The sequence below is a fragment of the Lynx canadensis genome, chromosome D1 (genome assembly GCF_007474595.2).
Source record: "Lynx canadensis isolate LIC74 chromosome D1, mLynCan4.pri.v2, whole genome shotgun sequence".
In the NCBI taxonomy this organism is placed as follows: Eukaryota; Metazoa; Chordata; class Mammalia; order Carnivora; family Felidae; genus Lynx; species Lynx canadensis.
In genome coordinates, this window is record NC_044312.2 from 12,113,213 (window position 1) to 12,184,376 (window position 71,164).

A 71,164-nucleotide genomic window follows, 5' to 3' on the forward strand; every position below is an offset into this window, starting at 1 on the left:
TGTGCAGAAGCAGTGAGCTTGCTTCTATCCAAGAAAACACAGATTTCTGGATTTCCCCTACTATCCTTCATTTCTTCTTGGAAACTTGCCATTTTTTTCCGGAACTCATCCCTTGACGAGAATATCCTGCTACAAAGCTGGACAGCAACCAACATACACTAACCTCTGCTTCTTCCTCACTCCATGCTTGGAACACACTTGGTCTGCCTTCCAGGCTATTGCAGGCAAGAATTTCCCCAAATGTCTTCTGCTTGCCTAGCAAGGGGCCTCCACTTTCTCTCGCCAAGCTCTCCCTACTGCTGGTGAAGGTCCCGAATAATCTATGTCTGCTTGACTGATCTGCTTTGGCTGTCTTTCTATCACTGCCCAGCCTCACCGTCTTCCATCTTCCCTCAGACAGGACAGACCTTTGCAGGTGATACTCCCTCTGCTGAGAGCCCCTCTGTTCCTTCAGTCTTTGCCTGGCTGCCTCCTTCTCGTGTAATGCAGGTCTCAGCTCAAATGTTGCCTGTTAATGGGGTCTTCCCTGACCATTCCATCTCAAGGTTGATTTTCGTCACATGTATCACCATCTGACATTCTCTTCTTTTATTTGTTTACTCATCCTGGTCCGCGTCCCTTTTTTTCCTCCATGGAACCTCTGTCCAGGGTCCCGTTGGTCTCTGCCAGCGCATCTCTGCTGTTCAGGAAGGCGCTTGCCACACTGTTGTTATGAGAACAAATGCCAGTGCTTCCATAACACCATGTGCCAGACACAATTTTCGTTCTTTGTCGAAAACTTGTTTTACTGAGAAGTTTCAAAGATACACAAAAGTAGGGTAATACTGAACCTCTCATAAAAACTGTCTCCCAGATCCAACACTATCAGGCTTTTACCATGCTTGCGTCGTCTGTCCTTCTTCGTTTCCTTTCTTTTTCTCTTCTTTGTTTCTGCTCAAGTATTTTAAAGAAAATCCCAGTCATCATGCCATTCTCCCCGCTACTTACTTCAATGTATGCATTCTTTTTGAAGTTTGTTTATTTTGAGATAGAGCTCGAGCAGGGGAGGGGCAGAGAGACAGGAAGCCACACTGCCAGGCAGAGCCTCATGGGGGGCTTGAACTCACAAAGCACGAGATCATGACCTGAGCCAAAATTAAGAGTTGGACACTTAACTGACTGAGCCTCCCAGGCGCCCCCAATGTCTACATTTTTTAAATGAATTTTTCTTGTATTAGTTTAATGGCATTCATATACCTTCAAAAGTTAGCAGTGAGGGGCGCCTGGGTGGCTCAGTCGGTTAAGCGTCCGACTTCAGCTCAGGTCACGATCTCACGATCCGTGAGTTCGAGCCCCACGTCGGGCTCTGGGCTGATGGCTCAGAGCCTGGAGCCTGCTTCCGATTCTGTGTCTCCCTCTCTCTCTGCCCCTCCCCCGTTCATGCTCTGTATCTCTCTGTCTCAAAAATAAATAAACTTAATAAATAAATAAGCATTTAAAAAAAATTAGCAGTGATTCCTTAGTATCATCACTCGGTCCATATTCAGATTTCCCTGATTGCCTCAAAAATAACTTTTTAGAGTTGATCTGTTTGTATTAGGAGCCGAGCTAGGCCCACATACTGCATCTGTTTGTTTTTCCTCTTGGCTCCAACCCCACCCATGTTGTTGACTTGTTGCGAAAGGAGTAATTCCAGTTGACCCTTGTACACGGGTTTGAACTTCACGGGTCCACTTATACATGACTGTTTTCAATAACTACAGAACAGTGCTGTAAATATATTTTCTCTTCCTTATGATTCTCTTCATAACATTTTTTTCTCCAGCTTTCTTCATTGTAAGAACACGGTATATTATACACATAACATATAAGATATGGGTTATGAACGGACTGTTTATATTAACAGTAAGGCTTCTGGTCAACAGTAGGCTGTATCAGTAGGTAAGTTTTGAGGGGAGTCAAAGGTTATACACGGATTTTATGGCTCTATCTTCGTTTACGGACTCTGACTTCTGCCAGTCTCCAATTTGCTGTTAAAGCCACCAGTGATTTCCTCACTTCAGAAATGGTATTTTCAGTCTAGAATTTCTTTACAAAACAGAAGTTTCACTTCTCTGTTGAGATTCCCTGTTTGCTGTTCATTAAGACTGTATTTTTTTTTTTTTAACTCCTTGAACACATTCTTTATAACCGCCTTAAAGTCCTGGTCTGCTAATTTCATCATGCAGATGATCTCAGAGTCTGTTTCCATGGATACCTTTTATTTTTATGGGTAACATTTTCCTGGTTCTCGGAACATCTGGGAAGTTTTTATTGTAGGCTAAATATTGTGGGTGATCTATTGGAAAGAGTCTGGATTATGTTGTTTTCCTTTAAAGAGTGTTGTGTGTGGTTTTGGCAGGCAATTAATCTCTTGGAGGTATTCCTTGCTCCGGTCAAGGGGTTTGTTAGGGTAAATCAAAAGTAGCCTTTATTCTAGGGCACGATCCTTCTTCCCGAAGCAAAACATTTCTGGTATGGCAGCTGAATGGGGCAACAAGAGAATCTCTCTACTCTGCTGAAACGATGGCTCCCAGCACTCTGTGACCGATAGTGTTTCCATTCTGTACTCAAGTCCTCGGCAGCCAGTCTCTTGCGAAGTCTCCATCTGTGCCTGTGCAGCCCAGTTCTTGACATAAACTGACAGGGAGCCTCTGGTATGGGTTAAATTGTGTTCCCCCCCCCCCACGAAAGATACATTGAAGTTCAATCCCCCAATACTCTAGGATGTGACTTTGTTTGGAAATGGGGTTTTCACAGAAGTAGTTAAATTAAAATGAAGTCATTAGGGTGGGTCTTAATCCAGTATAACCAGTGTCCTTCTAAAAAGGGGAAATTGGACCCAGAGAGAAAGCCACATGAAGGTGAAGGGAGAGATCAAGGCGATATACCTACTAGCCAAGGGATGTCAAAGATTGACGGTGACCACCAGCCCCCAGGGGAGAGGCATGGAACAGATTCTCATTCACAGCCCTCAAAACAGACTAACGCTGCTGGACGCCTTGATCTCAGACTTCCAGCCTCCAGAACTATGAGAGAGTAAGTTTCTGTTGTTTAAGCCGCCCAGTTTGTGGTATTTTGTTATAGCAACCCTAGCAAAAGAATGCACATGGACTTTGGGCCCCCCACGCACGTGACTCCCTCCTCCCCCAGCCCTCCTCACTGGCGCCAGCCCCACACATTCCACAGGCTCTAGAAGCTCCAGATCTTGGCCTTCTCAGCTCAGCAGGACTGCTGGACTCTTTTTGGATTCTGCTGTCTCAGGAGAGTGTCCCCACGCAGAGAGCTGGTAAAGCTCTGGCTCACTTCCTGTGATAGCAGTTCTGTGCTGCCTGTTGTCCCATCCCTGAAAACAGCAGGGTCACACATTTGGTCCAGTTTGGTAGTTTTTATGGTGAAAGGCAATTCCAGTATTTGTTACTCTGGCATGGCCAGAAGTGAAATTGCTGTTCTAAATTCTTGGAATTATTTACTTTGAGTAAGTTATGTATTTGAACTCATTTACTCCTCTCAACACCGCTGCGAGCTAGGTCATTAATGTCATGAATTCCAGATTTAAAAAGGGGGTGGTGCAAAAAAAGGTTAAATCACTCATCCAAGGATATATCCTATAAATGGTGGAGTTAGATTTTGAAACTAGGCAGTTTAGCTGCAGAGTCCGTGCTCTTCAATATTAACCTGTTATCTTACGTAACAGGTGCACGATGAATGTGTTTTGAATGAATGAATAGAGAGATGGCTGTCTCTTCTACTTTGTTGCCCATTCACCTTACATATTTCACCTGCCCTGGAGGTGCCCTCCCAACATTACATCAGCCTTGTGTCTTCATTTCTCCCCTACCCAGACTTTTGAGATTTTTCTGGAGAAAAATCACACTGAACTCCTACCAAGACCAAACTCCTACCAAGTTATCTGGGCCTTTGAAAATACCTAATACTTCTGTCTTGCCATCATCTTTGCCTTCCGTGGACTGTGGGTTCTGCCTCGAATCTCACACGTGTGTACTTCCCTTCTCATTTTCAGGAAAAACACAGTTTCCAGCTGTGAACTCTCAGATTCCCACTCATTTCTCTAAATTCGACTTGCATTGGCACCTATCCTTGCCTTTTGCTCAGCTGTCAAAATATTTAGTGTTGCTCTCTCTCTCTCTGGCTGAGGCATATCCACGTGTGGCTGCTGCCTGGTGTCCTCCCTTCCCCAGTCAAGCATTTGGAAGTGTCGCTTACTACCCTGTGTTCCTACCTGCCCTCTCACCTCCAACTCCCTCCCTCCCTCCAGTCTGCCTTCTGTACTCCTTACCAGTCCATTTATTCATGTTGGCTTTTCTTTTTATTCATTTTATCCTTATGCTTTCTTTAAATGTATTTGTTATCCTTTTAACTCCTGGATGTGGATCCCTAATTTATTAATTTTTTTTCCATTCATTAATCTAACTACTTAAGATCATGAATTTCCCCCTGCTGTGTGTCTTACAGCTTTTCATTTGTGGGAGTGTTTTCTATATATATTTAAAAATTCTTGTTTTCCTTTTCTCATTGATCCAAGGGTGTTTAAGAGAAAATTAAAAAATTTCTGTGTGGTAGAGGGGTGCCTGAGGGGCTCAATCAATTAAGTGTTCGACTCTTGGTTTCAGTTCAGGTCATGATCTCACAGTTCGTGGGTTTGAGCCCTGTATCGAGCTCCACGCTGGCAGTGAAGGTCCTGCTTGGGATTCTGTCTCCCTCCCTCCCCTCCTCCACTCACACTGTCTCTCTAAACAAACAAACAAACAAACAAACAAACAAACAAACCTAAAAAAATTTCTGGGGTTGTCTAGGTGGCTCAGTTGGTTGAGCGTCCAACTCTTGGTTTCGGCTCAGGTCATGATCTTAACGGTTTCATGGGTTTGTGTCTCACATCAGGCTCTGCCCTGACAGTGTGGACCCTGCTTGGGATTCTCTGTCTCCCTCTCTCTCTGTCTCTCTCAAAATAAATAAATAAACTTAAAAACAAAATAAAAAATAGGTGTTCCTTGGTGGCTCAGTTGAATGAGTGGCCAACTCTTGGTTTAAGCTCAGGTCATGGTTTTGCAGTTCATGAGTTTGAGCCCCACATGAGGCTCTTCCCTGACAGTGTGGAGCCTGCATGGAATTCTCTCTCTCTCTGCCCCTCCCATGCTCATGCCTTCTCTCTCAAAATAAATAAACTAAAAAAAATGTTGTAAATAATAAATAAATAAATTATTTTTTTGTGTGGTAGAGTATCTTTTTTTCTTCTTCTTCTGGTTTTGTAATGAATATCTGTTTTGTTGCATTTTGATCAGAGTATTTTATTGTATATTATTTCTACTTTGGGGAAGTTTTCTAATTACTCTGTTGTTTTATATACAGTAAATTCCTGAATCTTCCATGGACAGCTTTAACAAAAGGTATTTACTTTCTGTTTTCAGACTATAGAGCTCAACATATAAATCAACCAAATTTGTGTTATTAATTCCATTTTAATATCTCCTCTATCCTTCTTTGTTGAAGAAAATGTGAACATACGAAGCCTGTGGCCCTTTCCCTGAGTATGGGCTAGGAAGGGTCAAAACCCCAGACTCTCAATATGGTACCAGAGCAGAAGAAATGTTACTGTGGTTGCTTCACAGCCCAGAGGATCCTGCGGGAGTGGGAGAGTGATTTCCCTCGTTTCCGAGTGGGAAATGGAAATAGGGCATGGGGAGAGACAGAGGCCTGGAGGTTACCGAAAGGGGATGTTGCAACCCTTGTTGATCAGTAATCTAAGACGGGGTTATGCAATGGAATCTTAGTAGATGCCAACAGTGTGGACAAATGCCAGCTTCCCCTGCCTGGCGCCACATAAATTCCCCGCTTCCTGGCCTGGTGAAGGAAGACTCTGAGTGATTGAGATGTAACGTCTGCCACGATCTGAATGGGACTCAAAGAAGAAATTCAGTTCAGCTATAGAATAAGTAATTTTTGCACATTCATTCCACATCGGCAGCTCCAGCTCCGATCTCTCTGTGCAGTCCAGACTTGGATCCGGGTCAGCTTAGGTTTTTCAGCCTCAAGCTGAAACTAAACCCATCTCTGTTCATCATCTTGTCCTCTTCACCCCTCAACTAAAACCTGCTCTTCTTGTCTTCTCGACTTTCTAAATATTGTCCGCATCCAACGAGTTGTCTGGGGCAGAAACCGGGTGTTGTGGGAGTGGGTGTAATTCAGAAAATGCTAAAGATTGGGGCACCTGGGTGGCTCAGTCGGTTAAGCATCAGGTCATGATCTCCAGGTCCATGAGTTCGAGCCCCACGTCGGGCTCTGTGCTGACAGCTCAGAGCCTGGAGCCTGCTTTGGATCCTGTGTCTCCCTCTCTCTCTCTGCCCCCCCCCCTCCTCATGCTCTGTCTCTCACTCACTCTCTCAAAAATAAGTATTTTAAAACATTAAAAAAAAAAAGAAAACGCTGAAGATCAAAAACCAACTAAGATGTATCCATCCTGTTAACAGCCAGAGATACTGGCGGTTCACAGGGGAGTAGTTTAAAAACTGGACATGCTTTTAAAATCGTTTGCAAAGCCGCTGTAGAAGAGGATCCGATACAGTGGAGCAGGAGGGCCTAGAAATCCTGCTGCACCAGCCAAATCCACTGAAAAGCCTGGGGACAGGGGTGGGGGAAAGGGCAGGTCCACTCCTTGCAGAGGGAGCTGGAGAACAGGAGGGAGTTGCCAAGTGTGGCAAAGGCAAATGGCTGAAGGGAGGAGGGCTCGGGGAGCGCTCTTCATTGGCTGTTCTGGTCTTTCCCCGAGTATTTGAGGACTGGCGGAGTGACTGTCTGAACTCCGTTAAGAAGGCCCCAGGGCATCAGGCTGCCTGCTCCTTCCTGGACAAAACTCAGGATTCTCTATGGCTCTTCAGGAATCCACAGCGCTGGATTTCTACCAGACGTATTTTGAACCCATGGTCTACCTGGACTACTTCAAGATGGGCCAGAGCCCTGTGGGTGACGATTGCCTCTACTTCCTGCTAAAACACTACAACGCCATTTTTAAATCAGGTGCTAGTTTCCTTGAACCCGGGAGGAGGTTTGTGGGGGGAAGGGTGGCGATGCAAATTTTAAATCAGATGCTCGTCTTCTTCAACCCTAGGGCAAGTTTCAGGATGGGGGTAGAGGTGGGAGGGGGGGAAGGGTGGCCAGACAATTGACTGGAACTTTCGACCTGGATGGAGAGTCTGTAGAACTGCTCTATGGGACCAGGTTAGATGTACTTGATGTATGGTACATGGTGGGATGCCCTAAACCTTTCTGAGGTCTCTGGGACAAGATTTTCTCCTCCCATGAAGTTGAGGAGCTGCGATCTTTCATGGTCCTGCGTGGTCCTATCTTCTAGCAAAAGGAGTCCCTGGCAAAAGAAGCTACACGGGGCATCAGAAAGTGTAGGAAGCCTCTTTCCAAGTTCAGTGTAGGAAGCGTTCGCTCTTTTGTGAGATTACCGCTGTGGCTCGTGAAAACATCGTGGGTGGGTGGCTCTCAGATTTGCCCCTAGGGGAAGAAAGGTGCTCGGCAGCCCGAACTATTAAAATCAAATACTGGGCATCTTTTCATGATTCACATGAGAAGGAAACATAACCCAATAGATAGAATTTCCCCAATTAACAATCTCCTGCTCTCACATTTTCTGAAACCTTTGATGCTTGCTCAATTTACCTGCCACTATAGCCTCCAGGTAACACGAATGAAGGGGAAACAAACAAAATGTAGCAGCAGAATCCAGGAGCAAAGGGGCAGGCTCAGTTCAGTGGCAGGTCAGGATCCGTCAGTCCAGCTGGGTTTCTGTCCTTGCTGCCTTGTTGTTTATCTCGGAAGCCGCTTGCCATATTCCAAATGCTGCTGCCATTTTGTGTTAACCCAGTCTCTCCCTGGCTGGAGAGAAGGGGAGGCCGAGGACTCTGCCGGCAGGTCTGTATTCCCCTTTTAGTCCTCACACTGCTAAGAGAGTTTCTGGGAATGCAGGCGGTGCTCCATGAATGTTTGCTGATTGATCTTTGGAATGTTGTAGATGGTCTCGGGGTCATAGGACCCTTCAGCGAAGAGTGCTTGGAATGTGGAAGCCAGTGTCCTCGGAAATGTGACCAGATTTCTTCTCTGAACACTTATTTATAGTGCTAGATTGGCCGTTGAAATGACAAAGCTGCTTCTCTAGTAATTGTCCCCCCTACACACCCCAAATAGGCTCTCCTGCTGCTCACTCTCCCCTCCTACCACGCTCCCCATGGTCAGTGCTGGCACTGTGTGACGTAGCGCCTAAGGCTGTCCGGGCAGGCAAAATCCCTAACGCTGGAGTTTACAGTCCCCGATGGTCGACTCCCCGCAGCCTCTCCAAGTGGGAAAGAGAGCGGAGCCTTTGGGAAGGCCCTCAGAGCTGTGGTTTGGTGCTGACGGCTTAGAATGTGTCTGTTCTAAAACAGGTGGGCTGAAAGGAAAGCTCCTGATTGACATTGGCTCCGGGCCCAGCATTTACCAGCTCCTCTCCGCCTGCGAGTCTTTTGAGGAGATAATCGCCACTGATTACACGGACAAGAACCGCCTGGAGCTGGAAAAGTGGCTGAAGAAGGTTCCAGGGACGTTCGACTGGTCCCCAGTGGTGAAATATGTGTGTGAGCTTGAGGGGGACAGGTAAGGGGTTTGTTGTTTGCTTTGGGGTTGCCACGATGCGAGCTGCACTTAGCTCTCCGAATCAAGAATTTATCATGGGCCTCGTGTGGAAATGGCGAGGCAGGTGGAGACTAAGAAGGAAGGAAGTTAGTGGGGTTCCAAGAAGAAGAAAGGAGGAAGAGTGTGTCATGAATCCAATAAAGACCAAAAAGAGGGAACAGAAACAGATGGCTATAGACAGACCCAGAGCCAAAAGGGAATTGTCACGAGCGCCTACCCAGAATGCCAAGGCATGACCCCAGGCCGATGTGGATGGGGCAGGGTGGCAGCCAGCTGGTGTTTGAGGGCAGACAGCCGTTCTGATTGGCAGGTGGCCCTGCTGTTCCAATTACAACCTCCAGGTGGCTCCAGACTTGGGGAATCTTTCTGTAGATCGCAGGGGCTGGGCCTAGAATTAAGACCCATCTTGCACAAGTGAACAGAATCTACTTACCTTGGATCATTTCAGGGCACCAGGAAGGTCCACCATGGCACCTCCACTCCCCAAATACCACTCTCCCCAGTTAGGTAGGACGGTTGCAGATGTACATTGGATTCTTATTCCTTTTGCTTAAGACTGTGACTTTTTAAGAATACAGAACTGGAAAGGGTAAACCTTTAAGTGCTTGTCCCCGTGCATACCTCAGTATGAATGAGCCCCGTGTGCTGAGAACAGGTGTAGGTAAGAAGAGAACCTATGAGGCGATGAGGAGGTCGAGTGGGGTGGCCAAGAAACACCGGGAGACCCAGCAAAGTCGGCCAAGCTCGCATTGTAGCTTTGCTCAGCTGATTTCAGGCTGGCTTTCCATTTCTGGTTGTACTTACCCGGGTCGTGTTAAACACGGACCGAGCGGAGACGGAATAGGCCAAGCACCAGGCATACGTTGCTCAGCGAGGGCCCACGGGTGGAAAGAGCAGCGACCTCGGGGTCAGGGTTTGCAGGTCCTCGGCTTTGACTTTATGCACAGCTGGCTTCACAACCGTGCCCCTCTCTGGGACTCAGTTTCTTGGTCTGTAAGACTGACTTGATATTCCGGGAGTCTGTGTGGAAGGCAGAGAATGGCGGGAGTGACGTACGCCTCTCACGCGATGAGCCTGACCCAGCTGGCCTCTCCTCCCTCTTCCCTCCGCTCAGAGACAAGTGGGCTGACAAGGAGGAGCGGCTAAGGAGAACCGTGACCCAGGTGCTCAAGTGTGACGTGAATAAAGAACAGCCCCTGGAGCCTGCAGTCCTGCCCCTGGCGGACTGCGTCCTTTCCTCCCTGTGCCTTGAGGCTGCCTGCCTCACCCAGGAGGCCTTCCGGGCTGCCCTGCGCCACATCCGGACCCTGCTCCGGCCCAGGGGCCATCTGGTGCTGGGCGGGGGCTTTGACACCACCTTCTACATGGTGGGGGCGAAGAAGTTCCCCTGCCTTCCCCTGAAGGAGAAATTCGTGTGTGAGGCTCTGCAGAAGTCCGGCTTCACCATCGAGAAGCTGGAGACGGCTCCGCGGGCAGCTGAGACCATGTCGGATGAGCAGTCAGACTACACCGCGATGTTCGTCGTCGTGGCCCAGAGAAACGACTGACGTATTGGACTTGGAAGGGGGGTGAGCATGCAGGGGTCGTTCGGCTACCCCATTTCCTTCCCTTGGCTTTATTTAGAACTCTTCCTTGCCAGCAAATGCTTTTAGAGTCTTATTGTAATACGTGATTGCCAGATAATTAGGGATGTTCCTCTCAAACAGAGAGGTTCATGGTATACTCCACTAACGTCCCGGGGTCGGGGAAGAATTGGGCCAGAAAATAAAGCTTGGCCTCCCCTAGTTTTGAGGGCACCTTGGGGTTGCATGGGAGCGAAGAGGGTAGAGTCCCCCGTGCCCTCCTCCTTGAGGCATCTGGGGACGGCTCGCCTTCTGAGCTCATTCATCATTTGCATCTTCACCCCTGCTGATGACACCGCCGCCCCGTCCCACAAAATGAAAGGAACGCGGGCTTTGGTGCAAGAAGACGTGGGTTTTGGTACTTGGCTCTTGTGATGATAGGTAGGTCATTCGTATCTCACAGCCTCAGTTTCCCCATCTCTGAAATGCAAATAACAAGACCCCTCCCCAGGCTTCCTGTGACACCCCAAATATATAACATGAACACACCTGCTAAACAGCTACGTGTGCGATGGCGTATGTGTTTTCACTGACCTTGCATGTGCAGGTAATAAGCAGTTTTTTTTTTTAATTTTTTTAACGTTTATTTATTTTTGAGACAGAGAGAGACAGAGCATGAACAGGGGAGGGTCAGAGAGAGGGAGACACAGAACCTGAAACAGGCTCCAGGCTCTGAGCTGTCAGCCCAGAGCCTGACGCGGGGCTCGAACTCACGGACCGTGAGATCATGACCTGAGCCGAAGTCGGCCGCTTAACCGACCGAGCCACCCAGGCGCCCCGGTTATAAGCAGTTCTAAAGGGAGCTGGAGGCGTTGTTCTCTTTTGTCCGGTGCGACCCACCTAAGCCAGTTGCGGACGGGCACGGGGCCCTTGGGGAAGACTCTTGAAGGAAGTAGCAGCAGATTCGGGAGATGGGAGGGGTGAGTGGGAGGAAGCCAGGAGAAAGAACGGGGCGGGAATAGTCTGTGGAGAGCAGGAATTGTCAGTAGCAGTAGCATGTGCCAAGACCCAGAGGGGAAAGAACATGCTGTGTTTGCTGAACTTCAGCAGGAAAAACTGACACCTGGGTACAAAATTTGGGGCCCTGCCCCTGGAGATCTCTGATAAAACACCTTGGGCACTGGCATGGTAGAGCAGACCAGCGTTTCAAGTGGGCAGAGAATTTGCCAAAGCAGTGACGGTTGGCGGGTGTTGGGAGATGGGTAAGCAAATGATTTGTTCATCCAACAAATATTTGTTGAGTGCCTACGAAACACCGGGCACTGTGCTAGGTGTGTCAGGAACTTTGCCCAGGGCTGGTCCTCACAGTAAACACAGTTTTGCCATGTCTAAGCCCTTGATCACATTCTACCCCATGTCTGTGTATCTGTGTATATTCTTGTGTGTATATGTAGGTACGGGTGTGTGTGTGTGTGTGTGTGTGCTGATGATGGTCGTAGCGGGTGGGTCAGATCCATTCCATGGTGTCACCACATGAGTGATAGGAGAAGCTGACTCTCCAAGGCTAGGATCAGATCAGGAGTTAGCTACTAAAAGCTGGCAGTAGATGCACCCAGAGGCTGAGTGTTCGCACCTCCTCCAAGGAGACCTCCAGGGGCCCACTGGAGCATGCAGCCAGAAAGCTGGACTGGGCTGGGAAACATAAAGCAAAGAGCAAGGTGGGTGGGCATATGGGGAGGGTGTCCAGGCACAGGTGGTCTCAGTGGGACCGACTTGCCCAATGCTCTACCTCACTGCATCAAGTGTGGGCACGCATCCCGGGGTGTGTTCCCCTGGGGTCCTGGTGTCAGTTACACGGGCAGTCACCTCAGGGAGCTATTGACTCCCTTATGTGATATTCAAGTTACCCCTTAAACTTTGTGGGCTGTGAGTGAGCATTGTGTTTGGCTTCCTGGGAGGTAGAGAGATACCAATATGTGCAAGACGTGGCTCGTGGCCTGGAAAGTACGGAAAGGGTTTACGATTCACTGGAGTAACAAGAGACACGCTTTTGTTAAGTTGACACTGAGTAGGCCTGGGACTCTACTGCAAGGCAGGCTTTGTTTGGGAGAGGGATGGTGATGGGAACCACGCCACTGGACAGGATTCATTCTTGCTCAGGGACTGAGGAAGGTGTCACGGAGTAAGTGGTAGCCAAGATGAGTTTTAAGAGAGGGTGCTGGTTGGAAAAGTACTCCCACTGGAAGAAATGCTACTGCTAAAAAAAACATGGCCTTGGGAAGATACCAGGTAAATGATGTGATGTTTTCTTTGCCTGGAGGGCGGGATCCCTATGAGAGAACGCTGGGGGACAAGGAAGGATAGGAAGGTAGCTCAGGGCATTGGACTCTCCAGGGGGTAATCAGAGTTCATCAATAAATACTCATTTAGAACTGCCATTTGTCAGGCCCTAAGAAAACAAATATGTTTTATATGTGAAAACAAATATGACACAATTCTTGCCCTTGTTGGGCTCATTCACAGATGGTATGACAGCAGTGTTAAGAGGGGAGGGCACACAGAAGGTCATTCTTAATCTGGGGGAGATAAGGGAGGCATCACAAAGAGGCAATATTTCTTCTTAAAGTTTTATTTATTTATTTTGAGTGAGAGTACAAGTGGGAGAGGGGCAGAGAGAGAGGGAGAGAGAATCCCAAGCAGGCTCCACGCTGTGAGTGCAGAGCCCGATGTGGGGCTCAGTCCCACAAATCGTGAGGTCATGACGTCAACCGAAATCAGGAGTCAGATGCTCAACCGACTGAGCCACCCAGGCACGCCACAAAGGGGTAATGTTTATTTTTATTTATTTAGTTTTTAATTTTACTTTTTTCAATTTACATCCAAATTAGTTAGCATCTAGTGCAACAATGATTTCAGGAGTAGATTCCTTAGTGCCTCTCACTCATTTAGCCCATCCTCCCTCCCACACCCCCTCCAGTAACCAAGAGGTAATGTTTAAAGCGAGTCTTGAACTCACAGTGAGTACCCGATCGCCAGGCAAACAGAAGGTGGGGTGGAGGTAGGCTGGGGTGTTGAAAGCACTTCTGATGGAAGAAGCAGCCTGGCCAAGGTGGGAGCCTTGGGGGGCGGGGACATCAGTCATGTTTGGGGAACCTCAGTCAGGAAACACAGAATAAGTGGCCATTAGATTCCTGTCCCTGTTTTGTCTTCTGAGGATATGGTGAATGAGTCCAGCAAGGCCCTGCCCTCATTCGACTTTGGAGAAGGGAAGGCAGACAATAAAGGAATAGACAAAAAAAAAAAAAAAGTGAGCCCTAAGAAGGAAATCAGCAGGGAGGTACTGTGGAGAGTAACCGGGGCAGAGGGGGTGGGAGAAAGGCTCAGATAGTTGCTGGGATGGACAGACCTAGACTGAGGTCTGGCACAGCTGGACAGGGCTATGAGGGCGGGGCACCTAGGGGAGGTGCCAAGCCCAGCAGTGTCCCTCTCTCTACAACAGAGCTCCCCAAAGCTGCAGGGGAGGACGCCTCTGGACGCAGAATCTACAGGCAGAAGGGAGCTGCCCTCCCACCTGTTCCCATCCTGTCTGCAAGCCTCCCCTGGAGAAACCCCCTTCACAATGTTCAAGCCCCCCCACCCTTACTTTGCCTTCCAGAGGAGGATCCCAGGCACTCAGACCTCCAGGGGAAAGAGCAGGCAGTGAGGGGGATGGCTGGCACACCCCTGGAAGACGAGGCAGGCCGTCCACCTGACCATGTGTCTCTGTATGTGAGTGTGTCCTTCAGGGGAAGGAGACAGGACAGCAAGATGGCTCCCTGGGGACCAGTCCTAAACCCGTTTTGGATTATTTCCCTTGTCCTTCACTCTCCGGACACAAGGGGGCAGTGGAGCCTTGAGCTTGGCGGACTGCAAGGTCCATGGGGCAGAGGACAGTCTTCCCTCAACCTTGTTTGCCTGAGGCCTGCTGTCCTGTTCAACCTGACCTCTGAATGTGGAAATCAGGAAGAGGAGAGCCACGGCTTGGCCAGAGGACCCTGATTTTCACTGACCTTCACTCAACCATAAATAGGATGAATGCCCCCCTCCCCTTCCACAACAGAAACTAAAGCCCAGGTCCTTGTGCTGAAGGATCAGCCCATTAGTAGCTGCTGGAGTGGAATTTTTCTGGGCCCTCTCTATTGTAGTGAAAATCTCCCCAAATTTCATGAGGCAGGGGCAGGAGGGTCAAGTGCAGTGGACAGGGCCCAGCAAGTCCATCAGATCCACTCGGCAGCTATTAATGCCAATGCATGTGTCAGGTCTCATGCTGGTGCTAAGGAAACAAAGGAGAATTGGCTTCAGCTCTTCCAAAAAGTTCACAGTTAGGTGGGCAAATGGCCACTGCCACGCGGAGTGGTTTGTTCCGCACAAGAGTAGGACAGGTACCGGGGAACACAGAGGAGGTGCGTTAACCTAGATGTGGGGTGGGGCGAGGGAGGTCACAGAAGGCTTCCTGGAAGCAATGCCCAGGTTGAGTCTTAAGGATAGGAGGGTTTAGCCAAGCAAAGGGCTTTTTTAGGCAAGGGGAAAACATGAGCAAGAGATCAAAGTCAAGAAACAACACGGGAGGGAGATTAAAAGACATTCCAGTGTGTCTGAAAAATTTCCAACGCAACACCCTTTAAGGTTGCAACCATTTTAATGGCACACGCTCTGTGGTCTGGCTGTCGCCCAACTCTCCAGCCAGTAGAAAGGGCTTTCTGAACAGTTTTGTACATTCAGACAGAAGCTTCAGAGAATTGAATTTTTCCAGGCTAGGACCTATAGGATTGTGAGAAACTGTATGCTGGGGGAAAGACTTGATAGCAGGGCAATTAGTTTTGGGGTGGGCTTTTTCCTTTGGGACTTTCCACTACATGTTGCCTTAACAAGTGACGAGGTGCATTTAAGAGGAATTCAGAGGTTAAGCCTGTAAGCAAATAACAAACGCAGTTTCAAAAACAAAAACCATAAGTCTACGTACTGCTTAACTAGGTTACGTAAAAATTAGATTGCTGATTGATGATAGACCCGTAGCCAAAGTGATCAGGCAGACAGACTGGAAGAAATCTTTGCAATGGATAAAACCAACACCTTCTAGAATATACAAAAAACAGCCAAGTCAAAATATACAAATTTGGACTAGGAGGAAGTCCAAAGAAAAAAAGGAGTGAGGGTGTGATTAGGAAATTTGTAGAAGAGGAATCTCCAAAGTTAGGAAACATTTTGTGGCAGGTTGTGTAACTCTTCACTGATTTCTCTGTCTTCTCTTCTCTGGCACATGGCAAGACTCCATTTCTTGGGTCCTTTGCCTCGGGCTGTGGCATTGGGTTCTGGCCCTAGGAATGTGAACGCATCTCATGCCTACTCCAAGGGCTGGATGCAGAGAATCCCTTGGAGACCTCTGGCCCCTAGGAAATGAGACAACTGCCCTGTAGAAGTCTGACCGCCTGGAGCTGTATCCCTCCCCGGACTCCCTCCACACCGGACTGTGAAGCGAACAGAGATGTATCAGCATATACTTTGTGAAGCCACTGAGATGTGTGGGTTGTTACATCAATGAACTTACCTCACCGATGTGCACACTTAGATGAGCTCCAATTGGTTAGAGAAAGGTGAAATTTAAAAAATTATAAGGGCACCTGCCTGGCTCAGTGGTAGAGCATATGACTCGATCTCAGGGTGGTGCATTCAAGCCCCACATTAGGCATGGAGCCTACTTAAAAAAAAATTGTGTAACTTCACGTATTTTCATTGGATTTGCAAAAACTGGTAAGGTAGATCATTCCAAGAATTTTGGTAGGGGTTAGAGGTGTGTATGGGTGTGTTGGTGATTACAGGAACTCCCATGTACTGCTGCTGGGGATGTAGACTGGTATAGGCTTGTCGGGGGTGGGGGGGACCCTGGTGGTTCTCACTAAAATTAAATATTTAATTGGCTTGTGACTCAGCATTTCTACTCCCGGGAATATACCCTGTGGAAATTCCCACACAGGTCTGCACAGAGGAGACCTGGGCATCTACAGAAACGTTGTGTGGGGGAGTTAGAGGCAATCTGGGTGTCCATCCCTGGGGGAGTAGATACGTAAATGGGGGGATTCAAGTCACGGAGTGGCAAGAAGGTATGGCCCACATGTCCACATAGCCACGTGCACGGGCCTTAAGGGCATAGTGAAAACGATGCAAATGAAGATATATACATACAAAACAACAGTACCTATTTCACGGAAATACACATAATGAAAAGAACACGCACTAAACCTCTTAGAAAATCCTCGGGAGGGTGGGAGATGCGTGGGGAGCAAGAAGATAGGATCGAACGGAGGGATCCCCTCCCCCTACACACGTTCTTTTCCGAAGCTTTCTAACAAGAGAACGAAGACTGACAGTCACAGCTTTTACTTCCTAGACTGGGTTTCCTTTACTGAGTCGGATTCCCATGAGGCTGTGACATCTCTCCTCAACTTTTTTTGAAAACCCCACGGTCAGCCATCACTGCTAATTTTCCAGTTTCCTAAGCATTCCCTTTTAACCGCCTGACCTCATGGTTTCTCAAAAACAAAACAGGAGACAGGTACAAGAACAGCAGAATTACAACATCAAGTCTTAGTCTAGCTTTTTTACACAAGAACTAAGACTAGCTGCTTTTTCACATCCGTATTAAACACAGAGGAAAAGAGTGACATACATTAACCTGGCAGGACAGGTGTTTCAAATATATGTATTATACCGCGAATGGTAATTAGCAGGAAACAAGGGGGAAAAAAAATCAGTGGAAACGGAGAAGATAGACCTAAATCAGATGGTAGGAATTATGGTGAGTGCAAGACAAAGGGACATCACACCACAGGGAAGCAAAGCAGAATCATCTGTATAGCCCAGAAGCCACCCCAGTTCTCAGCTTTTGCCAGGTGGGTGTTGTAGAAGCCCCGCCACGATTTTCAGCCTCATGAACTTGGTCATTCCTGACGGCCACCTGCTGCGGCCAAGCCGCTGGTCCCCGGCTTTGCCAAAAGCCCCCAAATGCCATCTCGCTGCAGTTCACAAACCATGCCAAGGGGGTGAGTTGGGGCTGGGCACCTCTTTGCTGGATGACGGAACTGGGCCCAGCTGAGGCTCAGGAATCTCCTTCTCTTCCCTCAACCACCCCCACCCCGGCTCTCTCTTTTCTCCTCCAAGAAGAGCTCGCGTCCTGTGTCCTTCCTCTCCTTCCCTGCCCTGGCATCCTTCTCAAAGCTTCCTGCAACCCAGGCAATGGATTCAGTGGCCAGTTTAAAATCTGGAGACTCGGGGCACCTGGGTGGCTCAGTCAAGCGTCTGATGGCAGCTCATGATCTCACTGTTCGTGGGTTCAAGCCCTGCGTCATTCTCTGTGCTGACAGCTCAGAGCCTTGAAGCCTGCTTCGGATTCTGTGTCTCCCCCTCTCTCTGTCCCTCTCCCACTTGTACTCTGTCTCTGAAAAATAAATAAGCATAAAAAAGAAATCCGGGAATCGTGGGTATAGATAAGTAGCGAACTAAACTTTTTGGCCGAACCAGTAGCTGTGTGGCTTTAGGTTGAAAACCCAAAGCTCCGTGAGAGGATGCGCTGTTAGAACCCTAAGAAACGCACACACAGGACCCCCTCGTGTTTTGATGGGACAGCCTCCTTTCTTGCCCACAGGGAGCTATGACTCTAACAAGAGAGGGAAACAGAGAGGTGACAGACTCAAGGAAAGGGCTCCCCGCCTCCCTCCAATTAAGGCTCAGATGAATCATCCCTGGACTCACCATCCGTATTCATTAAAACCTAAAGCAGACCCTGTGGGGCCGCATCAAATTTGATGAGTTATCATTTTGCTTGTAATTTTGTTTATTATTAATTACCAAGCACATGAAAGGCTCCAAATTGCTGGTTCCTCTGACTCTGGGAGTTGCTCAATTTGGCTCTGCCTCGGATTCCAATCTCAGGCCTCACACCTGGCCTCAGGTCTGGTCTGAGCAGAGACCGAGGAAGAGGCTCAGCGCAGGCCCGTCTCTACAGCAGGAGCAAACCCCTGCCCCGCGCTGGCAGCAGAAGCAGGCTCCTAATTGCTGCGGTGTACCTGGGGGTGCGGCTCGCTCTTGGAGATAAGCAGAAGCCAGGGAGAGTAAAAGGCGAGATCACTGCCTACGGGAGTCTGAATCATTTCTGGAGCATCCCGGGCCTCTGATCTAAAGTAGGCCTTGATGTCTGAAGCACAGACTTTTGCCGGTGTTGGAGAAGGGAAGCTTGAGTGGTAGTTTCTGTTATGTTCCCCACCATTCTTGCCCCGTTTTTGTTGAACCAGTCATTTATCCTTCGGTGCCCTTGAATGCTATAACCCCATTGGGTGAAATTGAGTAAAAGAGCCTCTCTGGGCACGCCTCAGAGAGGAAACCTGGGGCCACCTGAATGACCAAGGATTCTTCATCTCTACATCTGTGCACATGTCAAAAGCAGTCCTCCATCTAGACATGCAGGATGTTTTTTTGTTGTTTTTTTTTTTTTTATCACGAGCTTGATCATATATAGAAATGCTCATAAAACATTTGCATATAGTCTGAAGATTAATATAAAATGAACACCAGGTAACTGCCCCCCAAGTTGAGAAATAGAACAGTGAAGGGTCTTAGTAGCACCCCCTTCTTCCCCTCCAGAGCCAACCAGCGTCCTGACGTCTAAGGTAATGATTATTTTTCTCTATAGTCTGCCATTCCTTTATGCATCACTAGATAAGCTTGTTTACTTTTGCCTGTTTTGAGCTTTATATCATTGGAATAAAAATGTGTATCTTCTTGTTTCTCTCCCTCTCCGTCTTTGGAGAACCATCCGCGTTGATACCTATAGCTATAATTGGTGCAGTTCCATCGCTGTATACTCAGATTTATTTATTCTACTGTTGCTGGACATTTAGGTTGTTTCTAGCTGGGGGCTACTTCAAACAATGCTGCTAAGAACAGTCACGTGCCTGTGCCAGGTTTGCTCTAGGTATGACCCTGGGTGTGCAATTGCTGGAGATGGGGTATGCCCAACTCAAGTCTCCTAGTTCGTGCCAGCCTGTTTTCCAGAACGGTGCACCGGCTTATTTGCCCACTAGAAATACATGAGAATATCTGTGCTCAAGGTCCTTGGTGCTGGCAGACGTTATTTTTGCCAATCTGATGGCTCTGTAGTAGTATCTCATTGTGACTTCACTTGCATTTCGTTGATGAGATTAAGCATCTTTTCATAGGGTTCCTATAAAGGGTCTGTTCATGTTTTCTGGGTTGTTCTTTATTTTCATTTTGATTCACAGAAGTTCTTTATAAATTCTGGATCCTGGTCCTTTGTCAGTTTTATGAGTTGTGAGAACTTTTCCCACTCTGTGGTGTGTCTCTTTACTCTCTTAATGTGTCTTTGGTTGAACAGATGGTCTTAATTGTAATATAGTCAAACTTAAAAAATCTCAAATTTCTGATGGATGGTTTTTTGTATCCGGTTTAAGAAACCCTTCTCTACCCCTAAGGTCATGAAGATATTCTTCTACATTACCTTCTAAATCCTCAGAGACTTCCCCTTCGTCTATGGTTTTTAATCCACCTGAATTGATTTTTGTGTCTAGTGTGCAAAGAAGGTCCTATTCCATCTTCTCCCCTATGGATACTCAGTTACCCTGGCACTATTTACTGAAGAGTCTATCTTTTCCCCCGCTGATCTGGGATATCACCTCCGCTGTATATCAAGGGTTGATAAAGTTATGGGTCTGTTTATGGGCTCTCTACTATTTCATTAGTCTATTTGTCAGTCCTTACACCGATACCATACGGTCTTCATTACTATAGCTTTATAATAAGTATTATGTCTGGTAAAGCCAGCCCTCCTACCTTATTTTTCTTCTTCAGGAGTAGCTACTCTTGGCCCTTGCCACTGTCATATAAATTTTAGAGCTGGCTTGTCAAGTTCCAACAAAAACCTATTGGGATTTTAATTGAGATTTTACCGAGTCCATAAATCAATTTGGAGAGAAATGACATCTTTACAATGTTGAGTCCTTCAATCCATGAAGTGGTCTATTTCTCCATTTATTTAGGTCTTCTTTAATGTCTTTTCATAAAATTTTATAATTTTCTCCATTAATGTCTTGTACATATTTTGTTGGATTTATTCCTAGGTACTTCTCATTTTTTAATGCCACTGTGCATGAAGTCTGTTTTAAATTTCATTTTATAACTCTTGCTGGTTAAAAATGAATTTAATTTTTTATATTCACTTCGTATCCAGAAATTTTGCTAGACTTTTATATTCTAGTAGTTTCTTTGTAGATTATTTTAAATTTTCTCTCTATATTATCTTATCTGTTTTTAATAATAATTTTAACTTTTTCATTTCCAATGCTTCTACCTTTTATTTATCTTTCTTACCTCCGGTGCTGTCCAAGACCCCTTGTAGAATGTTGAATAACATTGGTAATCGTTAAGATAGAAGAATAAAACTTGGCAGTTGTTAGAATTTTCACCTCGGTCCTCAGGTCAGAGGGAAAGCTTTTAAAAGTGTCATCATGAAGTACGATGTTTGTTGAAGTTTTTGTAGGTAATCCTTTTCACATGAAGGAAGTTCCATCCTACTCTCCATTTGCCAAGTGGTTTTTATTGTTACTGTTGTGAATGAATGTGGATTTTGAGCTCCCCCCACCTCCATATATCTATTGAATGATCAGAAGGTCTTTCTCCTTAAATATGTAAATATGATGATTTACATTAACTGATTTTATTAAATTTATTTATTTATTTTGAGAGAAAGTATGAGTGGGGGAGGGGCAAAGAGTGAGGGAGAGACAGAATTTCAAGCAACATCCACCCAATCAGCCCAGAACCCACTGTGGGGCTGGATCTCACAAACTGTGAGATCATGACCTGATTCGAAACCAAGAGTTTGACATTTAACCAACTGAGCCACCTAGGCGCCCTTACATTAATTGATTTTTGAATGTTAAATTGCCTTGTACTCCAGCAATAAACCCGCTTGGTCGTAGTGTAACCACTAAATGAATAGGCTGTCCCATCAGACTGTTGTAGGTCTGAACCCCAGCTATACAGCTACCTAGCAGTGTGGCCTGGGCAGGGTACTTAACCTCTCTGTGCCTTATATGCTGAAATGGGGATAATAGTACCTAACTCACAGAACTATTGTAAGGTTTAGTAACACGTCCAAAATGCTTAAACCGGTGTCTACGCCTAGTAAGCACCATATAAGTGTTTGCTATTTTATGGACTAGACAAGAATTTGTTTAGGATTTTTGTATATGTGTTCATGAGTGATGTTTAGCTTGTAATTTTTCTTTCTCATAAATAACCTTGGCATTATGGTTTTGCTCAACTTATAAAATTAGTTGAGGGGTGTTTTCTCATTTTCTATCCTCTGAAAGAGTTTGGGTAAAAATAAAATGACCGATTCCTTGAATATATGCTAGAACTCGCTTGTGAAGCCATCTGCCCGGAGGGTTTCATGCAGAAACAATGTTCGACTTAAGTTCTTTGATGGTTACAGGTCAGTTCAGGCTTTGCATGTGTTGTACGTTTACTTGGGAGCGTCTCCATTAAATATTCGGTATATTGGCATAAAGGTATTCACGGTAACTAATAGCCGTCTTTGCAAGGTCTGTACCATATGCCGTGAAGTTTCCATTTTCACTCTTGACATTGGGTGTATGTGCCTTTTCCTTTGTTTTTTTTTTCCCCCTTGATCATTAAAAACAGAAATTTGCTAATTATATTTGTCTTTTCAGAGAGCCGATTTTTGAGCCTTGCTGATCTTCCCAATTGTATTTTAGCTTTTTATTTCATTAGTTTCTTCTCTGTGATATTATTTTCTTTCCACACCCCCATTTACGCTACTGGTATGTACATTTGAGGGTTAGAGTTCCCCCTTAAATACTCTTTTGGCTTCAACCCACGAATTTTGATATGTGGTACTTCCATTACTACTGAGTTCAAACTATTTTATAATTTTCACTCTGATTGCTTTTTGGGGGCCACAGGTTCTTTATTGGTACGTTTCTTAACTTCCAAACAAATCAGGGTATTCTAGTTATCTTTTTGGTTTTTTGACTTTTAACTTAAACACGTTGGTCAAAAATATACTCCGTTTCATTTCAGTCCTTTGAAATATGTGGAGGCTTGCTTTGTAAGCTAGTGTAGGGTAATTTCTAATGTGCTTTGTATTGTTAAAACACGTGTGTAGGTGTTGGGTGAAATATTTTATATGCGTCCATTAAGTCTAGTCGAGGAATCCTGCTACTCACGTATTACATATTTTTACTGATGTTTTTATCTATCTTTAACTCTCCATCGATTGCCTTCTTATTTTATGCTTTATATTTGTCCTGACAAGTCTATGTTGTTGTTGTTGTTTTTTTTCCCCTCTCTCTCTTAGTTCTTGCCTCCTTCTGAATTTATTTTTTGTCATTCCATTTCCTCTCCTCTACTAATCTGATTGTGTTATTTTTGTGGTGCCTAAGATTGCAGTGTAGGTATTTTACTTTGGATCCCCCAAAGCACTGGTGAGGGCATGGGAAAGTGAGACAAAGAAAGAAAGGAAGGCAGTCAGGCCCCATTCATGAACCAGTTCCTGCTGTGGGCAACCGGGGCTCACTTCCGCTGCGGACCTCTGCAAGAGTTCCTAGAACCTGTTTGGGCATTCTCATCCCAGGACTGAGGAAGCCAGTATAATCATTCAGCAACTCTCCTTTGTCACTGGGTGAGGGCCTGAGGGCTGCTGCCCAGCTGTTTTCACCTGCTTTATGTAGGGGCCAAACATACTCCTACAACCGGAGACAATTCTCAGGCTCGGGAAGTATGGGCAGTGTATAATCATCTGCCTGGAATTACAGTATGCATAATCTACTTAGCAAAGCCTAACTAACGTCTTACCCTCAGCAAGTTCTTACCCTTCCTGGACAATTCAAAGATCCAGAACACTTCAACCCCATGTATTTACCCTCCCCTGAAATTTATAAGCTATTGATATTGTGTATTTTAGTTCCATCTTGCTTGTTTTTAACCACATATGACGTTATTTTTTATACATCCATCCATTAGAATTACCCACAAGTTAGTGTCCTTACTTGTTCTTCATTCTTTTTTTCATCTCAGACCTTGATCGTTTGCACACTAGTATTGCAGAACTATTTTCTCATGAGGTCATGACCTGAGGTAATGAAGCAAATGTTTTATCAACTGACCTCATGGGAAGAGCAGCTACCAGTAGACCAAGTTCCCAGGCTAGATGGCAGTGATGTGCTTTCTTGAGTCCTTTCATCTCTCCTTCCTTCCTTCCTTCCTTCCTTGCTTCCTTCCTTCCTTCCTTTTTTCCTTCCTTCCTTCCTTCCTTACTTTCCACTCTCCCTGCCTCTCTTCCTCCCTTTCTATTTCCTTCATGCTCTTTGTTCCTTCCAGAGGCTATTGATTTTGGAACTTTGTCTTCACTACATTTTGCCCCCATGAGAGGATTGCCTTTCCGAGCCAATACCCAAGGCATTTTAAATTTCTTTGCTCACTGAAGCCTGTTAGAATCACCGTGGAATCTAGTTCCAGTGGGAAAGCCAGTGGACCAGCAGATGTGCCCTTCGATGCCCATGAGGGTACTGTTGCAACTCTACTCAAGGACTGGTCCCATTTCACCATTGGGATGTTGAATTGCTCCTGAATTCATATCCAAAAGGAAACTAAGACTTCCGGAGACTCCAAATAATCAGGATAAAGAAGGAAGCATTTCATTTATGCATCTTTCTTAGACACGGCATACGGGGTTCTAGTTTTTTTCATAGCAACTACCAAGGAAAGGATTTGGAGGTTTTAGTTTAATTGCTTCTAAGAAAAATTCCATAGTGGGCCATTTAGAAGGAAAAAGGAAAAATTGGGATAATGAAATAAACCACACGCTTAAATTTTTGTTTGAACTGTTCAGTATCTGATTTAAAAATCTGGCCTTTGTTTTATATGATTACACAGTTTGTTTTCATAGAGTATATGTTAATCCTAAAAAAGAAAAGAAGATTTTCCTTCCAGAAAAGCTTCCAGAGGCTGTTGATTTTGGAACGACATCTTCACCACGTGTGTATTTGTATATTCGTACGTTCATAATTGTAACAGACATTCATGGAACAGTGGGCAGCAGGCCAACACGGAGGCGGGTTTCTATCTGTGGTAAAATTTGATTCTGACCATCCATCTTGGCAGCTTCTGAAAAGGGTAGGAAAAAAATTAATGACGGGACGAGGGGGCGAGGGGTACTACCGTATCAAGGCCACATATAAGCTACATAACCACTATTTTTAAACTTCCCTGTTAAACAGACTCATGGGTGGAAAAAGGGACATTTCCCAAGGTGAGGACTCAGTGTAAGGGAAACTATGAATTACGTTTCTCAAAACCTTGAACAGGGAACACTGAACAGAATAGATACTGTTGAAGAAAACCCCAAAACATGTCACTTTGGCATTTGATTATTTTGAATTAAAGGCGTTTAAAAAACAGTAGGTATAGGAAGGTTGCTCTGATCCTCCTTTTTCTTCCTGTAAGCAGGAGATGAAAGTCCCATATGAAAGGTACCCTCTCTGTACCAGGAGGAAGGAAGACATTCTTATCACCAGAGACAGGAAATTTGGGTCTGAGAAATCTGTACAAACCTTGTTAAGCCAATCTTTACTTTCTTAGTTACTTATTTATCACTTACTACCCCTAGGCCAAACCCCTTTGTCTTGTCAATTCTTCACAAATTGATTGTTTCCTTGTCAAAAGATATATAAAAGCTTCTCACTCTGGCCACATCTTGAGGTCTTCATTCTCTTGTGAAGTCTCCCGTGTAAAATATTGCTAAAATTCACATTCATTTCTCCTATTAATCTGTCTCATGTCAGTTTAATTCTTAGGCCCAGCCAGAGATCCCAAGATGGGAAAAGAGAATTTTTCTCTTCTCCTATATTATTATCCCTATTGAAACTGAGGCTTCAGGGGGCGCCTGGGTGGCGCAGTCGGTTAAGCGTCCGACTTCAGCCAGGTCACGATCTCGCGGTCCGTGAGTTCGAGCCCCGCGTCGGGCTCTGGGCTGATGGCTCAGAGCCTGGAGCCTGTTTCCGATGCTGTGTCTCCCTCTCTCTCTGCCCCTCCCCCGTTCATGCTCTGTCTCTCTCTGTCCCAAAAATAAATAAACGTTGAAAAAAAAAATAAAAAATAAATAAAAAAAAAAGAAACTGAGGCTTCAGAATCTCAAAACTTAGTTTTTCTAACTGCCATTGTCATACAAACCGTTGTTGGCAAATCAGGATGGCAATTTGTGTCTTTTGACTTTGAGTTGTGGATGCTCCCTGGTGGTTGTACTCCACTACCAGGGTGGTTGGGGGAAGCAGGAAATAATCAGCATTGCAGCAGCCGTGCCTCCAATCCACTCACAAGGATACCTCGTGTTGATTCTACGTCCTTCCAGTCTGTGATCTGACTTTTGAAGGTCCAACAGTTACACAATCTGAGACAACTTGTCTGTTCCATCTAAGTCTTTATAATGGGCAGTCTTAATATCACACATACCTCTTTTGCTACCCCAACACTTACTGAGAAGCATCGATGACTGACCCATACTGGGCCAGACAGGTTCCCTTTCTAAGGTCTGTGGATTTGGACCATGCAGACCTAGTTAGCCAGCTGTGAGGAGATGGGTTAGAAGATTCTGTAAGGTCAGGTGCAGAGACCACCATTTGGAACAGTCAGAATGGAGCAGTGTGTAGTAGATGAGCAAAAGAAGCCAGTTTGTGGGAATCAAGACCCTATACCTCCAACGAGGACAAAAAGAAAGAGAGAAGGAGGGAGAGAAAGACAGAGAGGGAGATAGAAATTAGCTGCCTAATGATTCTTTCGGTTGGTGAGACCCAGTGAGATACCCTGCAATGTGTTTCCATTATTTTTTTTTAATGTTTATTTTTGAGAGAGAGTGAGAGAGACAGTGCAAGCAAGGGAGGGGCAGGGAGAGATGGGGACACAGAACCTGAAGCAGGCTCCAGGTTCTCAGCTGTCAGCACAGAGCCTGACGTGGGGCTCGAACTCATGAACCATGAGATCGCGACTTGAGCCAAAGTCAGACGCTTAACTGACTGAGCCACACAGGTGCCCCAGTGTGTTTCCATTATATTCTATTAATAATTCCTTTCTTCCTTGAGCTTCTTTGAGTGAGTTTCTCTGCTTTGTAGCCAGATGGTCCCTTACTAAGTCATCACTCATGGAATATAGGGCACTCATTGAGATTGCATTTGCTGCAACATGATAAGAGTCAACTCATCAACCAGTGTTTTGAAACCTACTATGTAGATGTGATAGGCAGGGGACCACAAAGAGAACTGAGCCATAGTCCTTGATCTAAAGGAGCTGGTAGCTTAGTGTATCATTCATGTAAAAAATTAGTTTTGGGAGAAGGATTGACACAGACAAAACCAGGAACAAATACATGACATGACAAAATCAAGGGCTTGGCTGGGTGAGAGAATTCTAAGGGCAATGCGAGCTTCATAAAAGGAAATATAAGGCATTCTTATACATTTCATTTCACTTTGAAAGAACCATTAGGATTTCAATGGATTGAAATGAGTGGGGAGGCTTAGGGAGGAAGTAGTTGCCAGCTGCTGAAAACTGGTAGCTTTGGGACTCTGCAGATGTACAGGGAGGGGAGGGAGGGATGTGAGAGCATGAGGAGAGGATCACAGGATTGTGGCTTGCCTAGACATTGGAGGAAGCCTCATCCCATTTTTAAAATTACTTTTACCCTCTTTCCAAATTTCCTCTGAGATTCCTTCTTTAGCCAACATTTCTTAGCCCTTAAAGACATTTCCTAATCCTCCTCTTTCCCCTCTTTGCTTTCTTTAAGACTGTTTAATTCAAACCATTCTTTGTGGCTCTTTTTTGGGAAAATCATTACAAGAAGAACTGATGGTGCCCTGGGGACATGACACACCTCTCTAGCCTTAGTGGTTCTTCTCTGAGTCAAATGATTTCCCCGATGAGCCCAGATGCTTTCTCCTGCAGTTGAACTTCACCCCTTGGCCGAGAATTGCATACAGCTCATGGCCCTCCCCTTCCCACACCCACTTCTCCTAGGTTCCCTTACCCAAAAATTTCATCACTTCCCAGAACAGCCAGAACATTCTTGGATGTTTCTGCCAGTTAGTGTTTAACCAAATAACAGTCTCTAAGGGGTAGGTTGGACTAACAGAAGGATTGAAGCCTGAGACTTAAAAAGACAACTTCTGCAGGGTGAGTCCCTGAGTCCTAGAGGAGAGGGAGAAAGAGAGAGCCAGAGTGGACACAGGAGCAAAACACAATGGAATCGACCTTCACCTCCAAGGACACTTATCTGAGACATTTTAACCCTCGGGATTACCTAGAAAAATATTACAACTTTGGGTCAAGACACTCTGCAGAAAATGAGATTCTTAGGCATCTTCTGAAAAATCTTTTCAAGATATTCTGCCTCGGTAAGTGTGTGTTATCCCTATGTCTCCCCACCGAAATGTGAGTCATATAAATAGAATCTCAGGGCACTGCTGGGTTGGTGTCTAGACATTGCAATGTGACAGCCCTTTTGGCATCACTCATTTATTTAACAAGGATGAAAACGAATGTTGATAGGGATAGCTTACCATTTACAAAGTGCTTTTTTATGTGTTGTCTCATTTGGTTGTGCCAAATGGAAACCAAAAGACAGGCGTTCTGTCCTTGATTCTACATCAATTCTCTAGGTGACCAGAGCCAGCCATTGAACTATGATGGGCCACTTAAGAAATGGAGATTCTAATACTTATTCTGTTCCTAACTCAAAGGAATGTTGCACATGTGTATGGGATAAAGACCTCCCAATATGTGAAGAATTGGATGCTTTTTTTTTTTTTTTCAACGTTTATTTATTTTTGGGACAGAGAGAGACAGAGCATGAACGGGGGAGGAGCAGAGAGAGAGGGAGACACAGAATCGGAAACAGGCTCCAGGCTCTGAGCCATCAGCCCAGAGCCTGACGCGGGGCTCGAACTCACAGACTGCGAGATCGTGACCTGGCTGAAGTCGGACGCTTAACCGACTGCGCCACCCAGGCGCCCCGAGAATTGGATGCTTTTTAGAGAGAGACATGAAAAGTCAATTTTATTTTAATTGAACTTTCAACTCCCTTCTCCCCAAAACCAAAGTCAAAACCAAAAACAAAATTTTAACTTTCCCCAAGTATTTCTTAATAGTTTTTACATTCTCTGTGTAGCAGTCTATCTGGATTAAAGGTCTGTACATCAGATGTCAATCTTTTCTTCTCCTACACCTAAAAATATTCCAGGAGCATGCTTCCAGCTTGGATTGGATAATGGAAAATGCAATCATGTAAAAAAAAAAAAAAAAAACCTTTGAGGGAAGAGGAGTGAGTAGAGAGATGGTCTGTCTTTGCGACTTTCTAGCACAGTCCCAGTGAAAACAGTGCATACCCGCTCTGTCCACTGTCATATGAGGCCTCATCCCCTTTCCTTGTTCCCTTCTCTAAACCAGATGGTGTGAAGGGGGACCTCCTGATTGACATTGGCTCTGGCCCTACCATCTACCAGCTCCTCTCTGCTTGTGAATCCTTCAAGGAGATCATTGTCACTGACTACACTGAGCAGAACCTGCAGGAGCTGCAGAAATGGCTAAAGAAGGAACCAGGGGCCTTTGACTGGTCCCCAGTGGTAACCTACGTGTGCGAGCTCGAAGGGAACAGGTAGAGAAACCAGGGTCTGCTTCCGGGCTTTCTGACGGTCCTTGAGTGACAGTTCAGTTTTCTGAACCAAGAATTATCTTTATAGCCCAAGTTAAAAAGCAAAGGGAACAGGGAGAGGCCAAAGAGAAGTCCAGATGGAGAAGAAGAGGTAGAGAGAGAGAACGAGATAGAGGGACGTGTGTGTGTGCACGTGTGCCCACCAGAACAGCAGAAGGCACAGAAGAGAATTGAAGAAATGGCCACTGAGCCAAGAGGAGACAAAATCTTCCCAGACCAATGTGGGGGCACAGCATGCAGGTCAGGTACCATGAGACAATGACCTTTATCCAAGTTCAACAAAGAGGGGAAACTGTCTCTGCAACCAGCAGCTTTTGGGTGTTCCCCAGTGCCATCCTGCTGCTAACTACCCAAGTGCTTAGGGATCTGCTGTGAGGGTGGCTAATGCTGACACCACCAGAGACAACTAAAAGCTGCCCAGGTTTTTAAACTGGGATTAGCAGCATAAAGGAAGTATCTGAAAAGAATGTGTTCCTCTCCATCCACAAAAATCAGAGCTTTACATACTCACGACTAATGATCAACCTCTTAGCCGACTCTGTCTACAAGTCAGTTTATGTGGACAAGTCTTATTTAAATGATTAATTTCTCTCCACATGAGAAATTGTCAATGGCTTACTAGCCAGAAGGGTGAGGTCTGCATTTCATTTTGTCTTTCCCTTGTCCTGATGTACCTCTGGCCTCTGGCAATGGTCCTGCAGTGGCTCAGCCCAGTTCCGCTGTCCCGCCCACCTGACTATTTGCTGTTATAAGCATGTTGCTGAAGCCCCACAGGATTCTTCGCAAACTGTCTAAAAAGACCACTTCAGTATTCCTCCCAGGATCCTACTAGACCTGTCCACTACTTCTTATATGCTCAGTTATCTTTACATTTCTTTTTTTCCCCCTGCTCTTACTGTATGTTTTTGTGCATTTCCCCTTGTCTTTCCACACCTTCTTGCCCATGATTTAATTTTTACACAACTCCCTTCCTTCCCCAATCCACTTCTTCCTGTATTTGCACCCCCACCCTTGCTCATGTACTGCACACTTTGTGTGTTGCACAGCACATCATCCTCTGTCCTTCCTGTTCTTGGCTTTTCATTCACAATGAGAAAGCACACGTATTTTGATTAACATATCCCATTCTTTGGTCAGGAAAGGGCTCTGATTTCCCAGCAAGACAATCTCCCTCAAGAAACAGGTGCTAACACTTTTTGGTTCTTGGTTAAAGGAACTAGTGTTTGTTCATTCAGTGAACCCATATTGGGCATGTAGGATGTGCCACACAGTTCTAGCTACTGGGATAGACTGGTGGGCAAGATGGAGGAAGTCCTGTGTCTCCTAGACCTTATATCAGAGAAGGCAGGCACGTGTCAGATCACTTAAGGCTTTGAGGGCAGGCTAAAGATCCTGTACTTCAAGTGTGATGAGAAGGCATCAGAGGTGTAACCCAGAAAGTGATGTGACCCCATTTACATTTACAAAGATCTCTGGATGTTGTGTGGAGAATGGCTGTGTTTAGAGGAGAATGAGAGATGCAGAAAGGAGACACTTTAATCCAGGTAAGAGATGATGGTGACTTGGACTAATGGATTGGTTGGTGATGGAGAGAGGAAGATGATCTTAAGATGAATTTTTGAGACAGAATGGATAAGAGTTTGTAATGATTGGTCATGGGGAATGATGAGAGGTAAGTATCAGGTATGACTCCGATGTTTCTGAACTTGAGAAACAGGAGTGAGGTAATATTCTGGAATTCCAGGGATAAATATAAAATCATGTGGTCTTAACATGTCCCCAGGGGTATGCCTACCTCCATACTCTTCCTCTGGAGTTATGGTCAACTCATGTTTCTATATGTGCGCTTAAATTTTCTTCCTCTTCACTCTACCAAATTTATTTATTCCTGAATCAGGTTCTCTTCTGAAACTAACTCTATAGTCTGCTCCTACTTCTTTAATCCTTTCATTTTTTTAATGCTGTGCTGAATTCAAGCTTAGTAGGAATATTCTATACTTTGTTTTCTTACATATTGTTACTACACTAACTGATAGTGTAGATTGTCGGATATAAGTTATCAAGGTGATTCACTGATTATACAATTCCTTAGACTATAGTGATATAAATGAACTGGGAGTTTTCTATTGTGTTTCCCAGTTAATGTTTTTGCTGCATGTAGAGTCACTAAACTTCCACTGGGTCTTTTGTCCTTTTTACCAGGGAAAGTAAGTATTGAAATCAGAGGGTATAAATCCTCTAACTCTGTTATTTTTCAAAATTATTTTGGCAATTTTTGTATATACTTGTATAATGTATATATTTAATTGAAGTATAATTAACATACAGTCTTATGTTAATTTCAGGTGCACAATATAGTGGTTCAGTTACTTGGTGCTCATCATGATAAGCGTACTCTTAATCCCCCTCACCTTTTTCCCCTACCCCTCTCCCGCCACTGTCCTGACAACCACTAGTTTGTTCTCTGTATTTAAGAGTCTATTTCTTTTATTTGTCTTCTTTTTTCTTTGTTTTGTTTCTTAAATTCCACATATGGTGGAATTTTAAAAATATGGAATTGTTATGGTATTTGTCTTTCTCTGTCTGTCTTATTTCACCTAGCATTATACCTTCTGGGTCCATCCATGTTGTTGGAAATGGCAAGGTGATCTCATTTTTTATGGCTGAGTGATATTCTATTGGATACACACACACACACACACACACACACACACACACACACCACATATCATTACCTGTTCATCTATGGATGGATACTTGGGTTGCTTCTATTTCTTGGCTATTGTAAATAATGCTGCAATAAACATGGGGATGTGTACATCTTTTCAAATTAGTGTTTTTATTTTCTTTGGATAAATACTCAGTAGTAGAATTAATGGATCCTATGGTGATTCTATTTTTAATTTTTTAGAGGTACCTCCATACTGTTTTCCACAGTGGCTGCACCAACAATGCATGAGGGTTCCTTTTCTCCACATTCTCACCAACGCTTGTTATTTCTTATATTTTTTATTTTAGCTGTTCTGACAGGTGTGAGGTGATATCTCGTTGTGGTTTTGATTTGCATTTCCCTGATGATGAGTGATGTTGAGCATCTTTTCATGTGTCTGTTGGCCATTTGTATATCTGCTTAGGAAAAATATCTATTCAGGTCCTCTGCCCATTTTAACTGGATTATTTGTTTCTTTGGTGTCAGGTTGTATAAGTTCTTTATAAATTTTGGATATTAACCCCTTAACAGATATATCATTTGCAAATAACTTCTCCCATTCAGTAGTCTGCCTTGTTGTCTGGTTGAGGATTTCCTTCACTGTGCAAAAGCATTTTTAGTGCCATTACATTTTGATATAAATTTTAGAATAAACTTGTCAATCTCTTCCAAAAAGGCTGCTGAGATTTTGATTGTGATCTTTGAACTTACATTTCACTTTAGGAGAATGGACATAAGGAATCTGCAGTCCATAAACATGGTTTATCACTTTATTTATTTATTAAAAAAATTTTTTTAACATCTATTTTTGAGAGACAGAGTGAGACAGAGCACGAGTGGGGGAGGGGCAGCGGTGGGGGGAACACAGAATCTGAAGCAGGCTCCAGGCTCTGTAGGCTCTGAGCTGTCAGCACAGAGCCTGACACGGGGCTCAAACTCATAGACCGCAAGATCATGACTTGAGCCGAAGTCGGCCGCCCAACCGAATGAGCCACACAGGCGCCCCTATTTATTAGGACTTCTTTAGTTTCAGTAATGTTTTGTAGTTCTCATATTCTATATATATTTTGTTAAAAATTTCCTGTGTTTTGGGCACCTGTATAGCTCAGTCATTTGAGTGCCCAACTCTTAATTTCAGCTCAGGTCAAGATCTCATTGTTCCTGGGTTCCAGCCCCACATTGGGTTCTGTGTTGACAGCGTGGGGCCCTCTTGGTTCTCTCTTTCTACACCTCCCCAGCTTGCATGCACATGCTCTCTCCTCTCTCTCTTTCAAAATAAATAACTCAGCATTAAAAAAAATCTTGTTTTATGTTTTTTTAATGTTATTGTTAATTTGCCAGTATATATACTTTGCTTAATTGAACACTATTGTGTCTTAAATACTTGCACTAAAAGGTGCACTGCAAGGCCAGAGAATTTTACAATCATTTTTTCTTTACAATACATTCTGTAGTATGTTTGCCTTCTTTATGAAGCGAATTATCAATTCACTGATTAATGTCCCCTTACGCATTTCTGTAGATGTAAAAATTATGATTTTGTGATTACAGTAATAAAATGATATTCCTTGTGAAAAAATATAAAATATAAAAATTTCCTAGTATATTGAAGTACAATTGCATTTTATATACTAACCTTGTGTCCTGAAGTCCTGCTGACTTCATTAATTAAGTTTAGCCTTTTCTATGTATACTCTTATATCATCTGCAAATAAAAATAGTTTTACTTCTTTTCCAGCTCTATGCCTTTTATTTATTTTTCTGGTCTACTACACTGGCTAGGACTTCCAAAACAATATTGAATAGAAAGGTTGGAAGTCGACCTATGTACCTTTTTGCATATCATAAGGAAAAATGTCCAATTTTAGTGTCCACATTAAGTACAATATTATTTAGATTTTTCAGATATTCTTTATCTGACTAATTTCTTTACATTTTAATTTCTTGGGAGTTTTAACTCAAATGTTGAACTTTGTCAATTTTTTTCGGAATTCATTGAGATGGCCATATGACTTTTCTTCTTTATTCCGAAAATGTGAATTATACTGGAAGATTTTTGACTGTTCAAATCTAACTGGAATACACCCATTGGTCATGAGGTAGTACCTTTTTTAGGTATGACTGGATGTGATTTGCTAATATTTTGGTAGGGATTTTTGCATCTACAAATATGATCGATATTGAGCCGTAATATTCTTTTCTAGAAATATGCCTGGCAGATTTTGATATCAGCATGATGCTGGATTCATGTAAGTTGAGGATATTTCTTCCTCCTCTATTTTTTGAAGGAGTTTGTGTATAATTAGTATTATTTCTTCCTTAAATGATTGATAGAATTCACTAGCAAAGCTACCTGTACCTGAAGGGTTGTTTCATGTGTATGATGTTTTTAAAATTAAGAATAATGTTTTTCACTGGCTATTTGGATTTTCCATTTCTTCTTTGTCTGTTTTGATAAATAGTATCTTTCAAGGAATTTATCCTATTCATCTTGGTTGTCAATTTTATTGTCATAAGTTTTTTAACAATATGTCTTTATTACTCTTAAAATTTTCTTGATGTTTATTTTTGAGAGAGAGAGAGAGAGATGTTTTTGAGACACACACATACACACACACACACACACATACACACACAGAGTGCAAGTGAGGGAGGGGCACAGAGAGAGGGAGACACAAAATGTGAAGCAGGCTCCAGGCTCTGAGCTATCAGCACAAAGCCCAACACAAGGCTTGAAGTCACCAACCAGTGAGATCATGACCTGAGCCTAAATTGAGATGTTAAACCAGCCAAGCGCCCATCTTTATTACTCTTTTAATGTCTGTAGGATCTACCATGATCTTCCTTCTTTCATTCTTGATATTGGCAATTTGTCTTTTAAAAAATACCTTGATCAATCTTGCTAGAGATTGATGTTATTAATCTTTTCAAAGAACCAACTTTTGGTTTTGTTGATTTTTTTCTATTGTCCTTCCATTTTCAGTCGTGTTGATTTCTGCTCTTTTTTTCCCTTATTTTCTCTCTTCCATTTACTTTAGTTTTTATATACTCTTCTTTTTCCTGCTTCTTAAGATAAAAGCTTAGATCACTGATTTCACATATTTCTCTCTTCTAATGTAGCCATTTAAAGCTCTAAATTTCCTTCAGGATTGTTCTAGTTGCTGCTCATGATTTGTGATATGTCATATTTTTATTATTATCCACTTTGGCGTATTTTCTGATTTCCTTTGTGATTTCTTCTTTGACCATGAGTTATTTAGAATTGTGTTGCTTAATTTCCAAAAATTTCAAGATTTTCTAGATATTGTTATTGGCTTCTACTTAAATTTTGTTGTAGTCAGAGATTTATTTTATGGTCAGCATGGGGTCTATTTTGGTGAATAATCTATGTGCTTTCTACACTAAAAAGAATGTATATCATCCTGTTGTAAGTTATAGTTTCATAAATATCAATGAGGTCAGGTAGATTGATAGTATTTTTCAGATTTTTCTACAGGATTTTTTGTTTATCAATTACTGAGGGAAAGGTATTAAAAATCTCAAACTATGATTGTGGGTTTATCTCTTGTTCCCCATCATTATGTTAACATTTGCTTCATATAGCTTGAAGTCTTGTACTCTATCTGCATATATTTTTAGGATTGTTGTTTCTTCATGATTTATTGATCATTTTGTCATTAAGAAATATCTCCCTTTACTGTCAGTAATACACTTTGTCTTGAAGTCTACTCTGATATTAATATGACCACGTTAGCCTTCTTATGCTTGGTGTTTGTTTGGAGTGTTAGCCTCTAAGAGGGTCCCCAGTAATCTTCACCTCAAATATTCATCTCTTCTTTAATTGTTTTCCCTTGGGTGTCCATCGGATTTAGTGACTAGATGCTTACAAGTATAATCTAACAGAGTATTGGCACATCAATTCTGAGAGATTAGGTTACCAAAAGACCATGGCTTCCTTATTGGGTGTTCCCTCTCACTCGCTTGTCTGGAGGGAGTTGGAAGCAAATTTTCCCCCAGTCAAACCTTCAGGTGAGACTGAAGACATAGCCAACACTCTGCCTCATGAGGTACTCAGCTAATTGGTACCGAGATATCCGACCCACAGAAACTGTGAGATAAATGTTTGTTTTAAATTGTTATGTTTTGGGGTAATTTATAATGCAGCAATAGATAACTAATAGACATGGTATATCTTTTCCACCCTTTTGTTTTCAATCTGTCTGTGTTTTTATACTTAAAATGTTTTTCTTGCCAGTAGTATGTAGTAGGCCCTGCTTTTCAACCCAGTGTGATGATTTCTGTCCTTTAGCTGGATTCTTTATTTCACTTACATTTAAGGTAATTACTGGTATTGTATGGTTGAGTCTCAGTCAAACATCCTGGTATGTATTTTTTATTTGTCCCGTCTGTTTTGTTATTCATTTGTGCCTTTGTTCCTGCTTCTCCTTGGTGAATGGAATAATGTTTGGCATTCCAGTTAGTATAAATATGAACATTTTTAGTATTCCTTTTTATCTTCTATTATTGGCTTTTTTTCTGTTGACCTGTTTTGTGTTTTGTGTGAGTGTATGCGTGTGTGTGCATGTGTAATTTTTCCAGAAATTACAGTACATAGTTTTTAATTTTTTAAAAAACTTTTTAATGTTTGTTTATTTTTGAGACAGAGAGACAGAGCACAAGCAGCGGAGGGGCAGAGAGAGAGGGAGACACAGAATCGGAAGCAGGCTCCAGGCTCTGAGCTGTCATCACAGAGTCCCACACGGGGCTCGAACTCACTAACCAGTGAGATCATGACCTGAGCTGAAACTAGACGCTTAATCGACTGAGCCACCCAGGCGCCCCTATATTTTTAACATTTTACCTCACGAGCCATGTAAGACATTACCACAGTGTAATTCCTACATCCACTCTTGCCCCTGCACTAGTCCTAGATTTTACTTTATTTCTAGGATAATACTATGATACTTTGTTACTATTTTTGCTTTAAAAAGTCAGTAGTGCTTTTATTTATTTTATTTTATTTTACTTTTTATTGTGGTTAAAAAACACACACCATAAAATTTAGCATCTGAACTATTTTTTAAATGTTTATTTATTATTTTTGACAGAGAGAGAGGGAGAGACAGAGAGATAACACAGGCTTGTGAGCAGAGGAGAGGTAGAGAGAGAGAGGGAGACAGAGGATCCAAAGTGGGCCCTGCACTGACAGCAGAGAGCCCTGTGCGGGGCTCGAACTCACGAACCACAAGATCATGACCTGAGCCAAAGTCGGATGCTTAGCTAAGTCACCCAGGCACCCCTGAACTATTTTTAAGTAGACAGTTCAGTAGTTTAAGTATATGCACACTAGTCAGTAGTATTTTAAACAAACGTATATAAAGTCTTTGATGTTTATCCACATATCTGTCTGCATAGTCTTCCTCATTTCTTTCTACACATCTAGGGTTCTATCTGGCATCATTTCCCTTCACCTGAAGAACTTTTTTTTAGTATCTCTTAAAATGCAGGTCTTCTGGAAACAAATTCAGCTTGTTAAGGCCAGGTAAGAATCAGTAATTTTTTTTTGTTCCTCATTATATGAGGAATTTAACATTTTTTGATACCCAAAGTCCTTCTGGCATCTATCTCCCCAGTGTTTGTTGTTAAAACTGGCGATTTTAAATCCATATATAGTAATTTAAAGCATTATTTTATTTTTAAAAAAAAATTTTAATGTTTATTTTTGAGAGAGAGAAAGCAAGAGAGAGCGAGAGAGAGCAGGGGAGGGGCAGAGCGAGAGGGAGACACAGAATCCAAAGCAGGCTCCAGGCTCCGAGCTGTCAGCACAGAGCAATGTAGGGATTGAACCCATGAGCCATGAGATCATGACCTCCGCCAACGTCACATGCTTAACCAACTGAGCCACCCAGGCGCCCCTGAAGTCTTATTTTCATATTTCCTTTCAAGGATCAATTTGGATATTTGCTATCAGTCTGTAATCATATTTGCAGTTATATGAACATTTAGTTTTATTTTATGTTCATTTAATGTGATTTTTCTAGTTTTTAAGTTTTTAATTCTGATGCATCTTTTAGTCTGTAGAATAGGTCTTCAACTAGTGTTTTCGAGAAGAACACGTAAGTGACATTTTCTAAGTCTGTGTGTGTCGGGAATATATTTGTGTAGCCTTTATAAGTGAACAACAACGCAAAACTGTCTAATGTTGCTAAATATTTCCCTATTTTTTCCTGGCAAGAAGCTGAGAGAGACTACTTTCAAATGCCATTTTAATCCTAGAAACTCCTTACTTAGAATTTTATGCTAGCGATAGTCTTCAAACTAAAGATGCATTCTTCAAAATAAATGTAATTTCCAACTTCTTTTTCTTTTCCTATCGACTTTGTGATTCCACAGAATGAACTGGTACTAACTAGAAAAAAAAAAAAACAACTAACCCATAGCTCTGAGGATTCGGACAATATTTCCAAATTATTCAATAAATACGGAATTTCCCAGGATTTATAGAATTTCAGGGAAAGTTTATAAAAGAGTTTTCAGTCAGTCAGACAATACACCTTTCCGAAGTCCAAATCATATGTCAAGAAGGCTTTTAAAACTTTCTTCTCAATTTCCCTAGCTATCATAAGCCTTTCCATCTCATTCAGAAGTGAACCCTTAAAATCTAGCAGGATACTAAAAGCATTGCTTATCTCCTGCCAGGATCGTCTGCTCCTAACAATTGGCTCTTGAGAAAGTGTCCCTTCCCAGTCGCTGTGAGAAGAAGGAACTGTATTTTTGGCAGGAAAATTCTGCATTCTTGCTCTTATCCTCGTGCCAGATCCTGTGGCTTCAACTATTTTGAGAATGATAGCGATCCCATTCAACGTATGTCTTTCTTGCATCTTCAAGTACCTCTATCAGCTCACAACCTATTTCCCTTGAGATTATTTCTTCTTTATCTGAAGCTATTTCTTGTGCTGAGTGCTGCCGAAGACAGTTTGAGCTGTCTCCTGGTCCTCTGCCTTTGGAGTGTGACTCATACTTTTAGAATACCACTCCTCTTTAAAACCTTCGGAAAAGTTGTAAGCCATCGGTACCAAATTCTGGCTTCGCATTATTTATTTATCAGGTCAGAGAGTCAAATGCTAAGGTAGAAATGACTACTCAAGCCTGTTTTACCTTAAAAGATCTTAAAAAACGGCACTGAATAACCTCTGGCCCCTACAGCTGGGGGCACATTGCCTGCCTTGTGGTCCTCAGGCTAAGCAGTTTCCATAGCGCCTGGGAGCCTAGTAGGAATGCAGGCTCTCAGGCCTGGCTCCCTCCCTACAGAACCAGAATCTGCATTTTAATAAGATCTGCAGGGCGTTGTATGCATTTTACAGTTTGAGAAATACTGGCGTCTATATTTTCATGTCTTGTAAAAGATTGATGTTCCTTCTCAGAATCGGCATCTCCACGGTCATGGTGATCGTTTCAGCGATCCCTAGGAAAAGTTTCTCCCTCTTAAAAGCATCCCTTTCTCTTAGATGTTCTCCCTGCATTCTTCCCCTGGGAAAATGAACAGGGCAGACTGAGGAAATGTCACCTGGCCATTTCCTTCAAACTGTAAACATTTCTACTCATGTGTCTGAAAGTGCCCAAAATAGAGCTACAGCCTTCCCAGGTTTGCTCCGCTTCTGCATGCTTCCCGCCCTGGGTGTTGCCATCATAGAATTAATTAAAGAAGCCAGGAGCCTGGAAGCCATTCTTGCCTTCTTCCTCTCAGTCATGGTCTATGATCAGCACCAAGTTCTGTCCATTTTGTTTTTTTCAGTAGGTCTCACGCCCAGTGCGGGGCCCAGCAAGGCTTGAACTCAGACCCTGAGATTAAGACCTGAGTTGAGGTCAAGATTTGGACGCTCAACCGACTGAGCCACCCCAGTGCCCCAAATTCTGTCCATTTTACTTCTGAGTTTTCTCAAACAAGTGTATATTTTCCAATATTTTCTCTCCAGGCTATTTTCCTGGTCCAAGACACCATTCTCTCCCTCCTAAGTGGCCTTCCACCTCCACTCTCGTCCCAAAGCGATCACCTTCAAATGTAGATCTGGTGGCACCATTTTGTAACTTCCCACAGCTTTTAGGGTAAAAAGCAAAGTTCTTAACCTGCTCCCCGAAACCTCGTCTCGTCTGGCACCTGCTTAAACCCCGTTGCCTCACTTCCTACCACGCTGTGCTTTGTTTTCTGAGTCCAGCCTCATCAGCCTTCTCTCCGTATTTCCTCCCACCATCTGGCCTTTGCACATGCTGTTGCCCCTGGCTGGAACATCTCCCCTTTCGTACTCCCCTTGGCCTGGTGAACTCTTATTTATTTACCTCCTGCACCTCTGCTTACCTGACTCCATTTTGGAGGAGATCTCCTTGATACTCCAGACCAAGTCAAGCTCCCAACATTCCTCTGTCGGCCCTCTGCTTCCTAGTATTAATTTGTCATTTTTGTGGGTAAGCATTGGATAAGTTCTTTCTCCCCACCGCCCCTCTGCCCCAGCCTGGGATCCCCAAGAGGATAGGATCCATTTCTCATTTGTTCTATCTTGGGTCCCCATCGCCCGCCCCTTTCCTGTCACATCAAAGAGGTTATAAAAAACAAAAAAGTCAAACAAATGACTGCATGTATTTTGTTTTCCAGCCTCTCCCTCCTGAAATGTCTGTCTTTCACCTGAGTCAGCGATTGCCTGTACCAGAGGCTTACCAATGATTATTCCTGGCTCACACAATTCTTATATTGATATCCAAGTGTGTGAAGCTTTTTATATCCTTTATGCATTCTGCTGGTTCTCCCTCAGGAGGGCCTGCTGGAACCTCTGGGTATGGGGCTTGGGGGAAGCGGTGAGTGTCATCGAAAGATCTCATCCCGGGGCTTTGGTCCGCCACCTGCCTTGCAGAGATGGGGCAGGAGGAACCTCTGTAAACCTCGCGGTAATTTCTTGGAGTGCAGGAATACATTCTCACAAAGCGCTCTTCCCAGGAGTCCTACTCTTTATCCCCTCTCTCCCCAGCTTCTGTGGATCGCATATTTACAGAAGAAACAGCTGCGCTTTTTTGCATAGTGATTCATTTGAAAGGGTAGATCTTTGGAACTACAGAAATGGCCACACTGCTGTTAGCTCCCTGTAGAACTGCCTAACACTTTTCTGGTGTGTGTTTATTCCTTACCCCTGGAGCTGGACGTGAAGCTGAGTGGTAATTGCCTGTGTCTCCAGGCGAGTCCATTTCCCTGGTGCTGAGAAGCCCTGAGATGTCAACTGTACACGGATACCTTGGCAGCCGAGTTTACCGTGTTTGCTCGATGCCCAAAGACGAGCAGGTCTCCACAACAGTGGGTGTTTCCAGCCAACTTGCCTCTCAAATTGGCACATTCTCCATGAGCTTTCTAGACTTCACAGTGTATCTTCCAGTTTGGGAACAATTTCCATCGTAAATTGACTGGCAGGTACTCGTTCTGTGGTAACTTGTATCTTTCAAATAGCTTCATAGACAACAGGGCCCAGAGGTCCACCTGCTTCTGACATAATCACGTAAACACACGTGCCCGTGGTGTTCCGAATATGAAGGATCATCTCTAAGCACGTTCAAACCTGCCACGTTGCCACTTCTTCAGCTTTTTGTATACACCCAGGCTATCCATATGTGCAGATAGGTTGTTTGAATGTTTCTCTTCTAGATTCATTTTACCTAGTCAAATCTGTGTTTCACACAGACTTCCATAAGGTTGAATTGTTATCTTCTCTTCTTAAAAAGTTCGGCCACACCATCCCCGTTCTATCAGGCTGAATGGCAGCTTTGTAACGGATTTCCCTGCTTTTAGAATGACTGACCTTCCCTGTTTGCCTGGACTGAGAAGGGTTCCCGGGACATGGGATCTTCAGTGGGAAAACAGGGAAAGTCCAGACCAACCGGGACAAACTGGTTACCCTACTACCATTTCTACCCTTGATAGGGGAGTAGGTAGACCCAACCAGAGGTAATTATTCCCTGTGTAGACCAGTTTATTGTCTGGCAGGACTTCCCTCAAACTAATACCTTGCTATGTTACTTCTCTCTCTCTTTAGCATAACAGCTTTTCTGAGATAAAACTGACATAAGACCCACCCATCTAAAGTATGATAGTTCTTAGTATCTTCACGTAGTTGTGCAATCTTTACGCCAGTTTTAGAACATTTTCATCACTCCCCAAACAAACCCTGTACCTACTGGCAGTCATTCTCACGTCTTGGATCCTCTCAATTGCTGGAAACCACTGGTCCGCTTTTGGTCTCTAGAGCTTTGCCTTTTCTGGACATTTCGTGTAAATGGAATCATACAATAGGTGGCCTTTTGTGTCTGGTTTCTTTCACTTAGTGTAATGTTTTCAAGGTTCTTCCACGTTGTAGCATGAATCAGCGCTTCATTCCTTTTTACGACTGAGTATTATTCTACTGCGTGGGTATAGCAGAATTAATCCCTTCGTAAGTTGATGGGCTTTTAGGTTGTCTCCATCTTTTGGCTGTTACGAGCAAAGTGATGCTGAAAAACCTTCACAAAATAATACTATATTGAATTACTACTATCAGGGATTTTGTTTTCTGGTTTATTCTCCATTATTTTTTCAAATGTTTGCTGATAGATTTTAATTTTTTTAATTTTATTTATTTTTGAGAGACAGAGAGAGACAGAGCATGAGCGGGGGAGGGGCAGAGAGAGAGGGAGACACAGAATCCAAAGCAGGCCCCAGGCTCTGAGCTGTCAGCACAGAGCCGGTGCGGGGCTCGAGCTCATGAGCCAGGAGATTATGATGTGAGCCAAAGTCAGACGCTTGGCCAATTGATCCACCCAGGTGCCCCCTATTTATTGATTAACTTTATGATACGTGAATGAATGACAAATTGCACTTTGAAAAATATTGGTGTGATTGACTTCATCTGGCCCCAACTCCCATTTTCAGTCATTTATTTTACATTTGTTTTTTTAAAACCTCTGTGATGTGGCAGGAAAGAGGCAGGCAATGGGGATCCAAGATGGAACGAATGAGAAACGGATCCTATCCTCTTGGGGATTCCAGTACAGGGCGGAAGGGGGTGGGGAGAAAGAATTAATCCAATGATCATCCACAACGCTATGTGTCCATCTTTTGAGGAACTTCCAGAACTTTCTCCAAAGTAGCTGGACCATTTTGCATTCTCACCAGCTGTGTGTGGAAGTTCCTGTTTCCCCACATCCTTGTCAGCACTTGTTATTTTCTGTTTTTTTTTTAGTACCGCTATCTTAGTGGATGTGAAGTGCTATCTCATGGTTTGATGTGCGTTTTTCTGATGGCCAAAAATGTTGAGAATTTTTTTCATAGGCTTATTGCTAAACTTAGGAAAATTAGGACATATAGGATGTCTATAAATAGCTGAGTATATGCATGGGGCTTAGGATTTTAACTAAATATTTAAATAGGAGGTCCACAACCAATTGATATTATCTCAGATCTTTCCATGTGGAGGTAAATCTTCAAGTTTTATTTGAACCACTGACTTCCTTGTGACCCGAAGTGGTCCCGAAGTACGTCCCTCTCTCACCTGCTCTGATGTTGGGCCTTCCTCTGCGGTCTCTGTCTAGAAGAGGCTGTCTTCTCCTGCAGCAAATGGACTGTGTGTTTCCTGAATGTACGGCTAGATTTGCACCCCTGGGGCTCTGTTGATTAATTTCCTCAAAGCACTAGATACACACTCATCGCTCCTATTATTTGGGCTCTGTGGCCTTCTGGGCGCTTTAAACGCTCATTCTTGCTTTTCTCTTACCCCTCTGATTTTCTGCTACTTCTTTCTCCTTTTCTTTTTTCTCCAGTTTCTCCTGTGCACTCTACATGTTTATTTAATTCGGATCCTCTGTCCGCCTGTTCCTTCATGCCTCCCCTAACAAATTCCGAAAGGATCCCAGACACTCTGTTTCATCTCCAGCTCTCACCTTCTCTGCCTCTTTCGTGAACTAGTTTTCTCTCCGGAAACCCCACTGATTTTGCAGAAAAGGAAAGTATTCTGAGCAAAGCTACCAAGAAAATGAGCCCCTTCATAAAACACACTCTCTGCATTATATTTTGTGGCTGGAGAATGGCAACTAGAGGTTCTTTTCTTTCTAGAGGGGCCCTGGCTGCCGTTGTTTGGTGCTTATCAACAGTTTCTCTAAATGTCTGTGGATGACCCCATGCCCCAGCCTGATCAGCAGCTATGCAGAAATACCGTTTCCACATTTTAAAGCCATTATTACCTGATATGTATCGGTCGAATGACCACCATGTTGCAGTTTGGCAGAAGAGGCCAGTGTAATAATGAATACACAAACAGATAAATAAGTAATAATAATAATAACAATAACAGTAATAAATGAGCCAGGCACTATCCTAAGTAGTGGAGGAAGAATAATTTCTTGGAGACAGTCCATGGTCGAAGCGGGCAGCTAGGTACTTCTGTTATCATTTCCATATTATTACTCACGTTATAAAGAGATTTAATCCAGCACAGGGTAACGTAGTCACATTAATATGCCAAAACATCCTTCATTTTTCTTCTTCCTCCATTTTCCCATCAGGGATGGCCCCAAGGATATAACATTTGGGACAATACTGCCATTTTCAGCCCTGATTGCAGAGATCCGGGGTTATCATGAGTATAGGGTAGCAAGTGGTATCTGTTGGTTTGTGTATTTCAGAATCAAGGAGCTGGAGAAGGAGGAGAAGTTGAGGCGTGTGGTCACACAGGTGCTCAAGTGCGACGTGACCCAGAGCCGGCCATTGGGCAGCGTCCCCCTGCCCCTAGCCGACTGCCTGCTCAGCACGCTGTGCCTGGATGCCGCCTGCCCAGACCTCCCTGCCTACTGCACAGCCCTCCGGAACCTCAGCAGTCTGCTAAAGCCGGGGGGCTTCCTGGTGGTGGTGGATGCCCTGAAGAGCAGCTACTACATGATCGGCGAGCAGAAGTTCTCCAGCCTCTGCCTGGGCCGGGAGGCAATAGAAGCTGCCGTGAGAGAGGCTGGCTTCTCAGTTGAGCAGTTTGAGGTGATCTCTCGAAGGTATTCTTCCACCATATGCGACAACGAAGGGCTTTTCTCTCTGGTGGGGCGGAAGCTGAGCAAATCTGTATGACTCCCGTGATTGAAAATAAAGCAGTTAACTTCTTGGTTCTAACTGCCTGGTCACTGTGCTGAGCTGAATCTAACGGCAGGGGCTCTCCGGCTCATGTAGGATGGGATGGGCACAGTCAGTCAGTGGAGGAACAACTGGCTGACCACCTACTCCGTGCTTCCTTTGTGTGTCCAAAGACGAGCAACCAGCACACCCAGTCTTCACTGCCCATGATTAGAAAAGAAGACCTCATTTTCCTTAAGCATCCTAGTCATGGCAGCCCACACTCAACACACGCCAACAGAGCAGTGTCTGCGGTGATTGGCTTTCTTTCCTAGGGTTCCACTGCTTCCTTCTCTCTCAGGAACATGCTTCTCCTGTTCCTCGACAGCCACCTTCTCTGGGGACCCCTTCCTCTGCTGGGGTCCACTGGTGCCACCACCGCCTCTGGGGTCAGAGAACAGCCATCCCTTTTGCTCCTGGGTCCCCCATATAAGGCAGGCCTTTCTCATGCTTCCTTTAAGACACTAGGCCAAGGCTGTGACTTCTACCTGAAGGCAAGTTTAGGAGCTAGCACGAGAGATAACAGGTACTGTCTTATAACTGCTATAAGAAACAGGTATCTTCAGAGCTCACATCCTTACAGGGTTCTGGAAGGTAGCCTGTCGGCATAACTCTTGGGCAGGCACCTACTTGGAGTTAGGCTTACCTGCCTACGGTGTATCTACCTCCTTTGGTTCCTAGGCCCCATCCCTTCACCCCGGTGCTCTAAAACAGAGGTAGACAAACTATGGGCCATGAGCCAAACCCAGCCTGCTGCCTGTCTTGTGAGGTTTTATTGGAACACAGCCAGGCCCGTTCATTTATGTCTTGTCTATGGTTGTTTTCATGCTATAATGGCAAAGTTGAGTAATTGTGACAGCAACCAGAGGTGTGGCCTGCAAAGCCTAAAATATCTGGTATCTGGATATGTACAGAGGAAGTTTGCCTACCCCTTTCCTAGAGAGAGGAGTGTCCTCCCTCGAGCCTGAGACCCATCTCTCCGGTCTGTTTCTCATCCCCTAGATTTCCCTCTTCCCAGGAATGCTGACAGCGGACATCGCTGCTTCCCACAAGCGAGAGTCCTTCCCTCCCATCCCCCCACCTGCACTGACATCAGTCCGAGCACGAGAGCCAATTATCAGCACGTGTTTGTTCATTTGGTTGCGTAGGCCGATCATGTCACAACACAGTATCAGTCCATTTTGGGGATGTTTACAATTGTTCAATCTCACAGGACATTCACATTTGCAATTTCTAGAGATTCCATCCTGAAGGACACGAACAGGCCAACCCAGGCTGCATGGAGGAAGCCAAGTCCATCCCTGTTCCTGTAAGCAGGTGGGATGACCAGGCCTGTGCCTCCTTTCTGCAAGAACGTACTTAACTCCCCAGGAGCCACCAGAGCCCCAAAGAAGCAACGAAGTTTGTGGAGACTGGGGCCCTGTCCATCCCAAGTGCCATGTACCTCCCTAGCCTGGGACAAAGGTCACAGCTTCTGAAACTTTAGGCATTTGGGTCACCTCCCCAAAGGACCAGTCCTTACTCACATTTGCATAACTGGATTGCCTGGTTTAAATGGATGCTGTGTGATCTCTTTTAAAAGCAAGCTTTCAAATAATAGGGCTTTCATCTATGAGAATTTGGGTAAAGGGGGAAATCTGAGACCACACTGGCAACAGTTTTATAAAGCACAGCCCCTTAGTGGACAATCTTCTCTGATTTTTACCTCGAAGGTTACATTTATTACATGGTATTACAACTTTATTTTTCTGTTTCCCCACTGCACTGTGAGACTCTTGGATTTACATTTAGATTGGCCAGACATGGTCTAGACCCCAGGGACAGAGCAGTGAGTGGTGGATGTAAGAACTCCGTTCTTGGGAATTTATGTTTTAAAGCTCTTTAAAACACTGTTTATTTATTTTTGAGAGAGAGAGAGAGAGACAGAGACAGAGACAGAGTGCGAGCAAGGGAGGGGCAGAGAGAGAGGGAGACACAGAATCTGAAGCAGGTTCCAGGCTCTGAGCTGTCAGCACGGAGCCCGGCGTGGGGCTCCAACTTGCGAACCAGAGATCATGACCTGAGCCGTAGCTGGATGCTTAACTGACTGAGCCACCCAGGCGCCCCAGGGAGTTTGTGTGTTAGAAGAGAAAGTGGGGGATAAGGAAAGAAATCAATAAATAAGATAGTTCCTGATTGCAATAGAGCTATGAAGGACATAGTACAGTGGAATGGAATGGAGACTGTGTAAGTGACAGAATAGCTGACTAAAAATGGTCCAGACAGTAGGGGTTTATTGGTATCACTAATAAGAAATTCACATCTATCTTTCCACTTGCCTTTGCCTGTGAGTAGGGTTTTCATGTGAGGAGATCTTTCTCAGAAGCCCCCAGCAGGTTTCTGACAGCTTATTGACCCAGATGAGTGACACATCCACCTCTAGACCAATCACAGATAGAAAGAGAACAAACATAGGCACATGCTTGGTGATTTGCTAAGCGAATTCTTAGGTGACAGCAAACAAGCAAGCAAGAAAACCCACCGGATTTGATGAATGAGCCAACGTCTCTGGCATTGCAGCAATCCTTTTTTCTTTCTTTCAACTACAAAGATCATCCTGTTTTCAGATTCTGGTTCTGCCAGCAAGTAGCTGTTTCTCCTTGGGCAAGTGATATAACCTCTCTGTGCTTTGGTTTCCTCAACTGTAAACTGAGATTCAAGTAGAATTTCTTGTTGTGAGAAAAAAAATGGAATTGCTACATATAACAGACCTAGAATAATGCTTAGCAGTTGGTAAACACATCATATTTCTTGTTAGTGATAATCATACTCTTCATCTTTTTTTAAGTTTGTTTGTTTATATTTTAAGTTCATTTTATTCATTTTGAGAGATTGAGAGAGGGCACAAGCAGGGGCAGAGAGAGAAGGAGAGAGAGAATCCCAAGCAGGCTCTGCCCTGTCAGCGCAGAGCCCAATGCTGGGTTCAAACATGCACACCGAGAGATCATGACCTGAGCTGAAACCAAGAGTTAGACACCTAACTGACTGAGCCACCCAGGCCTCCCTATTTATTTATTTTTGAGAGAGAGAGAGAAAGAGAGAGAGAGAGAGAGAGAGAGAGAGAGAGAGAGAGAATCTTAAGCAGGCTCCACGCTCAGTACAGAGCCCAACACGGGGCTCTATCCCATGACGGTGGGGCCATGACCTGAGCCAAAATCAAGAGACGGATGCCCAGGGTCACCTGGGTGGCTTAGTCCCTTAAGCGTCCAACTTCGGCTCAGGTCATGGTCTCGCGGTCAGTGGGTTGGAGCCCCGCCTCGGGCTCTGTGCTGACAGCTCAGAGCCTGGAGCCTGTTTCAGATTTGGTGTCTCTCTCTCTCTCTCTCTCTCTCTCTGCCCCTCCCCTGCTTGCACTCTCTCTCTCTCTCTCTCTCTCTCTCTCTCAAAAATAAATAAACATTAAAAAAAAAAAAAGAGTTGGATGCCCAATTGACTGAGCCACTCGGGCGCCCCAATTGTAGTCTTCATCTTTCAAACTACTTGCCAAAACTACAGAGCAAAGTTGTCCTGAATCACTACGTAGGAGAGAGAATTGAAATCGTTCTGGGCTGCAGGCACACAGGCTCTTTTCCGGCACCGCCTGCCAGAGGAGCTCTGATAATAGTCTCTGTGTCACTTGCCAATTCCTTTCTCATTGAAGCCATACATTTACTTACTATTGACTTAGAACCAGGCAGTGGGAATGCGGATGGAACCCCCAGTGTCAGCCGGCTCACGGCAGTAACACCCCAAGTGCTTCCACACACTCCCCAGCCTGCAACAGTGGTCCACACCAGAATCCGCCCCGGGCAGCCTCTCCTGCTTGGGCTCTGCTGCTGCTGGTGCACATCCCTGGCCTCTGAACGCTGGGGAAGGGATGACATCGTCTGTCTGGAAAAGGAAGCTGCCCTTTGGGTGTCTCAGAGCCAGGCTGGTTTCCTCGCAGAGACATAGGGGACACTTTCCGTCTATACCAGAGGTGGGCAAACTTGGCCTGCAAAGGGCCAAATAGTACATACTCGATCTACAAATAGTACATGCGATCGCGGTCTCAATCCCAACTACTCAGATCTATAGTTGTAGCAAAAGCAGGCATGGCCAATATGCAAACTAATGGGCATGGCTGTGTTCCAATAAATCATGATTTATAAAAACAGGTGGATGGGTGGATTTGGCCCGAAGGTTGTAGTTTACTCATTCCTGATCTAGAACCCCGAAGTAGCCTGGTTTGTGCCCAAAGTTTTATGACGTTCTAGTGGTTTCTTTTTTTTTCTTTTTTTCTTTTTAGTTTTTTTTTTTAACGTTTACTTATTTTTGAGACAGAGAGAGACAGAGCATGAACGGGGGAAGGGCAGAGAGAGAGGGAGACACAGAATCGGAAGCAGGCTCCAGGCTCTGAGCCATCAGCCCAGAGCCTCATTGGGGGCTCGAACTCACGGACCGTGAGATCGTGACCTGAGCTGAAGTCGGACGCTTAACCGACTGAGCCACCCAGGCGCCCCACTTTTTTTTTCTTAGTGTTTATTTATTTTTGAGAGGGAGACAGAGTGTGAGTGGGGGAGGGGCAGAGAGCGAGAGACGCACAGAAAGTGAAGCAGGCTCCAGGCTCTGAGCTGTCAGCACATAGCCCGATGTGGGGCTTGAACCCATGAACCGTGAGATCATGACCTGAGCCGAAGTCGGACGCTTAACCGACTGGGCCACCCAGGGGTCCCTACATTCTAGTAGTTTCTAACACTCAGTCCTACTAATAGGAGCTCAAACCCAGGCCAAGGGGCTGAAAAGGGAATTGGAAGAACATTGTTTTCTCCCTATTTGGCCCGTGCTCATTACTCTCTTCCCTGTGGCATCCCTGGGTCAGAACCCCGCCCTCCTCCCCTCCTATCTGAAGCCATCCTGTAGGTGCAGACAGAACCCTGGAGTTGGGGCCAGATGAACTCAATTATACCAAAATTTTTCAAGCTGCAGATTGTCATTCATTTGTGTGTCATAAAATGAATCAATGAACATTTGAAAAAATAATAAAGAATAAACCAGAAAACAAAATCCCAGATAGTAGCAATTCAGTATAGTATGATTTTGTGAAGTTTCTTCGAGTTTGTAAAGCAATCACGTATGTACATAAAACCATAAGTATTTGTTACTGGATTAGGGTATTTGTTACTGTAGGTTGTGATCAGAAAAGTTTGGAAGCTCCTGGGACTCCTCTCTGGAGGCCAACACTTGTGTTCCATACAGAGAGATGAAACATATGACCTCTGTTCTTATAGAAATGTGAGTCACGGGGGAAATTGAGGTGAAACGGTGAAAATCATTGTGGTAGGAGCTCTGAGATGAGTAAGCACAGGGTGCTTTGGACGGGGGATGTCAGGAAAGGTGGCATTTGCTCTGGGTCTTGCCGGCCGAACAGGGGTGTGTTTGGCAGACAGAAAGCGAAAGGCAAGCTGAGGAACACTGCGTACGAAGCCATGAAATGACTCCCTGCTATCACGATCCTCATAGGTTTGTTCTCCAAGTGAAGTCAGGACCTAAGCAAACATTTGGCTGCTGGGTTTTGTTTGCTTTCCCTGAAATCAAACAGACCAACCAAGTCAGTAACAAACACTGAGTTGGGGTCACTCTGGTGCTAACTTATAAATCTCTTTGACCACTGACCCAGCACAAGTGTTTTCGGTCCACTTTCTGGGAAGCGTTCAACAGTCTCCCCCTGAGCCAACTTTTATGATGTAGGAAGACGCAAGTCTGTGTGTAATGTCCTGGTCAATGACCGGGGAAGAGAAAGCTATTAAAAAGGTTGTTCACCCATTTGGTGTCATGAAGCCTGACCAGCCCAGCCTTTGTAATTCCCATCATCTGGCTGTCAGACTAATAAGAGGAGGTGCCCATGATATGACTTACGGGGCTGATCTTTTTTTTTTTTAATTTTTTTTAACGTTTATTTATTTTTGAGACAGGGAGAGACAGCATGAACGGGGGAGGGTCAGAGAGGGGGGGAGACACAGAATCTGAAGCAGGCTCCAGGCTCTGAGCTGTCAGCACAGAGCCTGACGTGGGGCTTGAACTCACGGACCGAGAGATCATGATCTGAGCTGAAGTCGGATGCTTAACCGACTGAGCCACCCAGGCGCCCCCAGGGCTGATCTTTAAAAGCTGTGACTGTCCCGTCTAATTTTAGCCTCAGCCACATGGAGAATACAAGGGGACCATTACATCTTATGGAGCTTAAGCAGAGGTGGAACAGCTCAGAGCTGGGACACAGAGAACCTGTGTGAATCTTAGCTTATCACTTGATTGCTGTGAAAGCATCATTCCACCTTTCTTGGGCTCAGGGCCCTTCTGTACAATAGGGGTGATAATCATTTCTCAGGGCTAGTGAGAGCAAATGAGATACCTGCGAAGGCATTTTGTAATCTGTTAAGGGATATATAGCTACCAGATTAACTTTGATACCCCTGCTAGGAAAGCTGCTGAGCCACATGTTGCTAAGTTCATTAAGATTCCCTTCATGGAATCAGTAAGGATGGCCTTCAAAGGCTCCTTAAAAAGCTCTTCAAAAGCTCTTCATCACGTCATAGAGAGGCTCCAGCTATGACTGGGGAAACCTGTCTCGAGCATGCATTGTATCGAAGTCAGCACCACGGGCACCTCGAATCCAGAGCCTTGTTCATAGCTGTTCCTTCATTCAGTAGACATTCATCGTGTCCCTGTTATGTGCCATGCATTGGGTTTGGGTGCCGTGGATGTTATGCTGAAGGTCACACAGACTCTGGCATCATGGGACTTACATCCCTTTGAAGGACACCAGAAAGTAACCCACTCTCACAGAACCTTAGGATAAGTGCTAGATATTCCGGGTCTTTAAGGAAGTCTGTCACAAAGAAAAACAGCACCGTGAGCAAAATCACTGAAGCTTTCTACTTGACGTTTTCCAGTGGGAGCAGTGAGTTGGTTTTCCGGAACCTCTCCACCATTGTCTCTTCTCTCTTGTTAGGCAAGTTTTGCCCTGAATGGAGATGTTTCCTTGGCTGTACGGCCGCCAGCAGAGGGCGCACGTGGCTCTTTTTGGAGACCCTCATTTCTGAATTTGCAAGGAATTTAAATTGAGTTAAACCTTCCAAAACAGGAAACTTCTCCACAGTTATTTCCTTTTGTGTGCTCCACTTATGAGGCTGCCAGGGAAAGGGGAAGGGAGAAGTCAACCTATTTTTCTTTAACAAAAAAATATGTATAATTATTTTTATAGATACATACATGTAAAACTTTCCTTTTTAGGCCTATACACAACATACAAATTTTAATAAAACCATACAGAGGCTTTGGGCGAGATTAGCATAAGAAATGTTAAATATTAGATTATGCAGTTAACTCACCATCACCTTCTATTTCCTGTTTATTAAAAAAAATGAAAAAGAAGTTTTTTGTGCTTTTTCAAAACCCAGCTTTTTTTTAATTTTAATATTTAAAAGTGAAGAAATATTTCTATAATTGCTGGCCAAACCGCAATACTTAAAACTTTAATTTTTAGGTGAGTAGTGTCTGATGAATTCAGGGGACCAGTTAGAGTTGAATTTCAAACCCTCCCCAAATAATTGGGAGTTAATATTGCCTTTGTTCCGACCTCGGGAAATAGTTTCTTCCCTGGTTGGTTATTATAGAGGTCTTTCTCTATTTAGAGAAAAGCTCCCCCCCCCCCCCCCCCCCCGCAAAAAGCATTATTGCTTCTATCTGGCCTAGGGCTTGGGAGAGGGCTGCAGGGTGGTTAAAAAGCTGCCTAGGGGCTGCGGGGAGAGGCTCTGGCAGAAGCCCCCACGCCAGGGGGTGCAGAAGGGCCCCTCAAAAGCCGTGAGCTCCGGAGGCTGCTAGGGGGCAGGAGGGTGAGTCTCTGGAAGAGACGCTGCGCAGCCCGGCCCCCGGAGCTCAGGCAGGTGCACCCCATCTTCCTGACGAGGTTCACCTGCTCCTCTAGGACTCGGTCCTCCGGCAAGACCCCGAGTGTGTGTGGGCGGGGCCCAGGGCTTGCAGCTCTAGAAGGGCCTGCTTCAGGGTTTTCTCCTGGGCGGGGTGGGGGAGGCTTCCACTGAGCTCAGGGTTTGGCCCTGTCAGTCTTGGGAGGCTTCTGCTCGTCCTGGAAGAGGGCACAGCCGCGGTGCGGGGTTGGCATCAAGGGGCTCTCAGTGCCTTGGCGCTGGTCCTCTGCCCACTGGCGGAGGAAATGCCACATCGTCGCGGTGCGACTAGAAGCCCAGAGAGAGGCAGGGAAGGAGGCCCGCAAGATGCAGGTTGGCCAAGCAGCTGGCCACGGCCTCCACGTGGGTGGAATCGTTCTGCAAATCTGGGAGCTCGTGGCTGGTCGGCAATAGGGGCGAAGCTCAAAAGCCGGTGTTGGCTGGTCCCAGAGGCAGGGGGCGTGAAGGTGGCGGAGAAGGCTGCTCCTATGGAGGAGGTTGCAGGGTGATCGGGGGCTGGAAGAAGGCGCCTCCCTGGGTGTGTTCCATCCAAACACTGTTGCAGCAAGACTCACATTCAGGGGACCGCTGGGCGCAGTGACCAGAGAAGAGTTTTCAAACATTTAAAAAAGGAGAGGAGATGGGAACTGTCAAAGGTAAGATTTCTCTTCAGAAAGATCAACGGTACTGGGACCAAGTCACTTTGAAGCCGAAGGCAGGGTGACTGGTATTTTCCTTAAGAGCAGGGACAGTGAGTGCCCATGCGCCATAAGAAGAAGATGTTTCCAGGAGGAGGGTATTTCTGTCTCCTTCTCATGGCCCTAAAATATTAGTTAAATGCCATGGAAATTCCACTCACTTGATGGGACCCTGACCCTCCTGGAATTTGTAATCTTCCTTGTGAGTTCAGGTTTACAAAAGTGAAAGTCAAAACGTCCTATTTTAGGGGGGACAAAATTAAGACGGTGACCAGGGGCAAGGAACTTCCTCTTCCCGTGCCGGTGTCTCTGCTGTAAAGTGAGAGGCTGAATTAAGTAGCTGTGAGGTCCAGCATTGGATGATTCCTGGATCAGAGAATAATACTTACTAAAATAGAGTTCTAACACAGTGCCACCTACATTTATCCCATTCTTCAAGGCTCAAGGGAAGTTGGCTCAAAACTCTGTCCTTCACACAATCCATGATTCCTCCAGGGGGGTCTTGGGGGGCGGTGACTTAGGTTTCTTCAGGTGACCCCTGAGTCTGTGTTCCTGCTGACACTGAGTTCCAGTTTGCGAATCGTCTTACTTTGAGCATGTGCTGATCTTTCTCTGTACCACGTGATGCTCTGACCACACTCCTGATCCCTTCATTCTCTGGAATCCCATGGCACTTAACATATATGAATAACAGACTTTGCTGAGGCTTGGAGGCAATGGAAGGAGTTCACGTGGTGGGATGGCGGCAGCTTAAAATACGGGCACCCTTGCCTTTAACCTTATGGGGACTTTCTCAGTGACTTTCTCTAGCTGCCTCTCATCAGGTGGTTTTGCTGTCCCTTCTCTGGTCTCCAGTCCCCTCCTCCCTGGCTTCTTGCCTCCCCTTCCAAATATCTGTACCCAGCTCTTCATTTCACTTGGCTGCTTCAGGTCTAGACCTCACCCCTGTGGCTTCACTTCCTTCACAACTTCAGGGTGTTTTCCTTAAAAGAAACTTTAGTGCCCATATTTAGAATTAGAAAATTTGCCCTCTTGGCTTCATCAGGGGCTGGTTCTGTGAGCTTCCTAGCCCCCAAAGCAAAGAGGGAAAACGTCAGCTACAAGGTTCACTGTGCTTGTCACTTCAAAACAAGCCAGCTGTTGTTCAGCATAAGGACAACATTTTCTGGCCTGAAAACTCTCCCACTGTTCATGATAATGGGACAATAATGTATATGTCACCCGATGTGGGAAACAAAAGCAGAAAGAAACGTAGATAAAATTAAATTTCCTTATAATCTGAAGCCTGTAGACATATACTTCAGACAGGCCAGGAATGACATTCTTCCAGAAACTCCCAACTGTCTTAATGCTTTTCTAGAGGGAAAAAGAACCTTAGCTGTACAATAGCTAGGCCTCCAGGATCCTAGGAGTCTTCTTTCGCATATGAAAATCTTTTGGGAAAATTCCCCTTATCCTTTCTTCCTCCAACTCCCAAGTATACAACCAGTCACTCCTCACAATCCCAGTCCAGCTCACAGGTCCTGTCCCTGTGCTTTAATAAAACCACATTTTTGCACCAAAGATGTCTCAGGAATTCTTTCTTGGCCGTCAGATCTGAACCCCAGCACTCCAAACGACATCAACTCTCACCCCCCTGCCTCTATTGTGGTGCACTCTGTGAGAAGTAAGGGAGATGATTCATTTTCGGAAATACCAAGTAAAAAGCAGTGCTGTCTACTTTAACGGTAGGTTTACAATCTTTTGGAAATGCATACAAACTCCCCCCTCCCCCAGTGGAGTCCCAAACCCTTAGACACTTCACTTCCTGGTTCTTCCTCCCCTCTCTGTTTGCCGACTGAGTTTTGCAGGCTTTGCAACCAGCATGTGCCAAAGAATAAAGGGAGGGGGGACTGAAAGTCTCTGCATCACCTCAGGGAATGTACATTTGTTGCAATCAGACTGCTTTTTGCCTTACATGGGCATAGGTGACTTCTGGTAAGGCTGTAACCTCTGTAGTACTCAGCCAATGAGGAACCAGGGGAGGGACTTACCTCTGTAGTGCTCAGCCAATGAGCAACCAGGGGAGGGACTTGTACACTAGGAGATAAATTGTCTGCTGAAACTGCCCAGAGCGTGCCTCTCCATCAGACACTGGCTCTTGTAAGAACGTTGATTAAAGCCTTGCTTCACTGTGCTCGGAGTCTCTGTGTCCCTCCATTGACTGGATTGATGGACTTATTTCTAACAAATTGCAACTTCATTTTTTCCAAATTTAAACCCCTAGAAGGCTATTATTAATTCCTGTACCCCCGAAAGTATTTATTGAGTGCCAGGGACAGTTCTAAGTGCTGGATAGAGAGGAACATAGGTCAGACCTGGTGCCTGACCTCCCAAAGCTTACAGTCAAGTGGGCATGGGCAAGTGGGGAGTCAGCTTTAATATGTCATGTGGTATAGATGGGAAAGCAGAAGAGAATCTAGAGAAGTCTTGAAAGGTTGGCAAGGGCTTCCTGGAGGAGGTTATGTGTAAGATGAGGCTTAAAGGGGAAATAAGATTTATCCGAGCAGAGGGGAGGGAAACAAGTTCCTGGCAGAGAGAAGAGCAGCACAAAATGCCTGGAGATGAGAGGGATACTACACAGGGTGAGTGACTGTAGTTAACTCTGCAGCGCCCCATCCAGACCCCTGAAGACCCCTCTGGGTCACAGCCCAGACCCCAGCTGCTATGAGTGTTGGCTGCAGCTAGGAGCTCACAGCTGCTCCCTTCTCAGGAGAATTGCCCTCCATTAATTACGTGTTCCCAAACCCCTGACTTGGGCTCTGCTTCTAGGGAAACTGAGCTAAGACAGTGACAAAGAGAAAATTGTTGAGACTGAAATCTTTATATGCACTCGGTTCAAATTTGAGCCCCACCTGTTAGCAGGGTAAGGCTTCACTGACTTGAGTTACTAGGGCTTTCAATAAAAATTCACATGTGATATATCCATTTATATTTCTGATTGTTAGATCACAGTTAATAAAACTTAGGCCTGTACTTGAATTTGTTCTAAAGGATGCCAAGATCCCGAAAATCATGACCTTTGGGTGAAACCTCTCTGAGCCTTGGTCTTTTTGAAAAGTGGGAATAATCATGCCCTCTGCTTTATCAGGGTAAACTAGACTAAAACACACCTCAAAGATATCTAATGTCCTTTGACCTGGGGTATGAGAACAGGAATGCCCCTGGATCACAACCACCAACTCTGGCAACGCACACTCCTCTCACCAGGTGAAAACAGTCTGCCTTCTGATTATGACTCCATCTCTTAGGAGTCTGAATACTGTGAATCAATGACCAGAGCGGCCATGGACACAGTGACAAATTAAGTTTCAGAGCCTAGAAGACCACACACTGAAGTAAGATAAGTTAACTGGAGACTAACCTGAAAGTGTTCCATGTTTTCCTCTCTCCTCTTAGCCCCTAGATATCAGGGTGAATGACCTACCATTGTGGAACAGGATGGCAGCTGGACATCGAAGGGTGAGTAGAAAGAATTCTACCAAACCCCACTATGAATCAAAGAAGCAGAACACTTCCCCACCACTGCAATGTGTTTTTTCCTTTCTTGCTCCCAGGCAATAAGTATAATCCATGAATTAAAGATAATTAGTGTCCTTCTAGAGAATACAACTGTAATTATAGACATTTAAGTGCACTTAGTGCATTGGAGAAGAATCGATTGTTGCACAGTTCACAGAGGGTCCTGCTGGCTGGGGGGCAAATTCTGTACTCTCAGTGACTCGGTAATCATTAGAATGTGGGGTTTAAGGAAGCTTGGATCCTGGGGGGACTGTGCAATCCCCATAGAACAGAATGGAACCTTCAACCTTCAATGTGATGAAAAACCTCCAATTCATAGATTAGGTGAGCTGGAGGCCAAAGTCCCCTGAGTAAATCTTTTCTTTCCCTGCCTTTGGGCTCACAGGCACCTTTAGGGTACCAGGTACTAGGTACCTGGAATACAGATAGTAAATCTAACCCTGTGGTCCTGCCCGCTCAGAGCTTATGGCCTATTTGGCAAGGATGGACCATAAATCAAGTCAAGCAATGCAGTGTGAAAAGCATCCCGTAGGAACGTGCTTGGGTATGGTTCCCTGAGAAAGTGACTTTTAATCTGAGACTGGAGGACGGGGAGGGTAAGCAAAGCATGTGTTGCAGGCATAGGGCTGGGGTGAGGGGCCACCATATTCCAGACCAAATGCAGCCAAGACCTAAGGCAGTAGAAAGCATGGCTCACTGAGGAACTGAGATGCCTTGCCTATGGCTGGTGTGCAGGGTTGAAGTGCAAAAGTGGTAAGAGAGGCTCTGAGAAGCGGGCCGCGTCAGACAGGCTGGAGGCATCTGTATTTAATTCCGATGAGAGACCCTCGAAGCTGTTAGTGAGGGAATAACAAAACCGGGTCTTGAGAAACATAGATTCCACTGCCCTTCAACGTTTCCAGGGAAGGAAATGTCATAGCTTCTTTGGGTGACTTAGTCTACTTTGCAACTACAAGACAACGTTTGATTTTACCTAAGCCTTTTGCACAATGGCTGCACTAGGTCACTCCATACTTCTGCCTGAGATCCTTTGGTGATCCTCCAGTTGCTCATGGATTAATTCCAGACCCCTCAGCGTGGCATCTGGGGTCTTTCTCAATGGCCCCACCTAGCTCTGCCCCCACTCTCAGCCCCCATCCATGCCTGCCTGGCTCTGGATGTGTTCAGTAGTTCCTTGTTAAATGAAAGAATGATGGGTTGCCTTTGGACTTCTAGCTCAGTAGTTCACAGATTTGCCTCCAGGCCTTGAGTGTGTTGGCTCACCTCCCTCAATCGCACTAGCCCTCTGATACACCAGGAAGCTCTCAGTTTTCCTTTGCCAAATCAGCTCAAGTCCCTCCTCTGAGAAGCTTCTTCCCTTGGCACAGCTGACTTATCCTCCTCTGGGTTCTCTGGGCTCTTTGTACCTACAGTTGATTCTTGTTATTCTTGGTGATTCTTGGTTATTCTTGGTGATTGCAGTCTATATGGTCATCTAGTCATCGCAAACGCTGAGCGAATGCTGAGCCATTGCTCCTGGGGGAAACACATGGTTAGTGTCTTGAAAGCCTCTAGTCCCAACATCTATATCAACTGATCAATACGCAACCTGGTTTTATGAGTGTTTCTGTTTAAAGACACCTTATTTAATATATATTGCTGATTCATGCATTGAACTCATGGCCAACAGCGCTGTAACTCGTGCCCAAACGAAGCTTATGTAACATGTATTTTCCCCGTAAGGCACATCACAAGCTCTTTGCTTAGTGACAATAGACTTCAGCACTTTAGCACTATGCTGTGGGACCATTTTAAACGGTGAAATCACCAACAAAAGCACAAAATTGCAAAAAACACAGCACTAAATAGACCATGAAAGGGACACTCAAAGTAGGATCGCTGAAATAAGACAGAGTATTGGCTTGTTCAGCCTCAGCTAGGAATGTGTATGTCGGGCACCTCAAATGTGTCACTACTTTGTGCGTGTCCAAGAATGATCCCTAAAACACTGTAAATATTGATTTTGGGCTTATAAATACATCTTAGCGAATAGGCAGATCCGCAAATACAGATTCTGTGAATAATGAGAACTGACTGTGTTTTTATTATGGCATTTGTTACTCTGAGTTGAAGTTTGTAATTTATGTGTCTGTTTCTTCCGCTGGTGTCCGTGACCACACTGTGAGTGCCTCAGGTGCTTAGTGTGCAGTCAAAAATCATGATGACAAAACAGGGAGATCCTTCCGTGAGGTGTTACAGTTGCATCTGCGCACAAGAATTCTCTGAATGGTGTACTATTATCGTTCGCGCTTAACAGGTGGGAAAACCGAGACTTAGTGGCGATTGTAATTCTTGCCGGGGGTAACATCGTAAGTAGTGCGGGAGGCAGGCTTTGCGCACAGAGCTCTCTGACTCAAGAGCCCACGTGCTTCATTGGTGGACTACCCTGCCTGTGAATTCAAGCCCTGGGAGAGAAATGTTTGGAAAGGAAATAGAGGACCTTCAGCAGAATCAGCCAGTGGGCCTCAGAGGGTGTCAGGAGACCCCAGTGGAGAGAGGGAGGGAGGAGCAGTGGGGCTGATGGCAGGAGCGCTAGGTGTGGCCACAACTGAATTCACTCACTGGCTGGAGAGGCACACGGCCAAGACTATTACTGTCTGAAAGGAAGGGTTTTCTGCTTTGGGGGGAGACAAGAAAGGTTTGTAGTCAGTTGTGGCAGGTGAGTTGTCCGAACTCTTTGCCCGAAGGCAGTGGCATAGGCACTGCAGGACCTGGGTGGGGACCAAGGCTGGCACCCAGACAGCAAAGTTTGGGGCCCAGAGGGGGCATGACCCTGGGACATGAGAGTCTTTTAGTAGCAGCCCGGCACCGGGTCATGTGAGAAGGGGTAAGGTCATGCTTTGACGACCCAGGATCTAGAAGGCCACGTGTAGCAGGAGGGAACCCCCCCCCCCAGGGAAGACGCCTTAGTAAGCATCCCCCACACTCTCTGGGGTCCGAGTTGGGCCTTGGACCAGGCCAGAGCCCTGGCTATCGACTCCTCTGCCGTTATCCACTGACCCTTGAGGAACTGGCCGTTGTGCTGGATATAAAAAGAAGTATCACCTTGGGGACAGGGACAGCATGACTCCTCCCACCAAAGGGGAGCTGAGACTCAAAGCCCTATTTGTAGCCTAGATGTTCTGATTCTGAACATAAGTTCACTCCATTCCCCAAGACACTGTCCCCATTCACACTATGAGCTGCTTACAATCTTCCTTTGAGTCCTTCCAGTGGTCACAGGAGATGAGGGGAGCCAGCTTGGAATGTTTGTGGCTGGAAGGAGGCTCAGGAATGTCTCCGGTGAGAGCAATTTCCACACCTCAGAGCAAGTTGTCAGATCTTTTCAGGAGTGGAAAGGCCGGGATCTCTAGAGAAGGCGTGGCCACTGCCTATGTGCATTTCTACATTTCTTCCTGCCGGAGGGAATGCTTGTCATTTGTCTCTGTCCCCCACCCCCACCCCGCCATGTCAGATGAATAGAGGACCCTCCTTTCCCTCACAGGCCACCTTCCTGGGCTGCTCTGATGAGTTCATCCCGTGGAAGAACCCAGGCCCGCTTCCCCTCTCCCGACTCCCAGCGCTTCTAAGGTAACTGACCCTCTCCGAGAACCACCGCCCCACTCCCCCCTCATTCTGAGGGGGCACCTGAGAATAGTGACAGCCACAGCCTGGCTCTGCCGGTGACTTTTTCACCTTTAACAGATTCTCCCTTGACTATACTTTCTATTATTCAGATCCAATCTAATTTCTCCAAGGCCTTGGCCTATGGACTTGGGATCATTTGTACAGCAAGAATGGATCTGGTCAAAATGACAAAGCAGATGAAATTTGTCTCCATTAATCCCACACCACCCAGCTCTCTTCCTTCTCTAGAAACTTCCTGCTCACGAGAGGCTGCTAACTGCCTCTTCTCTGTCTCTCACGCAGCAACAGGTTCCTTTGACTGTGATGGGCACTGCTTCCTTGGGACTTTCACGGTGAGGAAACAGTGTATGAATATGTAACCCAAGTAAAACTTGAGGCCAAGCTCTACCAATGTCATCTGAAAATAAAAACAAAAACAAAAACAAAAACACCTGAGTCCAGAAGCATTGAAAAGTAACTCAGGTCTGGGGCGCCTGTCGGTTAAGCGTCTGACTTTGGCTCAGGTCGTGATCTCATGGGGCGTGGGTTCCAGACCCGAGAGGGGCTCTGTGCTGACAGCTCAGAGCCTGGAGCCTGCTTCGGGTTCTGTGTCTCCCTCTCTCTCTGCCCCTCCCCCATTCATGGTCTGTCTCTCTCTCACAAAAATAAACATTAAAAAAAAAAAAGTAACATAGGTCTTCTGTGAGGCCTCCTAGAAATTCTCTTTTTGAAACTCTTCCCGCAGCCCTACAGCAATTTTCTCCTCTTTCCTCCTTTGTCTCCCCTAAGCTTTTCTGCCCTGAGCACTTGACTGTCACACCCCACGGATACCCATTTTTTCTGCTTCCTGGACATTCTTCTCTCTGCAGCCCTAGGCTCTGCCCATTTTCTGGGCCTCTTCAGTTTGACATTTTGACCCATTCCCCCACTTGTCACAATGAAAGCCTGGCAGTGCAGTTACAGAAGGAAGAGTTCTGAGGTGGTGAAGAAGGCACTGTCACAAATAAGGGGACTGGATCACAGCAGTGCTGTTACCTGGCTCAGACACACTGCTCTCGTGTGGATGCTGGGAAATGCAGGATGTATGGTCCCAGTCAAGGTCCACGGCTGCTTTGAGTGGTGATGGCCTTTCAGGTAGGTGAGTGGGCCAGGGATATTTTAGGAAAACCTTCTACTGTTCTCAAAATCATCCCAGAAGCACGTTCTTTCTAAGGCTTCTAGCTATTTTGCAAATGCGTTAGTTCAGAATCGGGCTCCTGACTACTGTTCTGGTGTTACCTCTAGCTACCTGCCCACATGTTTCCTTTACTTGAACCTTTCCTGATTACTAGCATCTTTTTTATTTTTATTTCTTTCTAAAGTTTATTTATTTTTTTTTTAAATTTTTTTTTCAACGTTTTTATTTATTTTTGGGACAGAGAGAGACAGAGCATGAACGGGGGAGGGGCAGAGAGAGAGGGAGACACAGAATCGGAAACAGGCTCCAGGCTCCGAGCCATCAGCCCAGAGCCTGACGCGGGGCTCGAACTCACGGACCGCGAGATCGTGACCTGGCTGAAGTCGGACGCTTAACCGACTGCGCCACCCAGGCGCCCCTCTAAAGTTTATTTTGAGAGAGAGAGCGAGAGAGCATGAGCAGGGGAGGGGCAGAGAGAGAGAGAGAGAGAGAGAGAATCCCAAACAGTCTCCACAGTTATAGTGAACCGTGAGATCAGGACCCAAGCTGAAATCAAGAGGCAGACACTTAACAAACTGAACCACCCAGGTGCCCCTAACATCTTTAAAAAAAATTTTAAATTCTTTTTATTATTTTTTAAAAGTTTATTTACTTATTTTGAGAGAGAGGGAGAGAGGGCACGCCCATGTGTGGACATGAGTGGGGGAGGGGCAGAAGTGGGGGGAGAGAGAGAAAATACCAAGCAGCCTCCTCCCTGCCAGTGCAGAGCCTGACTTGGGGCTCAGACTCACAAACCATGAGATCATGACCTGAGCTGAAATCAAAAGTTGGACGCTTAGCCAACTGAGCCACCCAGGCGCCCCTAAATGTATTGTGCCATTTTCTGTCCAAATGCCCTCATGCCCACTCTTCTCTGTAGTGTGCCCCGTATAATAACTGCCAATGACTTCTCTCATTTCCCACTAGATTATAAAATCCCAGTTCCTTACAAGGACCCGACAGGTAATGGGCTCTTGATGTTTCTTATATGGATGAACGAATGAATGAAGAATTATAAAAAGATTACGGTGTATTTCTAAGCTTTGGTCAACAAGTTTTAAAATCATTATTGTGAAAATTACTACTGCAAATATACCAGTACACGGAATGGCTTCTTGTATTCTAAGGATTTCTGTATTTCTGGCACACTCTCAGTTGATTATCTATTGTAGTATTTTCTCTTCCCCACGTGAACAACTCTTGCTACCTGAAACACATATGTTTCACATTCTACGTATGTTGGAGCTTCTTGGTCTCTTCTCTATACCTTTATTTTCATTTTTTCCATGTATTTATCTGGTGTTACTGTATTCAGAGTGATTTGCTGCATATCCAGGCCAGGCTATGCTGTGCTGTACAACAAACAAACTCAGAAAGCAGATCAAAGATTTATTTCTTGGGGTGCCTACGTAGTCCTGTCGATTAAGCACCTCTCAACTTCGGCTCACGTCATGATCCCACGGTTCACAAGACTGATCCCCGTCTCGGGCTCCACGTTGGTGGCATGGAGCCTGCGTGGGATTCTCTCTCTGTCCTTCCCCCACTTGTGCTGTCTCTTTCTCACAAAAGAAATAAATAAAACTTAAAAAGATATACTTCTTGCCTGTGTCACAGTTTGAGGCAGGTTGGGGGGGGTGGTTCTTTTGACAGGTGTCCTCCAATGTATGACCTATATCTTGTGATGTCACCACCATCACAACAATTATCCGGGATGTTTTGTGGCCAGGCCTGGGAGTGATAAAGTTTCTTTTCACTCCTGTTCCAGTGACATGGCCCTGATGTCACAGCAAGGGCATCTGGGAAATATAGTTTTCTTATGTGCCCAGGTACAGGAAAGGGTCTCGGTGAGAATCTAGCCAGTCTCTCTTTGCCAGTATATGGATTTCATTTTACATTAACTAGTCTATTGATCCCACCTACTCAGTTTTTTTCAGTTTTTAATTTTTCTGTAATTTTTGGTTCATATTCATATATGCCCTTTCCAACTTAATAACCTGTTCTCATTGTAAGCATGCTATTTCTTTATCTCTTTAAGGATCCTAAACTAACTTGTTTTAAACACCTTGGTGAGTGGTACCATTATGTCTATCCTTAGATGTGATTTGTCCTGTTTCTTGGGTCTGCTAGCCAGCTCTCGTTGTTATGTGTGTCATTATGTGCTCTGTAATTTTTGTATGAAAGCTGATTGTGCATGGGAATTTTTTTCTCATGCTTGCTCCTCCCTGTTTAATGATTTCATTGATGGCTCAGTCTGGTCCTCTGAGATGCACACAGTTGGACATTTGGTCCATTGTATATCGTATGTCCGCTTGATCCAATATTTGACTGTTTCCATATAGCACCATTTTGGATGCCATACATAGGCCCAATATTCCTGTTTTTCTTTAAAAAATTTTTAGTGTTTATTTTTGAGAAAGAGAGATAGAGCATGAGTGGAGAAGGGGCAGAGAGCAAAAGGGAGACACAGAATCTGAAACAGGCTCCAGGCTCTGAGCTGTCAGCACAGAGCCTAATGTGGGGCTCACACTCAGGAATGGCGATATCGTGACCTGAGCCAAAGTCGGACGCTTAACCAACTGAGCCACCCAGGTGCCCCAGGATCAATTCCTGTTTTTACACAGGAATCACTGCTTCCTGTCATCCCAACTGGAACAGTTCTAAAAATTTAGTTGGAACTGTCTTATTTTCAGTTCACCAGTGGATGGCTTTGGTGTGGCCCCAGGCTTCCGGCAGGAGGCTAGGTTCTGATTCCCGTCCACTTCTGGAATGGTCTTTGGCACTTCTCAGGGAGAGTTCAAAGACCTGGCCTCCACATCTTCTATCTAGCCCATGCTTTGCTTATACTGCGTGGCTTCAGCTCCCGCCTACCTTTTTGTAAAGCCTCCTCCTGTCTTCTCAAACAGAATTAACGGTACGCTCCTTTGTGTCACCCAGCACCTGCTGTGTTGTGGTCACTTGTGCATAGCTAGACGGTAAGCACTCTGAGGGCAGAGATTACGCCCTACTTATTTTGCTGTCCTAGCACCTAACATAATGGTTGCAGATCAGAGGTACTCAATACTGGTGGGACTGAATCTGATATGTTTTAGGGCCTCTCGAGAAACCCAATTTTTGTAACCCAGAAATGAGTCTTCAGTGATAGAACATGATGTTTGTGGAAGATAATTTACAGACATAACCAAAAGGCATGTATTTGGACTCTGTAAATGATGTTCTGATCTCCCTGTTTGTGTGCTAACGTGTGCGAGGCCTTTTATTTGCTCTCATTTTGTTCCTTTGAAGATATAATTGCTTCTTGGTTCCATATTTCTCTTGCTCATTACACTGTTCCATACCATTTCATTCTGAAAATAAAACAAAATAGGATATTTAAAATTAATGATGTGGGGCACAGCTTTTTGCTTTCCCTCTACCTCTAGGCAGAATCAGCAAATGGCTTGAACACCAGCCATTCCTTTTATCGGAAGCATCTGGGTTTCATTAGAGTAAGAAAAATGGCTGATTATGAGGGGAGAGGACCCAGACCTCCTTTAGAAAGGATCCCTGGCGTGTTTACCTACTCTTGCCCTCTCTTCCCCCCCACCTGGCAGGCTTGTAGCGGCCACTTCTGCTTCGAAGCAAGCTGAAGAATCATCCTTATTGTTTTTCAAATTTGAAGCGTCCTAGGTAGTAATCTCACTGGCTTCATTTTCAAAGATTAAGAAAACGAGCAGTTTCTGGGATGACACAAGATCTGATGTGGCAGAGCTCTGTATCTTCTACAGACACTATAGCACGAGTGGGGTCTAGTGGTCAGGTTTTCTAAGATATGATAGTAGTCAAAAGCTTGCCTTTCCCCACCAGCAGCAGAACAAGGTTACAATAGAATTTATGGAGTTTGAGCCACCATTGCAGGGGATAGAACGTTCGGCTGGGGGTGTTACAAAGGTAGTAATTATAATAATATTGGTATTTGGTTTTGAGTGTAGGCTTCTATACCAGGCTCTTATTTCATTTAAATTTGTGCGTGTTGGAGGAATGTTATTAAAGATCTGTATTCTTAGGCTTGGTTTCCTCTTCCTTCCCATTTGGCTGATACAGGAAAATTTGACTTCCAACTCTGGCAGTCATCTTATCCTTGGAAAACTAAAGCAGGAATCCGGCAAACAGTGAGACAGGCTCCCTAAATTCATATTATTTTTGCAGTACATGTTAACTGTAAATCTGCAGTCACTGACAACGCAACTCAAATTGTGTTGAGAGCACTAGAGGGAAATTACTGGCTCACATGTCTGAAAGGAGTAGAAATACGAGGCCTCAGTCAAGGCTTTCTCCGGCAACTTGGCGTTGACCCCAAGACCCAGCTGGTTTTTCTTCCTCCTCTTTGCCTTCCAATACATGTATTTCCCCTAGTGGCCACTAGATGGCTGCAAGTAGCTTTGAGGACTAAGTACTGCGTGTTCACATCCGAAGGAAAGAGAATGCCCCTCAAGTCGTTTCTAAGGAAAAGTGAAGTCATTTTCCCTAGAATCTTCTAGGAAATGTGTCTTTGTCTTTGTTATTGTTGTTGTGTGTGTGTGTCCTTGAGCCGATTAGGTCGTATGGCCATCCCTGTTCCAGTCACGGTCATGGGGGAGGGGTGGGACCTACTGATGGCCTTCAGTCCGTCCATCCTTGGGACTGAGTGTGCTTCCTTTTAAATACACAGGCTATGCGGGGGGCGTGGGGGGTGGTGGTGCTGGAGGGGGTGGAGGTTGGACACCTAGATGGAAACCAGGGTACTGAGTCAGTGGGACCTGATGGTATGTGCTCCGAAACAGCATATTCGCTCAGGAGAGAAGCATCTTTACTTTCCCTTCTCTGGTCTTGAGAGGGGAAAAATGGGGGCTCGGTCCAGATAGGGATGAGGCCCCTGTATTATTAGGGAGGAAAGGCAGCATGGAGTAGGCCATCCTGTATCCCAGCCCTGGGGTTGAAGAGACAAACAGGCTCACAGATGTCCTCCCAGCTCACCTGTTCAGAAGACCAGATTGAGAGCAAGACTGCGTGCCCCAGCCAGCCCTCCTTGTCTAGGTTCGCTTTGCGATCTCCGCAGAGCAGCACCAGTAGGAAGCTGGTGAGCCGGTGGGCGTCAGGGATTCGGGGCGCTGGCCATCTTCTCGCCCTTCAGCATCAGCATCAGCAGACCAAGATTACTACTTACCAGCTGTGTGATAATAAGTCAATCATTTCACTTTCCCGTTCCTTCGTTTCATCATCTGTAAAACGGGGATAATGGGATCGCAATAACTTCCTTGCCTGTTTTGTGAAGAAAGAGGGGCTGTTTCTGTTCTTTGTTTCATGTTTCAGTCTTGGCCCATAAAAGTGGGACCTCCCAGCCTGATTTCCACCCACTCTGCACTCCTTTCCCAAAAGGAAGGAAGAGGTACAGATTTGATATGTGGGTCATGTATCCTTCCTCAAGTTACACCGGAGGGTGGGGGTATGTGTGAAAGCACTAGAGGTCAGGGCTTAGACCGGCACACCTTCTGCATCTTCTTCCTCCCGTTGCTGTGAGCGGGGCCAGCAGGATCTGTCTTGCACACCCAAGCGTCCTTGTAGTGCAATTGGTAAACAGACCCCTTGTGGGGTCTGGCCAACCCTCCAGCCACAGGTACCCGTGAGAGTACAGCTCTGAAATTTGGATAGGAGTTTGGAGAGAGGAGACCCCACTCTGACTTGGCTTAGCCCTCCCAATTCAGCTTTCCTAGACCTTACCTTGGAATAGTGGGCTCTTATCCTGCCAGCTTGAATAACTAGTGACCTTTCCAGATGGCTACTGACCTTTGTGTAATGGGCTCCTCTGGCAGGAACCTTGGACTTGAGGAGTTGCGGGTGAGGAGGAGAGAAGGAAGAAACAGACACTAACCACTGTGTTGTGGAGATGAATTGAAATTACATATATGAGTCTCTGGGAAATGAAAGCTGAGCACACATTTAAGGTAGTACTAGTCTCCAAACTGATAAGGTGAGGCATGGTGCTCTCTCCGGGGACCTGGCCTTGTGCAGATGTCCGTTCTCTGAGGAACATTCCCATTCCAGACACCGGCACCTGGATTGTTAGCTGCAAGATGTTCTCCTCCAAGATGTGGCTTGAATTAAAGTGTGTTATGGTGTAAGAGGAGTCCACTGCTTGCAGGTTGACCGATGTTCCCGTGTCGGAGGAGGAGTTAGGAGAAAATCCTCTTTTACCTCCTCTCTGAGAAACCCATCTTCTTGCTAAGTCTGTTTCCTTGCAATCCTTTGAATTTCAGAGTCTCCTGGGACTCTGATCTGGCTACAAAGGGCTCCTCTACCTTGAAAGAGATCTTGTCTTAACTCTGCTCATCCCTTGAGCTACTGCTCACTCTTGTTATTTACTATTACTGTCGAACCACAGAAGGATGTTCATGCCCATGGCTGTACTAAGTTGCTCTCTCTAAGGTCATCAGCGATGGTGTAACTATTGCATTCAAAGTCAGAGGTCCATTCTTGGTTCTCACCTTCCTCGATGTCTTTGTCATTGTTTTTGACCACTTCTTAAAAAATCACGTACTATTTCGATAGCTTATTTTTTATTTATTTATTTATTTATTTATTTATTTATTTATTTTTTCAACGTTTATTTATTTTTGGGACAGAGAGAGACAGAGCATGAATGGGGGAGGGGCAGAGAGACAGGGAGACACAGAATCGGAAACAGGCTCCAGGCTCTGAGCCATCAGCCCAGAGCCTGACGCGGGGCTCGAACTCACGGACCGCGAGATCGTGACCTGGCTGAAGTCGGACGCTTAACCGACTGCGCCACCCAGGCGCCCCTCGATAGCTTATTTTTAAAGCCACATCTCCAGTTTCTCCATATTGCAGTTAGTTGCATATCTATCTTTATTATCTCTTCTAGACTTTAACTATATTTATAGTTTTTTTATAAAAAAAATGGAATTATAAACAATGTACAAAAAATTCTTTGTTCTTTCATTGAATATCATACCCAAAGCATATAAGAGTAGAGGTGCAAAAGGCCTAGAGATAGGGTATATTCCCCATGTTTTACAGATTAGAAAACTAAGGGTCGCTAGACATACCTGAAGAAAAGCAGTGGCCAAGACAACCCAGGTCTGGATCCCAGTCAGCCTTCTCCCTTGGCGGTGGGACCCACAGAAGGATTTATCCACATGTGGAGAAAGCACCTGGAGTGTTGGTTACAAATGTAATTGCCAGGACCCACCACATCACTGAATCAGACTCTCTGGTGATGCAACATATGCATTTGCAACTTGAATAATTACCTAGGTGCCTTTTAAGTATATTAAAATTCAAGAACCACTGCTTTGAAGAGCTTAAGTCACGGAAGATACACAGAGAAAAGCAGCACTGCTACCAACTAGGGCTTTTGAGCTAGGCCGGGCCATCACAGACTTTGCCAAGACTAGAAGCTGAATGGGCAGCCAGATCCTTATCGAAGCCGGTTAATACCTTCCGGCCTGGAGAAGCAGTAGGTGCATTTGATCATGTGACTTTTTCCAAGTCCTGCGGTTCCTGAGATTGGAGTTATGGGAGAGCAGAGGAAGGAAGAAATAGCCTAAGAAAGTTTTAAGATCACTGTTAATACCACCCGAGCAACAAGCCCCCCAGCTGCATTAAAAACCACCATTCCTCCTGGTATATAGGCCCTCATACCTAGCAGGGTATAAAATTTGCATGCCTACTACTACGGTTACTGCCATCTACCGGCTCTGCTGGGCCACGACCTTTCATAGAGCTTTCTTGGGGTATATTGTGTATGTGTGTGTGGTTGTGGGAGGGTGCGGATATTGAAGGGAGAGGTGGAGAAGGGATAGCAGTAAAGTCTGAGCACTCCGGTAAACGAGACGGATGTTTTATGAACTGCTGCTTGTGATATATTAGTGGGTTTGAAATCGATGTAGTGACCCGCATTTTAAAATTTTTTTTTTTTCAACGTTTATTTATTTTTGGGACAGAGAGAGACAGAGCATGAACGGGGGAGGGGCAGAGAGAGAGGGAGACACAGAATCAGAAACAGGCTCCAGGCTCTGAGCCATCAGCCCAGAGCCCGACGCGGGGCTCGAACTCACGGACCGCAAGATCGTGACCTGGCTGAAGTCGGACGCTTAACCGACTGCGCCACCCAGGCGCCCCAAGTGACCCGCATTTTAAAATGGAATGGAAAGGAATGAAATGGAGAACAGAACAGAATAGACCACCATGTGTTACCAGTAGTGTGTGTGTGTGTGTGTGTGCGTGTGTGTAGTAGATGGGAATATAAAGTTTTAAATTTTTTTTTTCCAACGTTTATTTATTTTTGGGACAGAGAGAGACAGAGCATGAATGGGGGAGGGGCAGAGAGAGAGGGAGACACAGAATCGGAAACAGGCTCCAGGTTCTGAGCCATCAGCCCAGAGCCCGATGCGGGGCTCGAACTCACGGACCGCGAGATCGTGACCTGGCTGAAGTCGGACGCCTAACCGACTGCGCCACCCAGGCGCCCCTAAAGTTTTAAAGTTTTGATAGTGATCAAAATGGTTGAAAACTGCTGGGCTAGAGCAAAACTGCATTGGTAGACATCTTCCTTTGGAGAGTTTACATCCTTAGCTGAAGGTCACTTGATTTCAGGACTCTTGGCTCCAAACCCAGTACTTTCCCCCTAACATTTCAGTGCGGCATAGACGCTTCCTCTGTGTGTAGTCTGCATGTGCTTGCATTCCTAATAAATGAATATTAGGTTCATATAACATTATTTGTTTTACTACTTCCCTACTATTGAGTATTTTGGTAATTTCATTCTTTAGCTATTATAAATAATTCTGCTATAAATATTTTATAATTATAAGTTTGCTCTTCTTATGAATTACTTATATGGGATACATTTTCTGGTGTGATCATTTTTATGGCTCTTTCTAAAACAAAACACAACACAATTTACTCTCGTACCAGCAACCGATTCCCATCCGTCACAGTGGTGCTGAGTTTTATCATTTATCCTTATACATGTTTATCTGATATGTGTTAAATGGCCCCTTATAATTGTTTTCATTTGGATTTCTTTAATTACTTGTGAGGTTTAGTGTTCCAAATGTG

General features: G+C 45.0%; 2 protein-coding genes across 3 annotated transcripts; both read left to right on the forward strand.

The window, feature by feature from the left end:
* Positions 1–5,895: 5,895 nt before the first annotated feature.
* LOC115525924 (nicotinamide N-methyltransferase-like) lies at positions 5,896–15,958 on the forward strand. Of its 2 annotated transcripts, XM_030333343.1 has the most exons (4): positions 6,803–7,053; positions 8,466–8,673; positions 9,827–10,280; positions 15,582–15,958. In XM_030333343.1, the coding sequence occupies exons 1-3, from the start codon at positions 6,903–6,905 to the stop codon at positions 10,257–10,259; spliced, it is 792 nt and encodes a 263-aa protein (XP_030189203.1). In that variant the 5' UTR covers positions 6,803–6,902; the 3' UTR covers positions 10,260–10,280; positions 15,582–15,958. The 2 variants fall into 2 exon arrangements, with proteins under 2 accessions (XP_030189202.1, XP_030189203.1); XM_030333342.2 differs by lacking the exon at positions 15,582–15,958 and having other exon boundaries at positions 5,896–7,053; positions 9,827–10,835.
* Positions 15,959–27,439: 11,481 nt separating this feature from the next.
* On the forward strand, positions 27,440–44,984 carry NNMT (nicotinamide N-methyltransferase). The gene is made up of 3 exons (XM_030333341.1): positions 27,440–27,790; positions 28,842–29,049; positions 44,510–44,984. The coding sequence occupies exons 1-3, from the start codon at positions 27,637–27,639 to the stop codon at positions 44,940–44,942; spliced, it is 795 nt and encodes a 264-aa protein (XP_030189201.1). The 5' UTR covers positions 27,440–27,636; the 3' UTR covers positions 44,943–44,984.
* Positions 44,985–71,164: the final 26,180 nt, after the last annotated feature.

Bases quoted from the DNA above. Each gene is read 5' to 3' on its own strand.
- LOC115525924 (XM_030333342.2), top strand. From the start codon at position 6,903: ATGGCTCTTCAGGAATCCACAGCGCTGGATTTCTACCAGACGTATTTT. The intron at 7,054-8,465 runs GTGCTAGTTTCC...GTTCTAAAACAG, and splicing joins CAACGCCATTTTTAAATCAG to GTGGGCTGAAAGGAAAGCTC. The intron at 8,674-9,826 runs GTAAGGGGTTTG...CCCTCCGCTCAG, and splicing joins TGTGAGCTTGAGGGGGACAG to AGACAAGTGGGCTGACAAGG.
- NNMT (XM_030333341.1), top strand. From the start codon at position 27,637: ATGGAATCGACCTTCACCTCCAAGGACACTTATCTGAGACATTTTAAC. The intron at 27,791-28,841 runs GTAAGTGTGTGT...TCTCTAAACCAG, and splicing joins TTTCAAGATATTCTGCCTCG to ATGGTGTGAAGGGGGACCTC. The intron at 29,050-44,509 runs GTAGAGAAACCA...TGTGTATTTCAG, and splicing joins TGCGAGCTCGAAGGGAACAG to AATCAAGGAGCTGGAGAAGG.